This window comes from Phaenicophaeus curvirostris, chromosome 31 (assembly GCF_032191515.1).
Source record: "Phaenicophaeus curvirostris isolate KB17595 chromosome 31, BPBGC_Pcur_1.0, whole genome shotgun sequence".
Taxonomy (NCBI): Eukaryota; Metazoa; Chordata; class Aves; order Cuculiformes; family Cuculidae; genus Phaenicophaeus; species Phaenicophaeus curvirostris.
This window is the reverse complement of record NC_091422.1, coordinates 1,317,008-1,388,461: the sequence shown is the minus strand read 5'-3', so window position 1 is coordinate 1,388,461 and position 71,454 is coordinate 1,317,008. Positions and strand designations below refer to the sequence as shown.

Genomic DNA, 71,454 nt, shown 5'->3' with positions numbered 1-71,454 from the left:
TTCCAATGCTTCTCCACTCCTTGCATAACAACATCATTCCAATATCCAAACTAAACCTCCCCTGCTGCACATTGAGGTCATTTTCCTTCGCCCTGCCCAAGTGTTGCCGTCTTCCTCTGAGCTCCTGGTTGACCTCTCACTTTGACCTTCTCCACCACATTGTAGCTGCAGCAGAACAGGTCCAGGCCTCTTGACAAGCAGTACTTCTTGGCGGCCTGGCACAGGGAACCAATGTAGTCAAGGAACTTCAGCTTCTCACTGTTTTCCTGGAGCGAAGACCAAATAGGGAGCGTGAGAGTGGGACACCCATAGCCAGCAGGACCGGAGCAGTGAGATGGAGACCTGGGAGAAGCAACTCTGCCCAGGCAGTGAGGGGCAGGGTTGCCTCCTCTGTGCATTTGATGAAGGCACAGATGAAGTCCCCTGTTTCCTTCACCTTTGCATAGATGGGCAACCAGCCGACTTCTAAGAGAGGAGGAGAGCAGGGAGGGCTGTGAGAGGGTGTGGTGGAAGGAGAAGGAGACTCTGCTGGGGACAAAACTGGCTGCCTGGTCGGGTCCTGCTCCCCAGTCAGCATAAGCTCCACGTGCAGTTGAGCTGCTGTGCTGGAGAGGACACATCTGGAAAAGCCCTTGTGACACCGGGTTGAGGGCAGAGGAGAACCCAGAGCAGGAGCCGGGTCCCCTCTGCTTGCTCCATCCTTGGGAGGAGTTGGAAGAGACCCACAAGGATTGTGGAGTCCTGTCCCTGCATAGGACAACCCCAAAATCATGGAATGATGGAACAGTTTGGGTTCCAATCCCCCACCATGGGAAGGGACACCTCCCAGTGGATCAGGTTGCACCATGTCCCATCCAACCTGGCCTTGAACACCCTCAGGGATGGGGCAGCAACAACATCTCCAGGCAGCCTGGGCCAGGTCCTCACCAACCTCACACGAGAACATTTATCCACAAGATCTCATCTCAGTCTCTCCTCTTTCAACTCCAAACCATTCCACCTCCTCCTGTCCCTGAACCCCCACATCAATAGTCCCTCCCCAGCTTTCCTGGAGCCCCTTTCCATATTGGAAGCTTCTCTTCTTCAGGATGGACAAGGCCAATTCTCATAGCCTGTCCTCACACAGGAGGTTCTCCAGCCCCCAGATTATCCTCATGGCCTCCTTTGGACTTGGTCTCACAGATCTGTGTCCTTCCTATGCTGAGACCTCCAGAGCTGGACATAGGACTCCAGATGAGATCTCACCAGAACAGAGGAACAGAACCACCTCCCTGACCCTGGTGTCCAGCCCTGCCCAGCCCACCAGGACTCTTCACTCACTGATCTCCAGCGGCAAGACCTCAGTCTCCTCATTGGGCTGTGGGGCAGATTTCCTCCTCTGGGGAGAGTCATTCTCATGCCAGGACAGCTTAGGTCTGAAAGGAGTTCTCTCTGTCATCGTTGTGGATGGAGGTAAAAGCATAAGCAACGAGAATGAAGAAGCTTCGGCAAACACCTCGGCACCACGGGGTAAGACGTGAGGTCTGCCGGGAGCTGTGAGCTATGATGTCTCTCCCATGACTGTCCTGAAGGACACTGAGAGCTTGGGGGCTGCGCCTTCCTCACCTCTCGAGGGTAATGGGGGATCCCACTGTGATAGTCCCACAACCTGGGCAGGGGCTGGGGGGAGCCTCAAAGGACAGGGGTGTGGCCAGCGCTCCTCCACCCCCCCACCTCCGCTTTTCCAGGGTTATCGATGGGGGTAGTGGCATTTATTCACAGAATCACTAGGTTGGAAAAGACCCACAGGATCATCGAGTCCAAACATTCCCATCAATCACTAAACCATGTCCCTCAGCACCTCATCCACCCATGCTTTAAACCCCTTCAAGGATGGTGACTCAGCCACCTCCCTGTTCCAGTGCCCAATGACCCGTTTTGTGAAATATTTTTTCCTGATGTCGAGCCTGAACTTCCCCTGGTAGAGCTTGAGGTCGTTCCTTCTTGTCCTGTCCCCTCTCACTTGGGAGAAGAGGCCAGCACCCTCCTCTCCACAACCTCCTTTCAGGTAGTTGTAGAGAGCAATGAGGTCTCCCCTCAGCCTCCTCTTCGCCAGGCTAAACAACTCCAGCTCTCTCAGCTGCTCCTCTTGTTCTCCAGCCCCCTCACCAGCTTCATTGCTCTTCTCTGGTCTCGCTCCAGAGCATCAACATCCTTCTTGTGGTGAGGGGCCCAGAACTAAACACAGAATGTGAGAAGCGCATCCAGAGTCCATGGGAGAATAACCTCCCTGGACCTGCTGGTCATGCCATTTCTGATCCAAGCCAAGATGCCACTGGCCTTCTTGGCCACCTGGGCCACTGCTGGCTCATGTTCAACCTACACCCCCAGGTTCTTCTCCTCCAGGCAGCTTTCTAGCCAGACTTCTCCTAGTCTGGAGCTGCTCAGGATTGTTGGTCCCCAAATGCATGACCCGGCATTTGTCCTTGATGAACCTCATGCCATTGGTCTCAGCCCAGCGGTCCAGCCTGTTCAGATCCCTTTGGAGCCTCCCTACCCTCCAGCAGATCCACGCTTCCACCCAGCTTAGTGTCATCTGCAAACTTGCCACGGGTCCCTTCAATGTCTTCATCCAGGTCATCGATAAAGACATTGAACTGGGCTGGAGCCACCACTGAGCCCTGTGGACACCACTGGTGACCGACCTCCAGCTGGAGTTAGCTCCATTGCCCATGACTCTTGGATCTGAGGGGCTCATTTATTGATCCAATGGGGGAATTCACTGATTGTGGGCACAATGTATTGATCCAAATGGGCATTTATTGATCCCAGAGGGCATTTATTGATCAAAAGGCAGCATTTATAGGTCTCAGATGGCATTTATTGATCTGGGCGGGGAGCATTTATTGGCCCACAAACCACAACCCGAGGCAGAAAGGAACCAGCTTTATTGCCTGGGGGGTGGAGGGACACAGAGCCTGGGGGGGGCCAGACATCTCAGAACCTCCCTCTCCCAAGCAAGAAGCCCCCCCAAACCTCCCAATGAGGTGGGGACAGAGCGAGCTCCCTGTGCCGGGGTGCAGTGAACGGAGGCTCCGTGTGGCCCCAGCGTAGGGGTTTTGGGAAGAGGGGAGTGGTTTGCGCCCCCCCCCCAATCCTATTTTCCCACGATGAGTGGGTTGTGGAGGACGACAATGACAGAGTCTCCACACAAGAACATCTTGGAGATGTAACGTTCCTCGTTCACAGGCTTTGATTTCTTCTTCCCCTTCCCACTCTTGGGCACCTACGTCCACATCTCCTTGACGTTCTCCAGGACCATGTTGCAGTGCCTGGGGGGGAAGGACGAGGGGTCGGGGAGGACACACAGCTTGGGGGACCCCCAATGTTTCCCCGTGGTCCCCAACATCCCTTTGGGTCACCTCAGGGCTCCCCACAGACCCCAGTGTCCCCCATGGCCACTCCTTGGGTACCCCTCTGTAGACCCCAATGTCCTCCTGATTTATTCTGGGTGACTCCCAATGTCCCCCCATGGTCCCTAATGTCCCCTTGGGCCACCCTGGAGTCCCCCCAAGGCTCCCATCCCCTTGAATCACCTCAGGGTTCCCCATGGCTCCTGGTGTCCTCCCAGTGGTCACAGGGGGCACCCTAGTGTCCCCTCAAGATCCCCAATGTCCCCCAGCATCCCCTTGGGTCACCCTGGGGTCCCCCCAGTGTCCCCTTGAGTCACTTCAGGGTTCCAGTATTACGTGTGTGCTGGGGCGAGTGGCTGATGCCTTGGTGTACCTGTGATATTAGCAGGAGGCACAGAACAAACGACTGATGTTCTCTTGCTTGTAGCTTGTTGAGACCTTGGAATCTTTTTTAAGAACCATGGGTTAATAGGAAAGGAATGCACTAGGCAGAAAACATGAAGATAAGGGGCACATCTGTGGAAAACAGGGGGTTGCACACTGTTGCTGACCTGTGGGATTCTCTTGCAGGTCTTATGAGGAACGGCTGAGAGAGCTGGGGTTGTTTAGCCTGGAGAAGAGGAGGCTGAGGGGAGACCTCATTGCTCTCTCCAACTACCTGAAAGGAGGTTGTAGAGAGGAGGGTGCTGGCCTCTTCTCCCAAGTGACAGGGGACAGGACAAGAGGGAATGGCCTCAAGCTCTGCCAGGGGAGGTTTAGGCTGGACATTAGGAAAAAATTTTTCACAGAAAGGGTCATTGGGTACTGGAACAGGCTGCCCAGGGAGGTGGTTGAGTCCCCTTCCCTGGAGGTGTTTAAGGCACGGGTGGACGAGGTGCTAAGGGACATGGTTTAGTGTTTGATAGGAATGGTTGGACTCGATGATCCGGTGGGTCTCTTCCAACCTGGTTATTCTATGATTCTATGATTCTAGGTAGAAATATACTGGCATAGCTGTTACTGGATACAGAGGCACTATATAAAGTTTACATTCTCTAAATAAAGTTGATCTCGATTGTCGTCCCCATTGATGGGATCCATGCCTTAACTGCTACAAATGGCGCCCAACTTGAGAGGGACCCACACCTCTCAGGTTAAACCCTGACATTCAGGGTCAGAACTGCTGGAGAGAAGCGTCTGTAGCGACACCCAGTTGGAAAAAATTTGGCCAGTGTGGAGCACTGAAGCAGTCTGGACAAGTAAAATCCTTGAAAATGGTGAGCACCTGGGAGCTTGGGAATAATGGAGCCTTCAATGTCTGCAGAAGAGCAGACTACACTAGATATCTTAAAATCAAGAGTAAAGAAACAGGACGTTAACTATGCTGAGCGACAACTCAGGACTTTATTAAAATGGATACAGGGTTGGGATCCAGGTTTAGGTTTGACTCCTGCATATTATATAAACATCTGGGATGCCACGGGATTTAAATTATGGGATGCGGCTACCAGGGACAACCCTGGGGCGGTAAGCCTGTTATCTAACTGGAGATTAATGATCGAATTGCCAAAATACTCAAGACTGCGCAAAGATTTAGCGGAACCATGAAAAAAGCTAGAGGACAGTAATATTCAGTATTCGGAGGCTGGTGCAGGGCCATCTGCAACAGCTGATAATCCCTTTGATCCATGGCTAGGTAAACATTTTGCCAGTTGGTGTAGATCAAAATGGAATAAGAACAGGACAGTATTGTTGGAAAACCAGGAGCAAAACATGGTTCGGAGGCACATACCGACACAGATGCCTCCACGGCAAGCAGCAGCTCTCACCTCAGAGCAAGAGCCAGAGGCAGCACCGAGACAGACATGACTATCACCATTGCAGTAGTGCTGCAATCGTCCACACTTCACACAATACCACGGAATGTAAAAGGACCACTGGGGGGTGGCTTTACTTGTAATTAGAGTGATTATCAATAATTCAGTTGGGAATCTTTGTTTTACCTGAGGTCATAGATCCAGGCTTTACTGGAATAATTCAAGCAAGGGTATGGATGCCATCTCCACTAGTGTTATGGACAACATCTCCACTAGCATTAATACCAAAGGATAGCCGGATAGAAAAATTAATTTTGTTCAAAGCAGCTGTGTTCCAAGTTGACTCTCTAGAGCATGGCTCATGAGGTTTTGTGTCCACAAGAATCCCTGAAATACATTTGGTTTAGTCCCTACAAACTCCACATCTTATGTTGAAGTGCATATTAAGTTTTATTTTTTAAAAAAGAAGGCGAGGGGGGAAAGCCAGAACATATTAAAATGGCTGTAGTACAACCCTTTGTTGTGCACGTTCCACTAATCTTAGGGAGAGAGATGTGTTAAGTGCAATGGGAATAGGCATTGGAACCATGAACGAGTGAAAACTTGGGTGCATTGCAAAATTTAGTGGAGGAGCAAATAGATCAAGGGCACATAGTTCCAATTAATAGTCCTTGGAACACACCTGTATTTGTGATAAAAAGGAAATCTGGAAAATGGCATTTATTACATGACTTTTCTAGACAAACTACAAGAGGCCTTAAATAAGCAAGCAGGCAATATCACCATTAGAGAAGTTTTGCTTAAACAATTAGCCTTAGAGAATGCAGAAAACTGACTTAGTACACTGTTAATTGCATGATAACATGCTACAAAGATTGCTTGTTTTACCAGAATTGACTGATGCCAACTTTACGACAGCAATGCAAGTAATAGCTTGGATGTCTATGCCTCCTGGCTTTCTATCAAAGGGCACTAGAATTACTCAGCTGATTTGTTTTCCAGCAATTGTATCCCATGCAGGAAATTGACCAGTCCATGATTCTATGAACGCAGAAACTACAGAAATCGTAAACCTGCAAAGTACGACACTCACAAAGCAACAAAGAGCAGTGTTTTACTGGAACTGAAATACTTGTTCTGTTATTATCGACTAGTCATAATCAACATTATATGGATGCCTTGAGCTAGCTCTGAAATGAGTGGTTGTGTGTGTGTGTTTGAAGCACTTCAAACATTTGTAAGACTTACAAATTGGTTTTGACTAATCTTAGAAATACATCTCTGGGACCTTTCAATCTCAAATCTCCACTAAGCCGGCAAACAGGTAGATTTACCTGGGGATCTTTGGAATGAAAGGCTTCAGAGCGAAAATATTTAGAATATCCAGCAGGAAAAAAAAAAAAGAAAGAAAAAAAAAGAAAAAAAAAACCCAAAACAGATAAAGCCCAGCCTTGCAGCTCTGTGTGTGTGTGTGTGTGAGTGCCCCCACTTCTCCTAACACTTTCCCTGAATGTGTTCTTTTTCGCATTGCCGAAGTCCAGAGGAGTTAACGGTGTTTTTGTGAGAACACTCTGCATTCCAGGGTCCCTTATCAGATCAGCAACTGCTGGGCCCTAGTGCAGACAACCATTAGGGATATTAAGACAATGAATAGCAGAAAATTCAAGAGATTCATTACGAATTATTGAGTGGATATTTTACCACATCAACCTTAAAAACAAACAAACAAACAAACATAGTCACTAGATTTGAAATTATTACAATGATAATCACCAAGGGAAGAAAAAGAAGCATTCAGTTATTAGGCCAAGACTCGACAATCATTTATATCCCAATAACAAAAGAATATGCTAAGTGTTGCACGGCAAATATTTTGAATTAACAAGTAGCTCTAGCAGATTATCCAGGAATTACTGATATCCATTTACCAAGTCATAAATTGTTTTTCTCTTTACAAACATTACAAATAGAACAGAAGCCTTCATGTAGAGAGCAACTGATTGACGGCCCTACAATATTTACTGATGGCTCAGGAAAAACAGTTATTATGGGCAACGAGAATTCAAAACTAGAAACCAAAAATTTTGGTGCGAATGGTCTTGCGAGATCTGATAACCATGACTGAAAAAGGAGATGGGAAAGAAATAGAGATGTTGGTTGACACTGGAGTTGATGTCACGGTGATAACAAAATCACATTAGCCTTCTGATTGGCCTCTATCGGCATCAGATGGAACACTGATAGGAGTTGGAGGCTTTACAGGTGAAACAAGGATGAGCCAAAAGACTGTGACTTTTGTGTTGCCTGATGGTGGGTGTTGTTTCACCAGACCTTATGTGGTAGCAACCCCCATGAACCTCATGGGGAGGGATCTGTTATCACAATTGAAATGTGTCATCAGTACGCCAGCAAAGGCTCCTTTTCAATAATGACCACTGGTCAGCAACCAACACTCAAGCTGAAGTGGAAAACGGATAAACCAGTTTGGGTAGATCAGTGGACACTATCAGAAGAAAAGGTCGCAATTTTACAACAGTTAATTTTAGAGCAATTGGAACTTGGACATGTTAAAGAATCTGTCAGTCCGTGGAATACACCAGTGTTTGTGATACTGAAGAAATAAAGGAAGTGAAGACTATTACACGACTTATGAAAGATCAATGAAGTAATGAAAGATATGGGAGCACTACAGCCAGGATTACCATCACCGACAATGATTCTGAGACATTGGAACATTTTGATCATAGATCTCATAAGATTCGTTTTTTACTACATCTATTTTTCCAGAGGACACTGACAAGTTTGCCTTTTCAGTGCCAGAAGTAAATAAGCAAGCACCTATGAAAAGATATCTATGGGTACTATTGCCACAAGGCATGAAGAACTCACCAAGAATTTGTCAACAATATGTGGCCAAGGCACTGGAACCTTTTCAACAACAACATCCACATTTGATAGTCTTTCATTATATGGATGACGTTTTGATAGTGGGACAGGATCAGCTTGAACAATGTCAAATAGAGCTTGTAAATGATTTACAACAATTAGGGTTATTCATAGCCCCAGAGAAGGTGCAGGTCCAACCACCATGTAAGTATTTGGGTTGGAAAATATTTGACTAAACTGTTGTTCCACAAAAGCTGACAGCATGGGTTGACAACAAAACACTAAACAATGTGCAAAAGATGTTGGGAAATATCAACAGGGTGCAATCATTACTGCAAATAGACAATTGGACGTTAAAACCTTTATTTAATTTATAGAAGGGCGATACAGATGTGAACACCCCATGAAAATTGACAAAAAGGGCAGAACGGGCATTAGAGCAAATTGAGAAGGCCGTTGACCAATGACAAGCACATCGAGTGGTGTTTGAACAGCCTGTGCATTTACTGTTAATTAACAATGAAGTTCAGCCTGTAGGAATTATAATGCAATGGCTGGAGGATAGAGCGGAAAATGATAAATTGGGAATTATAAAATGGTTGTTTCTTAAACATCAAATGAACAAAACAATAGTGACCAGACCTGAAGCTTTTGCCATGCTGATAATTAGAGGTAGAGAAAGAATTTCTGGAGTTGAGAGGGTATGAGCCAGACAGCATTTTATAATTCCCATGAAGGAAGAATCCTTACAGTGGTGTTCACAAAATAGTTTAGCATTGCAAGTGGCATTGAAAATTATACAGGACAATTAAAGACACATTATCCCAGCAGTAAGTTCATAACTTTTTTAGAGAATCAAGTTATTGAAGAGAAAACAAAATTAAGCCCAGACTGTTTTTACAGACGAAAGTGGAAGAAGGGGAAAAGCAGTAATTTTATGGATGGTGGGGAAAGACTGGAGAAATGTAACTTTTTTAATACAGGCATCTCCACAAATTGTAGAGTCAAAGGCGGTGGTCAAGGCTTTTAATAAATGGCCTGGCCAACCTTTGAACGTTATCACTGATTCAATCAATGTTGCAGGAATTGTGCAAAGAATGGGAAGATCAGTTCTGAAAGAGGTTTCAAATCAGCAGTTATTTGAGTTATTAAAACAACTGCTACAGTTGTTGAACCAGGGAAGGGCAATGTATTATGTACATCATCATAGGAGTCACACCAGTTTGCCAGGGATTTGAGCAGAAGGAAATGCTAGAGCGGACAAGTTAATGCAACCTGGTTTTTTTAGCATAGCAATCAAAGCCTGATTTGTGGCAGCAGGCACGAATTTCTCATGATTTTTTTCATCAGTCAGCAAATGTATTAAGGAGACAGTTCAATTTACCTATCGCAGAGACAAAAGCAATTGTGCAAGCCTGTTCGGATTGTCAACAAGTTACCAAAGGTCCGTTGTTTGTGGTGGTCCCACAAGGATTAAAGTCATTGCAGTTGTGAAAAACTGATATGACTCACATTGCAGAGTTTGGAAGATTGGAATATGTACATGTTTCTATGGACGCATACTCAATGGCAGTTGTATTGATGGCGCTATCAGGGGAAACATCACACCATGTACAGACACTCTTTAGGCAAGCTTTTGCCACTTTAGGAATTCTGCAGTTAATCAAGATGGATAATGGACCAGCATATGTTTCACAAAGTACGCAGGCCTTTTTAAGAAAGTGGGGTGTATCACATAAAACGGGAATCCTGCATTCCCCCGCTGGCCAAGCCATTATTGAACGTACCCATCAAGTGGTAAAAGCGTTGTTAGCAAAACAAAAAAAAAAGGAGGGAATCAGGAGAGACACCGCCAAACAGGCTGATGAAGGTGCAATGTGATGAATTTTTTGTAATTAGCAGGAGATGATCAAATTGTGCCGATATTGAAGCATATGCAAACCATGCCATCAAAAATAGAGCAAGTACAAGAAAATGTGAAAGCGCTGTTGAAAAACAGAGAAGGGCAACAGACAGGTCCGTAGAAGCTATTAGCATGGAGGCGAGGTTATACATTTGTTTCGACAGATATGGGACCGGTTTGGGCACCAGCGAGGTGGGTTAAGCCCGTGTTGCTGTGTGACGACTGTTAAGCCCCAACCACAAAAACAGCCAACAAGAACGAGGAGGATGTTAACATTATGGGTGCTCTTAATCCAATGGTGACAGTTGATGAAGGTCCCTGGGCAATCAATACTCGAAAGAATGTGTGGATAACATTTGCAAATGTGACAGGTCAAGACTCATTTTGTCTCTCTTTAGCCACTCCAGGAGATCCATTTAGAATGTGTTTGATAAGATTACCATTAACACAAAGAGATTATGTGAGTTTTAAGCCTTTCATAAACAATAATTCTACCCTCACAGTACGTAATGCCACAGATGTCAAAAACTTGATACTAAGTTTAAAGTACACTGGTTTGGAGCCTCAAAAGTTAGGACTGTCAGGATCACTGAAAAATGGGAGCTGCGTATTTTGGTATGGACAGGAAGACCCAGGAAGCTGGGTAGGATCTTCTAGCTACCGATTTGTTTATCCCGAAAGTAGGTGGTATAATGTATCATGGTGGTGTGAAGGAGGAAAAGAAACCATAGAAATTAATACAGCTTATAGTCGGAAGAAATTACCACCTGGTATTTTCCTGATATGTGGCGATCAAGCTTGGTGAGGAATCCCCTCAAGATCTAGAGGGGAACCCTGTATTCTAGGGCGGGTAACCATGTTTATGCCGTCTATGAAACAACTACTGCAGCAGCACAAAAGAAACAAAAATTGACCTAGACATAGTGTCACTTATAATGTAGATTGTAATAGTCAGGTGCAGAATTTGGATCGTACTTCCCGAATTTTAGCTGCTCTTTTTGCACCACGAGTAGGAATAGCCAAAGCATTGAGTACATTAGATAGATTGAGTTGTTGGTTTGCATAACAGGCGAATTTAACTTCAAAAGCATTGACAGCACTTACAGTAGATGTAGATTCTGTAAGAATCTACAAGCTACGCTTCAAAATTGAGCAGCAATAGATTTTTTATTATTAGCACAAGGCCACGGATGTGGAGAGTTAGAAGGAATGTGTTGTATGAATTTGTCAGACCATTCTCAGTCAATACATAAAGCCATAAAGAAATTACAAGGTATGACAAAACAATTGACACATGGACAAGGATTTTTAGCTAGCTAGCTAGCAGGATTTGGGATAACAGAATGGGTATGAGAAATATTGGTCAAAGGAGGAATGTCATTTTTAATGGTGTTAATTGTTTTAACAATTATCCCCCGAGTGTTACAGTGTGTACAATGTCAAGTCGATCGCATGTTCCGCCTAAATGCTTTAGTTGAAATACCAAAAGGGGGAATTGTGGAGACATTTTATAGGGAAGAAGGACTTGATGCTGTGGGCCTTGTTGACATCGAGCAACTCTGACAAGACCTTGAAACAGAGAGCTAGCTCAGTGGGAAAAAGAAGCAACGGAGAGAAAACCAAGACCTAGCTAGATGGGAAGAAGAAGCAACTGAGAGAAAAGCAAAAGAAGAAAAACATCAACATGGTTAATTTTAGTGTAACTTGTTTATTAGCATGCACAGTTGTTTAGCCAATAATATGTTAGTAATAGGCGCATGGACAAGCACCTTTAACCAATAATAAACTGTAGATAGGCGCCTGGACAGCTTATGCGCAGCTTGTTGTGTAACCCAAAAGGGTATATCAAGAAACAGCTAACACAATAAAGGGTCTTTGAGCCATCAGACTGAAGTCCATGTCTCAATCCCCTTGACACCTTTCTACAACTAACCTCTGCTTCAGACCTGCTACGCTGGTCGGCGACAGAAGCTGAAGCATTTATCAAGGTAAGCCTACAGCTCTGGCATGCTTCCACTGCAGATCCAGATGTGGAAGGGAATGGCTTTTATGTCGACATTTGTATTTGCAGCAAGATGACTTTTGGTGGAAGCCGCAGTGTATTAGAGATTGGCTTAAATGCTTGTCTTACTGAGCTCACTTTTCTAGTAACTTAGATACAGGCTGGTGTGTTCCCTTCACGTGCATTTCAAGTCAGAATCCTGCCTTTGTGTGTTTGTTACTTTCTTTGACTCATGGGAGCTTTCTGGTTTTGTTTGGACTGGAGGAAATCTGTTGCTCTGCAGGGCTGGCATTAGTGTCTTCCTCTGTCCAAATCCTTGCTACCTTTTTTTCCAGAGGAAAATGGGATTCAGACTGTCTGATGATTGACGGCATAGTTTCACACTTAGGAGATCAAGTTGCGAAGCTGTGGCAGAGAGAGGAAGGAGAAACTGGGAAATATCCCCCTCCCAGTTTACATGTGAGTGCCGTGTTCACTGGAAACACCACCCTCCCCCTTCCCAATCCAAAAGCCTATGATTTATGAATGACGGGAGTGTTTAAAGAACATTTAATTTTTCCTTTCAGGCACTGCTGGATCTCTATTTACTAGAAAACATTGAGGAAACCTACAAACATGCGATTGTATCCTTCCTGGTTACTTTTATTACACCCTCAGGATATGCACACATACATTCTTAAACATTTGTCACCTATTTGCTTAAGAACTGATTTTATTTTACTCCTCAAACACAAAGCTAGTGAAAACATTTAATTTAGAATTCAATCATAGACAGAAGGATCGTTTTAATTTTTTTTGTACTGTGGAATTTGTATGATTGTTTTTTCAGTGCTCTGTTGCAAGATCCTTTCTCCTATGAGAGAATGGATTTATTAAGAAATGTTAAAGGTACAAAGCCCCGCTAGTTTTTTTCATCAAAATTTAAACACACTTTTTAATTTTTAGGGCACCCGTACCTGTAACAAATGGCTTCTTACCAGAATAAGGCACTGAACCCTGCTGCTTCAGAGCAAAAGGATTTCTAACAGTGGCTTAGAGTAGACAATTTTTTCTGAAATCATCGCTTTTCCAGCACAGCCAACATTACTTGCTTTTGTTCTGTTGGAAGTGCGGGCACAGGGAATAATAAAAAGAGAGAAGAGGGAAGTCATGGGGCAGACACTTAATTTTTAAGCTGCTGAAATATCCAGAATTGCTCTTCTAAAAACCAGGGGTCAGAAAGTGGCACTAGCAGTGGTGGATCTGCTTGCTGGTTTAGATCCACATTTAATCATTTACGCTGTCTTTCTAAATGTAATGGGATAAGTTGCTGGTCTTCCAAATTTGCTAGCCTTAATTATATATTTGATATCAGACAATTTACTTGCTGAGAGACGTGTTCAGTTGTTGGCCATATAAAACAGAAAAAATTGTCAAGTCTTTTGCCAACACATTTGCCTTGTGAAACTCATGGAAGGATTTGGCTGCTGGACCACAAGGATTACGAAGTAAGTATGTTCCCGTTCAGTTGGACATGCATTACTGCGCAAGGCAAGACTGTTATTTGTAAAACGAATTTTAAGAAATTGCTGCTTAGCTGATAACAGGGACTAAAATACAGTAGGCTTCTTTTGTAGTCCTGCTGCGACACCTTCAGCAATTAGTTATGATTTAAGATTCTGCTTCAATTACCTGGACAGGTAGTTGATAAAACTTACTCCCTTTGTTCTGTATGCCTAACGGAGTAGCTTTTCTGCAAATACCTAAGAAATCTCATTTACATGTCTGGTATCAACTATGTCATTAGTAACTCATGTAAGTTTGTTTAACAGAGTTCACCCTTACTTTAAGAAACTTTTGAGTATTTGTGTTGCAAGAATGTATGTATGTATCTTAGTAAGCCTGGTCTTCAACTTTTACAGAAATCACTTGCCCTGCTGTGTCACCCAGATACAATGGAAATAGCACCCCGGGTTAAAACTAGAATTGTTAAGTCATTCATCTGCAGAGGAGAGTGTAAAAAAAGCCCTGAAATACATCCAGGTAATGAAGCCATCAAAGTCTTGAACACAACTTTCTTTTCTAGATGAGAGCACTCGGGATGCCAGTCCCCAGGTAAAATGGTGGGTGGTCTGGGTGTTTTTATCTCCTCCTCTAGTTATAGCGTGCTCTGCAATTCCACAGCTTTCATTTTACCACTTTCATAAATAAAAAGAAATACATATCTAACTCCTGATAAGAACCAGATTAAATTTGGTGTTCTGTGAACTTTTGTTATGGATCTGTGAAGCAGTTGATGTTTTCTGGAACCACAGTTTTCTAGTGAATCAAACTTATAAGGTAATTTTGGAAGTTTTAGGTCCTGCCTTTGGAAACTCTCATCCAGCCAGTTGTGTGTAGGTAGCTTTTTTTTTTTTTCTTGTTTTAATAACCACAGCATTTTGTCTAACGCCATTTGCAGTTCTCTGTATAGTCAGTCATCTCAGACTTTGGTGTTTCAGGAAAAAACAAGGGAAAGCCTGTTATTTTGCAAGCCATTTGAAATCTGCAGGTGTATCAGAATGAGGTCCTGCAGAGTTATTTTAATTTAGTGAGTGAGCAGTTGCCAGAAATTCTGTATTTGATCCCCATGACAAAATCCTTCCTAAAGTTCAAAGGCACCTGGCAGTGGAGAGGGCCAAGCCATACCATTTACAGTCTTAATCAAAGGTAATATTTAGGGAGTGGGGTATAATGGATAGCTAAACATCTCTCTGATGACACAAGGCTGATATTTTTTCCCTTCTTGCTTTACAGTCTCAACACCAAAGGCAAAGTTTGAAATGTCGATGAAAATGTTCAATTTAGGGTAGAGTTATAGAATCAATAAAATGTTGTTGTTTCTCCTAGATGTGTGTCTGTGCTTTCTGTGCCTTTCAAGTGTTCCGCAACACTGCCAGTCACAGTCATATTGACAAACGCCACTCTTTGTGCTGCTAAGGCACTTGTTATCCAAGGCCTGCCTGCTTCTAACACCTGGGGAATGGGCTGAAGCGAGAAGGCTGTGGTTGTGAAGCACGTGCTGTGGTGGTTAATTAGTATCTTAGACGAAAGAAAATTCTAGAACCAGTAACCCATTAGTCACTCACTCAACGTGACTGTGAACTAAAACTCAATCCTTTTCATGGGTGTGTACAGTATAGGAAAGGGTATTAGTATTTTTATCTCGATTCCTCTTCTGTTTCTGCTGCCAACAATAGCACAGTGAAATTATTTCATGATTAGGCTTTTACAGCCAATTAAGTTTTATTGGAGTTAGACCTAGGAAAGGTGTTCGTTCATACAGTTGTGTTGTAACTTTAGACCTTAGACTTGTGCATAACAGGGAACTCAACACCATATTTGTTGAGGAGATCAATCAGTTCTGTTTTAGAGAAGGCAGCTCCCGGAGCATACACCACCCCCACCCCCCCCTTAAAGAATATCAAAAGAGGAAACCAGTAGTAGCAGAGTGACCAAGACGGGTTTCCCTGCCTAAGAAAGAAAAAGCCACTTTGTCCCACAGAAGAGCACAGGAGGAATTTGGAAGGCTTCACATTATTGCTTCAAAGGTACGTTGAAGCAATGGAGAGGTGTGTGTGCGCAGGAGATTAAAACCCTTTCCACTTCCACCCAAGCTGCTTGTAATGCATATGTCAGAATGCTAACTCTCAAGTATTTAAAGAGGCTTTTGAGAAAGGGGCTTAGTTCTGAGAAGCAAGGGGCCAGTTCCTTTCTACTCTCTTCTCCAACTGAGTGCAATGTTACCGTGGTGAACTGTTTACATTTTCTGTTATACTTGAACTATGAATGCAGCAATGACGTGGTGCTAGGGATGAAAGAAGACAAGATGCTTTTGTTGTTGTTGTTATGAAGAGTTTTTGAGGTTAACAAGTTTAGTACTGTAATCGTTATCCAGATAAAATGTTATTCTGCGGGTGATGATATTGTTCCTATTTAATCCCTCGAAGTAACGGTTCTGCCGGTGGCAGAGAAACTCGCTTCCATTCCATGGGTGTTTTTAAACTGCAGGTTCACAGCTGTTCCACCTTTCTGACAGTGTGCATTAAGCCTTGTGCCAGAAGCTCTGGTCCCTCAAAGGCAGCAAAATGCCCTCCATCTGGCATGTAAGCGCAAGAGAGGATGTTCTTGAAGTCTCCTTTGCCCAGGCACATGGCGGATGTGCTGGCTCCTGAGGGAAAGCTGCCAAGCCCTGTGGGAACATACACTCCATCCCTAGAAGACTTAACTCAGTTAACTGCATCTCTGAAAGAAGTGCTGGAGGAAGGTCTATAGGAGCCTTCTGGCTGTGGTGACTGCCACAGGCAGCTGGAGAAGTTTCACTGCAGTGTTGGACATGGTTCTTGTCCCCATCTCTTGCATTCAGTCAGCAGAACTCATTGCTTCTCAGACACAGTTGATGTTTGTTCCATTCCATTTTTATAAAGGATAAGCAGTTAACAGGCTTTGTTCATAGTGGTATCGAGAAGGTTCATTACCCACAGGGTTTGCTTTGGTGGCTTGGATGTGTAAGCACCCAGACTACCACAGAAGTTCATATATGTCCTTCTGGATGAAAGGGTACGTATGTTGAGCATCTTCCCCAGTGAGACGGCCCGTGGTACATAAGCCTCAAGCATCACAGAAACGATCCTTCTCACACCTTGTCCGCTGACGAGGATGAGATTCAGATGCAGCCCCTCCAAGGATCTAAAATGAAGTTAATGAATAAATGGACGGCTAAATTGGCGTTTTCTGGAAAAGAAGTCTAACTGGAGCTGTGAGAGAAGTCTCTGAGACTTAAACCCCTTAGGGATCATCATACTTCAAAAAAAAAAAACCCCACAAAACGACGCGAGTTAGAAACCGCGCGGCCGGCGCCGCCTCCCTCCACCGGCGCGCGGGAGGCGCGCTCAGGGCGGGCCGGGGCGGGCCGGGGGCGGGGCTGCCCTGGGCCGAGGCGCGCGGAGCCTCTCGCCGCTCTGCCGCCGCCATGTCGCGGCCGGGCCGCTCGGCGGGCTCGGGCGGCGCCGCCTCCTCCTCGAGCGGCCGGGGCGAGGGGCCGAGGGAGATCCGCGTGGACGAGGAGGTGGACATCGCGGTGCACCTCGCCCTGGATCGATTCGTCTGCGGAGAGGAGAAAGGTGCGGGGCTCGGGGCGGGGGCGGGGGCGGGGGGGGTCGAGGCCGAGTCTCCCGCCGGCTCCCGGGTCCGCTCTGCCCTTGGCGCTGCGGGGGGGGCGGGAACGACGGGAGGAGCTCGGGGAGCCGGGGCCGTTGCGTCCTGGGGAGGCCGAGGGCTGCCCTGAGCGCTGGCTGCGAAGGCCTGGAAGGAGGTGGTGGTGTGCGGGGGACGAGCGGGCCCTTCTTCTGAGGGACGAGCGATAGGATGAGAGAAAACGGCCGCAAGATGCACCGAGGGAGGTATAGATTGGATAGCAGGAAAAATTTCCTTATGAAAAGAGTGGTGAAGCATTGGAACAGGCTGTCCCAGGGAAGCGGTGGAGTCTCCTTCCCTGTAGGTGTTCAAAAACCGTGTAGATGTGGCCCCTGGGGATACGGTTCAGTGCACGGTGGTGCTGGGCCGATGATTGAACTTGATGATCTCAGCAGGCTTTTCCAACCTTAGTGATTCTGTGTTTCTAAGAACACCGTGTCTTGCGTGGTTCTATGTTCTTCTTTTATTATCTTTCTAGAAATGGAATTTCCTTCTTCTTTCACAAGTACAGAAAGAGCATTTGTTCACCGGCTTTGTCGGTCTCTTGGGCTGATATCTAAAAGCAAAGGGTAAGTTAGAGCCTCATTTTTATTTTATTTGTTTGGTGCAAATGTGGAATTTCATGACTTAAAATTATCTCTGTTCCTAGTGTATATTGTGCACTGTTGCACAAAATAGTGCTAGAGAAAAAAGTTTAAGATAAAAACAAGTATCTTTGTACATGGTTAGTTTGAAGTGGCATGACCTTGTAACGTTTTCTGGATTTCGTGGATCAATACAAAGGACTTCTCATCGAGATCTGTTTTGTTTTCCACTCACTATTTCATGTTTAAGGGTTTTGCATAGTATCTCATACCTTGACAGATAAAACGTGACCTGGACTAGCACCTCCAAAAGAGTGCTTCTGTTGAGAAGTGATGGAGAAGAGCATCGGTATGCAGGCGTGATGGTGTTATTTTCTCTTACATAAAAGCTAGTGGAAATGGAAGGTTTCAGGGAAACCCCAAATAGATGGAGTTTTCCATATAGCATGTGTATTTGTGTACTGTTGTAAAACCATAGCAGCATTTGCTGACCTCTACCTTGAAAGAATTACCGTCAAAGATCATTACATAGATGTAAATAGGTTACTTATTCCTAAAATATAAATAGGTTACTTATTCCTAAAATATATTTTTTTTCCTTTCAGAAAAGGAGCAAATCGATACCTGACTGTAAGGAAGAAGGATGGATCAGAAGTGTCACGTGCAGTAATGACTTGTTGCTTGGCTTCTAGTACGAAACATACCATTCGGAGTTTAGTTGTGAGATTTCCCGTCATAAGTAAAGAACGATCAGAACTTCGGCCAAAGACAAAGCGAGGAAATGCATGTGCTGTTGAATCGGGTATGTTCAAGGTATCTTCTGATATAGACTGGCGATCGATATGGCTTAAAGAGTAAACCAACCTACAACCCAGCTGACACTCATCCCTAAAACAAACCCATTACTTTTATTGACTTTTTGTTGTTAGTACCGGGGACATTTAGAACTGGTGTTGAAAGGAACTTAGGCAGTTATGTTACCCACTTTCCAGTGTCTGCTTTGCGCTAATTTACTTTCGAATCTTTGAGCCAGTTCCAGCCAAATTTATTTGGAAGTATGTTTCTGAAATGTGAATTCCGTGAGCTGAGATTGAAGAAAGAAGTATTACCAGGACTGCTACAGAAGAACGCCCTTATGAGAAAAGCTGTTCTGCTTATAGCAATCCACGTTCTTAATAAAATTAGTAGTTATTTTTTTGTTTTATCTTCTAAAATATATTTGGTCTCTGAGAGACTTATATCTAGGATTCTAGAATATGAAAGAGCTCACTGGAAGACAGATTTCTGATACACCATGGCTTTAAAAAAATACTTTTAATGAGATTGTTGCTTTAACTGTTATGAGTGTGAAAGAGCTATGTTGTGTTTCTGTGGGCAAAGCTGAGCGTGGAGGACAGAAAACACAGCAGTATGCCTTGTTTCATTGGATTTTTCTGCTTTATGATGCTTTATGCTTTATGTTCTTCCTTTGCTACTTTTCTTTTTCAGTTGTTTCATTTGTTTATTAGGGTTGCTTAATGAACAGAATTATAAGAGTACTGAAAAGCAGTTTCTTAGGAATGTAAGGCATAAACTAATGAATAGTGTCAAATTTATCTTCCTTTAATTTCTTTGGAAAACAGAATAGGTTTTGGCTTTTTCAATCTGTTAGTCTGTGATTGTCTTGGTAAGGCAGTGCTTGTAATTTAATATATCAATCTGTTAAACACATTAAATATATACAATTGAACTTAGAGCAAGCTTTTCCTTTTTCTGGAAAATAATTATTAAGGAGTTGCAGAATAGCATTTACAATACCGAGTTTGAAGTAGTCTTCTCTGAAGATGAGCAAGTTCTCTAGTTAGTTCTGCATTGGTTTCTAATGTATAACACTGTGCTCTGTGGATCCAGGGGTCTAGATATGCAGCATGTCTCACTTTGCATGATTTCAGATAAATCTTAGGGACTAGAGTATTGGTCTATGTAATACTAACTGGATAGAGGTCATAAAAGACCAGGGAGCGTGTGTAAGAAGGCATCTGAACCACGGCAAAGTTATCTTTTTCTCAGGAGACAACCTTGTTAGTTTGGAATAATTTAAAAGTTTAACTATACAGTGACTATTTATATGTGAACTGTGAAGGTGTGAATGTGTGAATATAACGAAGAAAATATGCCAGGCAGCTTGTTTTTTTGCATTTGTTTTCTATTTCTTTTTGCTCTTTATGACCTTTTTTGACACTGAGCAATGCACCAGCATAGATTGTTTTTGTTCAAAGTATCTAGGAAAGTAAGAACTCCTTTGAATAATATTTCTTTCAAGCATTGTAACAGGATGTGTTACTGTGAGTATGGCTTGTAAATGTGTGTTTGTCACTTGACACATCTATAGGGATGCATTCAAAGTTAGGAGTGTTCATTTTTATGTATGATTTTTAAGCAATATTTTAGTGACTTGCTTTTGCATCTGCCCAAGTGAAGTGTTAACTTCTCTTCACAGAAAACAGAGGAGTGAATAAGACAGGTGGACGACTCAGCAGTGGTATCCCCCAGGTTCCAGTGAAAAGAGGGGAATCGGAGTTTGATTCTTTCAGGCAATCGCTACCAGTTTTTGAAAAACAGGATGAAATTGTTAAACTAATAAAGGATAATAAAGTTGTTTTGATTGTAGGAGAAACTGGGTCCGGAAAAACTACACAGGTATGTTTCTTTAGTGGAATAAAAACTATTTATAAAAAAACTAATGCATTTTTTAATATTTAGGTAATAAGGGATTGCTTTGTGCTGCTTTTAAGGCATTTGTTTTCCTATGCAGTTGAAAGTCTTGTATTCTGATTCACTTTCTTGCTTTTGAAATATTAAGCCAGTAGGTACTTAGTAAAAGCATAAATATTTCTGCACAGTTTTGTGATTGATAACCAGTTTTCATTACAGTGATATAAGATTTTGAAGGGAAAGTACTCACGACTTTCTGTAGCCCCCTTCCTTCTAAAGCTAGTTCTAGTAGAATATTTTTGTGTTTAAATGAAAGATTATCTACAAATATTTTATATAGATTTCTCTGAAGCAGGAGAGAGAAGCCTAAATTATTTCTTTTGAAACAAATTAAAGTCAGAAATTTGTTTGCTGTCTTTCTACCCTTTCAAGCACATTTGCAATGATAATCTTATGGTGAATTATCTTGCAACCTATGTAATATTGAGATGCACTTAAATGGTTTTCTGGTAAAAAAGCTATGACTTTATCAAATTGACAAGGAACTTTAAACCACTTCTTTGCAGATCTCACAGTTCCTTCTTGATGACTGTTACAAAACTGGGACTCCCTGTCGTATATTTTGCACTCAACCGAGACGTTTAGCAGCCGTTGCTGTGGCTGAAAGAGTGGCAGCAGAAAGAGGAGAAAAGATTGGCCAGACAATTGGTTATCAGACTCGATTAGAAAACAGGTACTTATGGCATTTCTTATTGCCAGTTGATTTTGTGTTGAAGTCTTTAGGTTTGTGTACATACGAACTACAATATATTTGGGATACAGCCTAGTATAAGCTTAGTATGTAAAGTATAGGTAGAGCGTGTTGTTGCTTGGGTAGTCGAATATTTAAGAGTGAAAAAGACAGTTTTCCTCCTGTATTTTTTGGTTTCGTGTAGTAAGTTGTCTTATGTGAGTGAATTGCAGGTATTTTCTCTTCGTTTCTGCTTGGGTGTGTGTGTGTGGAATTCAGATCAAGCCTACACTTTCCTCTTTTTTTTTTTTTCTCCCTACTTTTAACGTGGTTAGATCCAAAAGTTCTGCAAGCTTTGGAGATAGGTAGGCAGAGCAGCACACTGTAACAGATGCTATAGTGAGAGTTGATAGGGGAAATAAAAGGAAACAGCACAAAAGTTTTAGAGAGATTAATGAGGTTGAGCATTACTTGGCGGTCTAGTGTGCATTAACTACTGTTTAAAGCGTGAAGTGACATGAAAGTAGAGAACTCTAGGTCAGCTGAGGAACTTGTTCCTAAAGTAGAGTAGGGGTAGATGAAAGTCTGAAAGCTGTTGTGTGATTTCTAGATTCTTTGAACTCTCTAGATAGTGGGGTTTCCAGAAATGTGCAGGCGTTGGAGTGTGAATGAGAGGATGGCAAAATGTAGAGCTAGTTATGTTGCTACATGGATCAAGATGTTACATAGCTAATGAAACTTGAATACACTTGAAAAACAGTAAAATTAAAGAAGAATTTGAATATGTATATGGGAGTTCACAGTTCTGTTAAGGGCTTGAAAGAGCTAGTAAAGACAAATTTCAAATTTAATTGCATGATTGATATGTGGGCCTATTATGCTGGCTGAAGAAGAACTAAATGTAGCTCACATCAAAGTGGAGGAATTATTGCAAGCAATGCAGAAAATCCTGCTCCAGTGAAATCAATAAGTCCTCTCAAGAGAAAGAGCAAAAGAGAGAGGTGGCTATATTTCCAACTCCATAAAAGAAGATGTGGGATGGAGGTTTTTACAGTAACACAGGAGTCTTAACCTTTTAACTATTAGAGAGCAGTGATGATTTCTAGAAAGCTATTGAAGAAGAGAGAGTAGTAGAGATGGGTAAAGTACACGTTAAATGTGTTCCTTGAATCTAATAGGTAGGAGGATTTTTGAAAGGAGGGATGAATTCCGAACTTCGAAAGAAATGCAGTGAGTGAGCTCATTAATTTCAGAAGAGAACTGTACGGTGTAATACAAAGGAACTTCTGAGTACTTCAAATGACAATGCTGGGTAGTGTGGCAGTCACTGTTTTCACTTCCACAAATAACTCTGCCACAGGTACTAGAATATTAACTTTTAAAGATTTTGAAGTTTTTGAAGAGAAAAATTAAAGCACTTGAAACGGATCAACTCATTTCTTTGTGGTTCAGTCAGGTATAGGCAAATACGAAACTGTATCGAAGCATATACTGAAGAATTGGCACCTGTTTTTCCAAAGCAGTCCATGCTGAATTTTCCAGTAAATTAAACAACATGAAGTGATTCTCAAGGTTCTATTTTGCTTGGTTATTTATTTATTTATATAAATTTGAATCTCACTTTGTTAATTAATCCGTTGCCTGAAGGTTGGGAGCTTAAGCACTGAGATTCCTTAGGAATGCTCTGGGAATAGGCAATGTTTACAAACAAATAGGATGCGTGAATTCCTTGGGAGAACTATAATCTAATTCCATTTCTGGTGAGCAGTTGTTAATAATTTAATTTTCACTAAGTCTTGGAAAGCTAGTATGCATTTAAATGGTGCGAAAGACTGAAGTATCTTCATGAACTTTTCAATAGGGTTTCTCCAAAGACATTGTTAACATTTTGCACTAATGGCATCCTACTTCACACGCTGATGGCAGGAGACAGCACTCTGTCAACAGTGACACATGTTATTGTGGTAAGAATCCTAATGTATTTCATGTGAGGTTGAACAATGTGTATTACTTATAGATTGCCAGATAAGATCCTTGTTGTCTTTAATTTGCTGAGCATTTATGGTGTTTTTATGTAGTTAGAATCTGAATTACTGTTTAAGACTTACTGAGTCCTTATTATAGTGCATAGTTTGCTTTTTTTGCCTTTTTTAAAAATTTTGTAACAGTATCTTATTTTAGCTTCATACCAATAATTAGTTTTGGAATCTTTATGCAATTGTGGGGGACAGAGCTCTAAATTTCTCTGAACTTCCTCTGTCAGAAAGTAGAAGAGCCTTAAGGGGGCTTATGTATATATGGTTCAACACAAGTGTGTCAGAATTTTTTTGTATCATGAGCTTGTTTTAGCAGTACAAGATTTGTGGTCCTTCCGTGAGCCTAGATGTTTTCAAGATAATGACTAGTCTAATTTTCAGCAAATTACTTAGGCGTTCATTTCTGATGATGTGAGTATTCCTGTTGTGGAATTTGATGTCAGTGGAACCCGGAATTTTTTTTTCAAGATTGAGCTCTCCGTGGCTGAAGACAAATATTCGTGATAATTTTAGATGCCTGCCTGTTTATCAAAATAAAAAAAAAATGTGAGAACAATTTATACATTGTTGACTTCAGCCTAAAAATGTTGTATTTAAAAATATATTTGCGTCCCTGCTTCAACAGTCCATAATACAAAAACCAGAACAGAATGCACCAACAAAAGCAATTACTTTAGTCAGTCATGTGACTTAATTAGGGATAAGATTTTTGTGTGACTTAAAGGATCTAAGCAATCTAACTTTTTTCATTGTGTGTTATCATACATTTCTTTAAACATTCGTCAATTGTGAAGTGAGAATATATTAATATATTTGTTGAATTGGCAGTTTGTCATTATCTTGAAAATTAATTCAAATATAAGAATTAAAAAGTTTCAGTTCGCTTTAACCTCTGAAATCAAGCTGTATGTGGTTAGCATCTTGACAGAGCAGTGTATAAAATTTCTTGATATATGTTTTTCTGAGATAGCTTTATTAAACTTTTTGAAATATTTGTTACTTTTGAATATTTAAAAAAAAATCCTGTCTTAAATTAGGTGAACACATTTCTATGTGTCTTCAATGTACTAGCAAATTATATCTTTCAGTTTCATATTTGTGGAAAGTTACAATCTTGAGTCCATGATGTTTATCTGTTGTTTGTTCCCTCTCCCCCACCCCGTTTGTTACAGGATGAAGTACATGAGAGGGATAGGTTCAGTGACTTCTTGTTAATAAAACTGAGAGATGTGTTGCAGAAACAGGATAATTTAAAACTAATTATTTCTAGTGCTGCTCTGGATGCAGATCTCTTTGTTAGATATTTTGGAAGTTGCCCAATAATGCGCAGTAAGTATTCGTGTAAAATCTTAAGTCTAGGTATACCTGCCGTAGCATTTATAGGTTAAACAATAGCAAACCGTGCTGAGTAATGGAACATGATAAATACACTAAGAGTTACAGCAATGCTTGCTCTTAGTTTGTTAATTTTGTGGGTTTTTTAGCTATTTGCATAGATCTGAGAGTTTTTATCGCAGGAAGTTCTGTAAGTGCAGGGATGTCCTGGCCCATGCTCTGATTAATTCAGGAAACAGGAAAAGGTTCTTAAAGTGCTGGTCTACATGATAGTGTAGACCCTAGGATCTGCAACAGTGTGATCGATTTTAATTCATTCCTGTGAATTCCAGTTCTTCAGGTCTCTCAGAGATTGCTGCTGGTTAGTGGATAAAACACAGATAACTGCAGCTGGTCACTGCAGAAGTACAGTCTTAGGTAAATTGGGTTTTCATATTTTAATCATATGATTCTTTATTTTAAATAAATTAGCTAATAGTCTAGGTAAACACTGAGAAAAAACATGGCAATTTCTGTTAATTTTGATTTGGACTTTGTAATCTGCAGTTAGATGACATTCAAATGCAAGGAAAAGTTATCGTTACTGCTGTTTTTATTTCATTTGACTCATCTTTAGTAGAGGTAAAACGTGTGGAAGATGCTTTGTATTTCTTTCTCTTCACCCTTCTGGCTTGCAAATTTTGCACATGGGTGACCTCCTGTGGCACCTCTAGATCTTCCTTTTTCAGCAACAATGTCTAAGTACAACTTGTTCTCAGTAGGAGTGTTTCAAGAGAAACCTTGTATTTTCAGACCAACATAGTAGGCTTTCTGCATGTCAGCCTTTTTTTTTAAGAAGCTCAACAGTCCCAGGATATGAGTAGAATCACTTAACTGAGAATCTTATCTACAAATCATCGGTTTAATTTTTTGAATGTTCCTGAAAAAGAAAACTGTGTCGTTATAGATAGAAATATTTAATTGTCAATTCTCAATTTGTACCTAGTAAAATAAGGCTTGCAACTTGTTGGAGGCAGGAATCCGGAAATTACGCTATTTCAGTGATTTAGACTTATTTTTGGAGAAGGAAACCTCAGTTCTAATTATTTTATGGCTTTCCACAAGACTCTCCTTGTGGCTTTCCTGTTCATTTAGATCAGTATGCTTATTCAGGAAATCCTGATGACAATCTTTTTCTCTGGTTAACCTGAGTGGCTGCACTGCTATCACTTACTTTAGTCTGCAAAACAGATGAGTTACAGTTGAAAAAAACCCTTTGCTTTTTCCAATTTTGAGAATTTAGGAAATAAAAGAAGAGGGTTTGCAGGCTTTCTCTGTTAATGTCATGAGAAAGATTTGATCCTCCTTCAATAATATAGCTGACAAAATCCTTAGCACAGAAACCACCAGTTTGTGGTTGTGCGTTCCTGTAGCACACACTTTGTGATCAATGCTGGAAGACTTTGTAATACCTTCTAAAAGTATGTGAGCTGTAGCTTGTTGTTTCTGAACAAGAGAAAAGCCCTAAGTGATTTAAACTAAGGTATGGTAAACGTCTGCTAAGGTATGAGAAATTAAAATCTAGAGATTTTAATTCTTCCTGTGAGAGAGAATCCTTTAATGCCTTGTAAGTAAGGTCTAGGAGACAGTGATATTGAAACAGAAATCAGGGTAGATTGTTAGGAAATAAGGACCGTTGGATTGTCTTATTTGTCAGGAAGTACTCTGTAAAAAAGAGCCAAATTGGGCTGAAGCGATTGAGGAAATTGAGTGAAGTTTTTCTCATCATATACTTCTAAGGAGATAAAGTGGTTTAATATAAAGGTGATGGTCTGCTTGTGGGATCGTGCACTAAAACTGTATTAATTGCGGTTATAATTTTTAATCCATGTGTCTTACACAATTAACTGTTCTTTTGTAAACATAAACAAAAATGAGTCTTTTTTTTTTCTCATTTTGATAAAATTGCCATTTATAACTGTCAATCTTCAGAGCATCTCTTGGTGTAACACTTAAAGAATTGAAGAGGTTAATGGGAAACAAGGTGCCCAGCTGACATTCCCCTTTTGAAATTTGTTTTGTTTTGTGGCCCAGTAATCTTAACAAAATGAACTCCACTGAAGATACTTCTACAGTTCTTTTCAAGGAAAAGAATAATTCCTTAAATCAGGCCCTAAGAATGTATAATTCACTTTTTGTATCTGCAAAACCCTTTTTTAAAATTCGGATTATAAATGAAGCTAGGGAATATCTAACACTTTATGAACTACTTTTACTTTCAGTACAAGGAAGACCTTTTGAAGTTAAGGAGATGTTTTTGGAGGATATTTTACGAAGCACTGGGTGTACAAACAAAGAGATGCTAAAGTACCAAAAAGAGAAGCAGCAAGGTTTGTGGACCTCTTAATTCTTCTTCTTAATTCCTCTTAATTGTTAGGGTTGGAAATGAGTCTCATTGACTGATAGATTGAACAGCTACATGGGATGATTCTCTGTTAAAATTCCAAAGTCAGAATATGAAATGAGGTGTGATTAGAAGACAGCAAGTATCTTTTAGATCTCAGTGTTTACATTATTGCAATAGATTATGGGACGAAGCAATCACGAGATGACAGGGTTTTCAGTTCTAGGTGGGGTGAAGAGGGAGGTTAGCAGGACAGTTGCATTAAACTTCCAGAGGGCAGATTTTGGACTGTTCAGAAGGCTGGTTGGCAAAGTCCCATGGGAGACAGTACTTAAGGGCAAGGGAGCCCACAAGGGCTGGGAGCTCTTCAAAAAGGAAATCCTAGCAGCTCAGGAGAAAGCCATCCCCATGTTCCAGAAAAAGAGCCGGTGGGGGGGAAAAAAACAGCTTGGTTGAACAGGGAGATCCTGAGAGATATCAAAACGAAGAGAAAAATTTATGGGCTCTGGAAGAAGGGACAGGAATCTTGGGTGGACTACAGGAGGGAAGTGAGATTGTGTACAGAAAAAATCAGAAGGGCTAAGGCTCAGCTAGAAATCAGATTGGCAAAGGCTGTGAAAGATAACAAAAAATCTTTCTATAAATATATTAACAATAAAAGGAGGATTTAGGGAGACTATACAGTCCCTATTGGATGCAGAAGGAACAACAGTGACAGGGGATGAGGAAAAGGCTGAGGTACTTAATGCTTTCTTTGCCTCGGTCTTTAATTGTAAAAAAAATCATTCTGTCCGTGTACAAACCCAGGAGTTAGAGGAGCAAAATGAGGCTCCCATGATCCAAGAGGAGGTGGTCGGAGCCTTGCTTGCCCAACTAGACACCCACAAGTCTATGGGGCCAGATGGGATCCACCCAAGGGTGTTGAGGGAGCTGGTGGATGTGCTGGCCAAAGCCCTTTCCATCATCTTCCAACAGTCCTGGAAGACTGGGGAAGTCCCACTGGACTGGAGGCTGGCTGATGTTGTGCCCATCTACAAGAAGGGTCGCAGGGAGGATCCAGGGAACTCCAGGCCTGTCAGTCTGACCTCAGTGCCAGGGAAAGTCATGGAGCAGGTGATCTTGAGTGCTATCATGAAGCACATGCAAGAGAACCGGGTGATCAGGCCCAGTCAACATGGGTTCACAAAAGGCAGGTCTTGCCAAACAAACCTCATCGCCCTCTGTGATAAAGTGACTCAGCTACTGGATGAGGGAAAGGCTGTGGGTGTATGTTCCTGGACTTCAGGAAAGCCTTTGACACAGTTTCTCCCAGCATTCTGCTTGAGAAACTGTCAGCCTCTGGCCTGGACAGGCGCACACTCTCCTGGGTGGAAAACTGGTTGGCTGGAGGGCCCAGAGAGTGGTGGGAAATGGAGTTAACTCCAGCTGGAGACCAGTGACAAGTGGGGTTCCCCAGGTCTCATTGCTGGGTCCAGCCCTGTTCAATGTCTTTATCAATGACCTGGATGATGGCATCGAGTGCACCCTTAGCAAGTTTGTGGATGACATTAAGCTGGGTGGAAGTGTCGATCTGCTGAGGTTCTCCAAAGGGATCTGACCAATGACATCTTGGCTTGTATCAGAAATGGCGTGGCCAGCAGGTCCAGGGAGGTTATACTCCCTCTGTACTCTACACTGGTGAGACTGTTCCTCGAATCCTGTGTTCAGTTCTGGGCCCCTCACCACAAGAAGGATGTTGAGGCTCTGGAGAGAGTCCAGAGAAGAGCAACAAAGCCGGTGAAAGGGCTGGAGAACAGGCCTTATGAGGAACGGCTGAGAGAGCTGGGGTTGTTTAGCCTGGAGAAGAGGAGGCTGAGGGGAGACCTCATTGCTCTCTCCAACTACCTGAAAGGAGGTTGTAGAGAGGTGGGAGCTGGCCTCTTCTCCCAAGTGACAGGGGACAGGATGAGAGGGAATGGCCTCAAGCTCTGCCGTGAGAGGTTTAGGCTGGACATTAGGAAAAACTTTTTCACAGAAAGGGTCATTGGGCACTGGCAGAGGCTGCCCAGGGAGGTGGTTGATTCACCTTCCCTGGAGGTGTTTAAGGGACAAGTGGACGAGGTGCTGAGGGCATGGTTTAGTATTTGATAGGAATTGTTGGACTTGATGATCTGATGGATCTTTTCCAACCTGGTGATTCTATATAACTTCAAAGAAATTTCTTTTTATGGTTGTATGTTTGCTTTCAGTTGATAAATGATGTATTTTTTGTAATTATTATTGAGTAGAATTGCATATTTATGGGGGATTTTGCCACATGAAAACTATAGAAGCAGAAAATACTACGTGCTGACTTTTGGATGAAAATTGGAGTGTAGCTGTTAGAGGGCACGATTTTGTACATTTTGTGCAGAACACTTCCACTGCATTCTTCAGGCGTATGTGTATTCAATGCTATCGAATCATAAAATGGCTTGGGTTGGATGGGACCTTAAAGCCCAACCAGGTCCCACGCCCTTGTCATGGGCCAAGGACACCTCCCACCAGACTACACTGCTCAAGGCTCCATCCAACGTGGCCTTGAACCCTTTGAGGAAGGCAGCATCGACAACTTCCCTGTGCAGCCTGTTCCAGGGTCTCATCCCCTTCATTGTGAAGAATTTCTTCCTCATATCTAGTCTAAATCTTCTCCCTTCTAATTTAAAGCCATCCCCCATGTCCTTATCACTGCAATCCCTCCCCAGCTCTCTTGTAGATTCCCTTCAGGTACCAGAAGGCTGATGTAAGGTCTCTCCAGAGCCTTCTCTTCTCCAGGCTGAACAACCCTAACTCTCTCATCCTGTCCTCATAGCAGAGGAGCTCCAGCCCTCTGATGATCTTCATGGCCCTGCTCTAGACCCATTCATATGGTTCCATGTCCCCCTTATGCAGGGGATTCCAGTGCTGGACACAGTACTCCTGGCAATGGAAAGTAATGATCACAGAGGGTATGACCAAACAAGCCAACAATAATCAATAACCAGTGCAATAATATATGGTCCTACGTCTATGTTTATTGCATTGCTCAATTCTGGTCATTGTGGATAAAAGAGTTCAGTTAAGGCACTGCTGTTATCTACTGTTGCTTCTGCTTGTATAGAAAACCTAGTTGTTACATACGGGAGCTATATCACTTCTTATTTGGTATTTTACTTTCGGAGAAATATCTGGACTGAGAATTGCTTAGGAAGCTCATTGGAATGCAGTAAGTTGGAATATTGGAGAGACTGGGGCGTTAACCACCTAAATGATATTTTTTTACCTTATTCTTATAGCAATTGTTTACAGTGGTGCACTTTGGATGCCCTTAATCATGGAATTTATATGGGTTGGTAACAGCATTATAGATAAATAAAAGAGCTTGAATGGTATAACTATTTCTTGTAACTGGAAACAATGGATAATTAGGACAGATGTAAAACTCTTTTTGGAAATACTTTATGCATCCTAGAAGAAAAACAGCAAAGCGCTCTTACTGAGTGGTGTTCTACTCAAGAACATAAGAGCAAACCAGGATCTCAGAGGCAAAGATCTGTCCGAAGTGCAAATGAAGAGAATAATCTCTTCAGTGACAGTGGTGACCCTGTATTTAATCAGCTGGTAAGTTTCTCCTTTATTTGAAAAAGTTTATTAAATCTGCTTTCTATGTTATCTTATTACTACCTGTTTAAAAGTGTTTTCTAAAGATATAACTCCTGTAGAGTTTTTAGAAGGATATTAACATATTTTAAAAGATATTTTTTAATTTTTTTTTTATTAACATGAACTACTCTAGCTGAAGTGTGCTTTCCAGTTGTGATGGTCGTGCATAACTTTTGTGCAAATGACCAGATTGACATTGTTTAAAGTACTTGCATATGAAACCATAAATGCTTGTCATCTGAATGCTGTATTTCTAGTTGTTACTTCAAAAACTGTTCAAATTCTTTGTCTCTCTTATACAAGAATAAGGACAACCCTTGAGAAGAGATTAATCTTTCAATACTTTATTTTCTCTTCAGACTGAAAAAGATGTGAATTGCCTTGAGCCATGGTTAATAAAAGAAATGGATTCCTGTCTTTCTGACATCTGGTTGCATCAAGATGTTGATTCCTTTGCTCAGGTGTTCCATCTCATCTTAACTGAAAACATCAGTGGTAAGTTTCTGTTATGCAGTAAGATGAGGAAAACAACTGCAAAATGTCTTGAATTTCTGTAGTACTTCATCTCCAATTTCAAACGTTGTTACCTTTGAGTTCTGCCTATTGAAAAAATGAATAGGGTTAGCAGAATTAAGTTTTGCAGTAATTTGTTGTTGTACTTGTTTTGAAGTATTGACAGATGTTCTAAGACATTTCTAAAATAGTGTTAAATTCACATGAACTGACTGGTGGGATGAAATGAGTAAACAAATTCTCTCTGGGCTTTGTTTTGGAAGTCATATCCTACATTTAGATGAAAAAATAACATTTGTATTTGTTTTGCTGACTTTTTTTTTGTACTTCTCAGTTGATTATAGGCACAGTGAAACTAGCGCAACTGCGCTAATGATTGCTTCAGGGAGAGGCTTTTTGAGTCAAGTAGAACAACTAATCAGTATGGGAGCAGATATCCACTGCAAATCATCCAATGGCTGGTAAAAACAAATGGATAAACTGAAAGATGTATTTGTCGATATACAAGTGAGAAGGAAATTTCTATAACATCTAAACTAATTTGCTAACTTATCAGACTACTGTAAACACTTAATAGGTTTTTACAGTTCTAAACAATTTCTAACTTCCAATTATCACATTGCTTTCTGTAAAATATAAATTGAATTCTTATTTAAATGGTGTCTAATATGGAATATATACTCTTGATTTCAATGTGTTTGATTTAACACACTGTTTGGAAGAAAAACTGGCATCTTTCTCACTAGATTGATTGAATTAGACCTAAAATGTTTTGTGTTTTTTATTTTAAGAGAGTGACCTATACAGGAATTAAAAATATGACATTACAGGTGCAAAGATCTTTGATGTGATGTATATATGTAAGTATTGGGAAGAGTATAGGGACACTGTGTGGTTGTGTAGGGATGGGGTCAGGAAGACCAAGGCGCAGCTGGAGCTGAAGTTGGCAAGGGAAGTGAAGACTAACAAGAAGGGCTTCTACAGGTACATCAATCAGAAGAGGAAGGTTAAAAAGAATGTACCCCCACTGATGCTTGAAAATAGTGACTGTGTATCAACAGGCGAGGAGAAGGCTGAGGTACATCAAGATGGGGACCAGGGAGGTAAAATCCTTCCCACTGTAGTGGAGGATCAGGTTTGTGACCACTTGAGGAACCCAAACATATTTAAGTCTATGGGATTTGATGAGATGCATGCCAGAGTCCTGAGGGAATTGGCTGATGTGGTTGCCAAGCTGCTCTCCATGGTACTTGAAAAGTCATGGCAGCCAGAAGTCCTTTACTCTAAATTGGGGAGGTATGGATTTGATAGATGGACGGTTCAGTGGATAAGAAGCTGTTTGCGTGGTCGTACTCAGAGAGTAGTGGTTGATGGTGTGAAGTCCAGGTAGAGATCTGTGACAAGTGGTGTCCCTTAGGGGTCTATACTGGCACCAGTGCTGTTTAATATCTTCATCAATGATATTGTCAGCGAGGTTGAGTGCACTTTCAGCAGTTTTGCAGATGACACCAAGCTGAGTGGTGCAGTTGCCATACCAGATGGACAAGATGTCATCCAGAGGGACCTGGACAGGCTGGAGAAGTGGGGCTGTGAGAACATCATGAGATTCAACAAGGACATTGCAAGGTCCTACACCAGGGTCGGGGCAATCCCTGGTTTTAGTATGGGACGGGAGATGATGTGATGTGAGAGCAGCCCTGCAGAGAAGGACTTGGGGGTGCTGATTGGTGAGAAGCTCGACAAAAGCCAGCAATGTGTGCTGGCAGCCCAGGAGGCCAACCGTATTCTGGGCTGCATCAAAGCATCGTGGCCAGTGGATCAAGGGGGGTGATTTTGCCCCTCTGTTTCACTCTTGCGAGACCTCACCTGGAGTATTGTGTCCAGTTCTGGAATCCTCAACATAAGAAGGATATGGAGCTGTTGGAACGGGTCCAGAGGAGGGCTGCAAAGATGATCAGAGGGCTGATGCATTTCTGCTATGAGGACAGGCTGAGGGAGTTGGGGTTGTTCAACCTGGAGAAGAGAAGGCTCTGAGGAGGACTTACAGCGACCTTCCAGTACCTGGAAGAAGTCTACAAGAAAGATGTGGAGGGTCTGTTTACGAGAGCTTGTAGTGATAGGACTAGGGGCAATGGGTATAAACTGGAGGGGGGCAGATTTAGACTAGACATAATGAGGAAATTTTTTTTCACAGTGAGGGTGGTGAGGCACTGGAACATGTTGCCCAGGGAATTTGTGCCCCCTCCCTGGAGCTGTTCCAGGCCAGGTTGGGTGGAGCCTTGAGCAGCCTGGCCTAGTGGGAGGTGTCCCTACCCATAGCAGAGAGGCTGAAATTAGGTGGTCTTTAATGTCCTTTCCAACTCAAACCATTTTATGATTCTGTATTGTGGAAATATTTGTGAATCTGTAAACATCAGATTTCTGTGGCTGTGAATTTTGTCTTTATATAAACAGGGAAATACAGTAAATAATTTTAATATAGGAAGACAAGTATTATGATTCCAGGAGTCCGGTGTTTGGTACTATCACTTGACAAACTTGGGAAGGATTGCAGTTTAGAAGGAGAGCAGAATGAACTGCATTATGGGGAAGGCAACTTCTGTAAGACATCGAAAAGCCAAATATTTTCACAGAGTTTGGAGAAAAATGTTTGGTGTATGTCTTCTCGGGATGATTTAAAGGAGCTAGTAAAGGGTACTACAAAAAGGCATGGTTTGTTTATCTCTGCGTGTTGGTGTGTGGGTTTTGAAGGAATGGCATATTCTTTGTCCTCATTTCCTTCTATAGGCTTGCATATACTTCTTTGTAAAACTGAGATTCTTCTTTGCCAAAGAATTGCAGTTATCTCAAAATTATATTGCTATCACACCTGTTTATGCACGTCAAAGGAGGAAGCTGCTGATCCAGCAGTAACAGTGTTGATTAAAAATCATGCAGAAATTAATAGTAAAGTGTGGTGTCAGTTGTCTCCTCGTGTAATGTGCCATTCATATCTATCTTTTGAAGTGAGAAATTAAAGATTTCTATGCAACTCTTTCAGGATGGCTTTGGACTGGGCGAAGCACTTCGGACAGATGGAGGTTGTTGACCTGTTGGAGTCCTACGGGTAAGCTATAACTACTTTGCAGAAGCGATAGTGTAGCACGGTGAAGGGAAGTGTATGTTTTGTCTTCTTTTAATCAGAACAGGTTTTAGCTTTTTATACTCTAACATCTGGCCTAAATAGCAAGAATTATTTGAGAATAGGAATATTTTGAAAACATAGTTATATAAAAAAAAAATGTTGTATTCAGTATCACAGTAATTATTTGCTTGTAGGTTAATTATGGTTCTAGTTGTGTAGGGTTTCACAGAATCACTAGGTTGGAAAAGACCTCCAGGATCATTGAGTCCAACCATTCCTATAAACCACTAAACCATGCCTCTGAGCACCTCATCCATACCACATTTAAACACCCCCCTGGGCAGCCTGTTCCAGTGCCTAGTGGCCCTTTCCGTGAAAAGTATTTTTCTGATCTCTTACCTGAACCTCCCCTGGTGGAGCTTGAGGCCATTCCATCTTGTCTTGTCACCTCTCACTTGGGAGAAGAGGCCAGCTCCCATCTCTCTACAACCTCCTTTTAGGTAGTTGTAGAGAGCAATGAGGTCTCCCCTCAGCCTCTTCTCCAGGCTAAACAACCCCAATTCCCTCAGACGCTCCTTGTAAGGCTTGTTCTCCAGACTCCTCACCAGCTTCGTCGCTCTTCTCCGGACTCGCTCCAGAGCCTCAACATCCTTGTGGTGAGGGGCCCAGAACTGAACACAGGATTCAAGGAGCAGTCTCACCAGTGCCGAGACCAGAGGGAGAATAACCTCCCTGGACCTGCTGGCCACGCCGTTTCTGGTGCAAGCCAAGATGCCATTGGCCTTCTTGGCCACCTGGGCCACTGCTGGCTCATGTTAAGATGGCTGTTGATCAACACCCTCAGGTTCTTCTCCAGGCAGTTTTTCTAGTCTGTAGCACTGCATAGGGTTGTTGTGCCCCATTTCTTTTGTATTCTGAGGGTTTATCATCTTAGTATGGACATTACTATCACAATTATATATCTAGGCAGGTTGTGATTATAGTAACTTAAATATGCAAATTCTATACCCTGTACCATTTTAATTTCAGATACTTATTTTGGAAGGAAGTCTGCTGTGTGTTTTTGTCTGTATATTGTTGATACATGATACTCATATTAAAGAAACTATGTGAGTAACGTGTCAGTAGGTCATCCAAGAATTTATTTTTTATAACTTGGTTATCATAGTTTACTTACAGTTTTGTAGAGACCTACATTATTATAGTTCCTCTTAGTGTAGTTTTTGTTAATGTAGTACCTGCTTAACTGTTGCGGTATGGAAGTTTTTGGAAAATACATTTATTTTAAAATTTTTCCTTTAACAGATAAAGAAATGGTATCTATACTTTGAGTTCTGACACATGTGCTTGTGGTTGTGTTATAAGTAGAGTTAATGCTGCAAATTGGAAGTTACATGTTTTGCTGGGTTAATACTTAAATCGGTAAACAGTAATCCTGTTGTGGCGAGGCTGTTCCACTGCACTTCTAGATTCAAGAGAACTAGTCTGGCTGGTCTTCATCTGAATCTGAGTTGATGGCCGAATGCAAAGCTGAAGCAAACAATCTTGACTCTGGCTTGTGTATTTGTGTGTTCTAGTGCTTCAGTGGAATCTGGAAATATGGATGAAAGTTCCCTGGTACAAAAAAGTGGTAGTGACCTTAGTGCAGAGGACAGAGAACTATTGAAAGCTTATCATCACAGTTTTGATGGTGAAAAAGTGGATCTGGACCTGATTATGCACATACTTTATAACATCTGTCACGGTTGTGGTGCCGGTAGGTGTATACACATACTCCCAATAAGTTACTGTGGATTTGGCTTCTGAGGAATTGTGCTTTTTTTTCAGTAATACCTATTAGGTTAAACCTTTGGAGTGCTAATATATGCAGTACTGTAATATATTTGAAGTGAATTTTCTATTTAACTGTGCAAATTAACTTCTCTTTTAGGAGCGATTTTAATATTTCTTCCTGGATATGATGAGATAGTTAGCCTGAGAGACCGTATTCTTTTTGATGACAAGAGATTTGCTGATGATGCTTACAGGTAAAGCCTCTAGTTTCTGTGGTTTTCTTGAGTCTCTATTGTTTCTTTTAAAGATCCTTAAAAATGCGCTCTTTGTTTTGCATTAGATACCAAGTTTTCATGCTTCATTCAGATTTGCAGACCTTGGATCAGAAGAGGGTCCTTCAAAGTCCACCTTCTGGCATCCGCAAAATAGTAAGTACCAGGGGACTTCATCAGATTTTGTCTTGACCTATTTTGTCTTTGCTTTTATACTTACCACAGTGTTTGGTTTCTTTTCTTTAATTGCAGATTCTTTCTACTAATATTGCAGAAACCAGCATAACAGTCAATGATGTTGTATTTGTTATTGACTCGGGCAAGATGAAAGAGGTACTATTGTCTTAAACTTTCTTTGGGATGTAAACTTCTTGGTGTTATTTTAAAATACATAATACGTAAATTTTGGAGACCTGTTTTTTAAGTAGGCTGAGCTAGTGCGTGTCAAGCAACAAAGCTCACCGAGAGGTTTGACATCCATTAGTTTTATGACAATTAGTGGTAATATCTAGCTGTTGAAAAACCCTGTAAAAGCTATGGCAGGTTGATATAGTTATGTATCCACAACTTCGGTGATTTTTTTTTTTCTTTTAATGTAGTATTTCTGTTTGATTTTTGACACAATTCCATGAGTTTAGACTGCCATTTTCCTGAGAATTGGAGAACACTGGGAGTTTCCTTTGTCCAACTATCGTGTCTAGCTGAAGGCTCATCAATTAAGTGCTTAAGCGTTGTTTTTGATGTGTTGAATATCCATTCCCTAATTACTTGTTCCAGTAAAGTGAGATAACTTAAGGCAGTTTAAGATCTAGACTATGACTAGATCACAGGAGATATGCATATCAAATTTCTGAAGTTCTCATGGTAATACAGCTTTTGTTGTAATTTTGCATCAAACGTGGGAAAATAAGGATGTAATTTCTAAGCGAGACAAAGAGGAAAACGTTATTCAATGTAATAACATATTTTTGCTTGGTTTGTGATACCACATAACGCAATCCATGTCTTTTATTGACTTCCAATTACCTATTGCCTAGAAAACTTTTAATTTAGGAAAATATGTAGCACAAGTAAACTGTGATGGGGGCAGTATGAATTCACTTGAAATGAAGTACCTTACAACACACCTTTGTGCCAGAAGCGGCTCGTGCTTATTTTTTTTAGAGAGATTCTGTTGATTGTCTAAAACACTAGTAGCTCCTATTTCCTGTACACTATTCAGAGATGTTTTTATGTTCCTTGCTTTGCTTTTATAGAAGTCTTTTGATGCACTGAGTTGTGTTACAATGCTAAAAACGGTGTGGATTTCTAAAGCCAGTGCTATCCAGAGGAAAGGCAGGTAAGAAACGCTTCATACGGGATTTCATTTTGCAGATATCTGCTGTCTTGTATGTTAAGGATAATGTAACCAGGGTAGTAGCAGCCGTACTGGGTAATGCTACTAGCCCAGTCCAATATTATGGTGGATCATGGCCAACGCGAATTCTCTGCAGAAGAGTAAGGGTCAACATGTATTTTCTTGGAGAAATTTCCCAAGCTGTATAAAAAGTGGCACTGGGGAATTTCTCAAAGCTTACCTTAGGTCTAGATTGTTTTCCCCCCATCAATTTGTTCCCCTTCTCTTTCTCCCATGTGGGCACCAGCAACCACAGTGTCCAATAAGGGATTTCACAACTTCTCTGTGACCAAAGGGCTGCCAATTGCTAGTTTTTAATCAGTTCATCTTCATCCTGATCTTAGAGGAGACGTTGAGCAGTGATTCCTTTTACACCTTCTCCAAACCATTCATGACTTAATAAGAGGAATCATATTCTTCCTAACATTGGGTGAGGGCTAAGAGGATGTATAGCAACAAATGTCTGTGTTTGGTAATATGATATTGGCCTTAACCTGCAAGAATTTGAGTGTGAATGTGAGCGTTTGCTGTCTCTGTCCTCTCACTCAAGCTGTTTGGTCTTCATTCTACCTCTTACTTCCGAGTGTCTGGGGGATGTGAAGTGGAAGCGAGGAAGTTTGACTTATATTCCTTACAGCAAAGGACAGTTCAGGTTTGGATTCGTCTTAGGTTAGCAGAAAACCCCACATCACTTTATTTTTAGATAGGCCTTATTTTTGTTTCTCCAGACCTTTAACTGTTGGGGTAAAATGACAATAAGATTTTCATGCTATCAAAAGTAATCTATGTACTGTAAAAGTCTCACATTGTCTGTGAGACTTAAACTTTACAACAAAATTACCTTTTCCTTAGACCTGCTTATGCGCTTCTTTTCTAAGTTTGTGTGTATGTGTTGTTGGGTTATTTTTTTTTTTAAGAAGAAACTCTAATTTTAAGCAACTTCCATATTTTATTTTCAAGGGCTGGGCGCTGTCAGCCTGGAATCTGTTTTCGTCTCTTCAGCAGGCTCCGATTTCAGAATATGTTAGAATTTCAGACTCCAGAACTACTAAGAATGCCACTGCAGGTGAGCGTTTACTTTTTAAAAAATATCATCTGAACTATTTACACCAAAAAAGTGTTTAGTTTGATTTTTTTTCTCCCCCTAGTCTCAACAGTCTTTTTTTTTTTTTTTTTTAACTTGCAGGAGCTTTGTTTGCACACAAAACTTCTGGCTCCGATTAATTGTCCAATTATTGACTTTCTTATGAAAGCTCCTGATCCTCCACCAGCTTTAACTGTGAGAAATGCGGTGCAAATGCTTAAGGTCAGCAGAGGAACAGGTTTAGATGGGAATTGTATTTGATTCTGTATTTGTGGTGTAGTGACATAGCTTACTGAGCTTTCTTTGTGCTGAGACTGTTGTGTAGTTACTGGAGGATGCTTTGAGTTGTCTGTTTTCATTTTGTGTGTGAATGTGGTATTTTTTTAAGGGAAGAGTCTGCTTAGAAGTTTCATCTCAAACTGTTAAGAGTGTAACTCACTTTTTTAGTGTTTGGGAACAAGTCAAGCCCAGTATTCACATCCTTTCTGGGTTTTTTTTGTAAATGAATTTTGTCAGCTTTCCCACCCCTTTCCTCCTTCCCATTGTTTTTTGATTTTATTTTTTTTTTAATATAGACAATAGATGCCATGGACCCTTGGGAAGATCTCACTGAACTTGGTTATCATCTCACAGAATTACCAGTAGAGCCGCACCTTGGTAAAATGGTGTTGTGCGCTGTTGTTTTGAGGTGCCTGGATCCCATTCTTACCATTGCTTGCACTCTTGCATATCGAGATCCTTTTATCCTACCTGCGCTGGCCTCTCAAAAGCGTGCATCCATGCTGTGTAGAAAATGTTTTGCTGCTGGAACATTTAGTGACCATATGGCACTTCTCAGGGCTTTCCAGGTATTGTTTCATCTTTGAAAAGAGTAGTAATCACAATAGATCACCTATCAAAGTGAATGATGTACCAGTCAAGTTGGGTGTGCCAGTCAAGTTGGACTAATTCTGTCCCTGGATAAGAAACTGTTTTTACCTAGTGGCTTTCCTGTATGTTGGACTTGTAAATTTGTGAGTGAACACTTTTTGTCAGATACTTTGTTTTTTTCAAACCTGGTTGAATTCTGAATGTTGCAACAAGATGCCACTTCGTATCCTATTACACTGATAACTGAATATGATGATCTTAAAATAACTTAACATACCAATCATTGTATTAACTTAGGGAATAGGTAATGAGAATCTAGTATTTAACAAAAAAAAAAACAAGTCTCGTTTGGGACATTTTCTTTCTTTCAGAATGGTTTTTGCCTTCATTTTGTTGATATAATAAAAAAGATGCATTTTTAAATTTTAGCTAGTCAAATCAATACGCAAATGTAAAAACAATATTCTTTCCAGGCATGGCAGAAAGCACGCAGTGATGGCTGGGAGAGAGCCTTTTGTGAAAAGAACTTCCTGTGTCAAGCCACAATGGAAATCATCATAGGAAGGAGAACACAATTGCTTGGCCAGCTTAGAGCCTCAGGTAAATAGCTTTGAAAAAAAATTAATGTAGTTTTGGAGTCAAGTGTATACCTAGTATGAGTGCATACAAACTGTAAAAACAATAGTGTTCACTGATGTCGTTTTCCTTCTTTGATTTGCAATTGACCGGTACATGTTCATGCTGGGCATGGTGCAGATATTGTAGTGAGGTGTGGCCAGGAAGCAGCTAACATAACTGAAAGCATGTTCTAATAAATTATTTCCATAGGAAATGCTTTTGTGTTTTAAAAAGTAATTCTGTTCTATGTTTGTGTAAAACCCCTTATCAGGGAGGATTGTAAGCATAATAATTTTTTCTTGATCCTGTTATGGTTGGCAGTGGTGAAAAATGTACTTTTTTTTTTTTCAAATTCCTTTTGAGAAGCAAAAAGGTAGATCTTAAATACAAGCAAATATAGCACGTTTGCCCTCTTTCATCAGGTTTTGTTGGAGCCAGAGGAGGAGCCGATATGAAATATGTTAATACTAACTCTGAAAACTGGGCTGTAGTTAAAGCTGCCTTAGTGGCTGGGATGTATCCCAATCTAGTTCATGTAGACAGAGAAAGCATGATTTTAACGGGACCAAAGGCGAAGAAAGTGCGATTCCATCCTACCTCTGTTCTTAGTCAACCTCAGTATAAAAAGGTAAAATCACTTTGAATTTATAGTTGACAAAAAAGAGGACTACGCTCTATGAAATGTTACAGAAATGTGTCTTCATAGTTGTCAGTACTTTAATAGTAGCATTTGCATTAATCACTGTGTGTTTAGAAAATATTTTTCCTGGCACTTGATAAAATAATTTGATTCAGTTCATTTTTCCAATATTATTTCATCAAAAGGTAATTGAGTTAGTCCATCTTCTAGGCAGAATGAGACAAAATGGTAACCTTTCCTCCCAGTTATGAAACTGTTTTAAAGATATTTGGCTTGAAAGCTGCCTGGCAGAGAAGGACACAAACACAAGCCAGCAATGTGCCCAGGTGGCCAATAAGGCCAACAGCATCCTGGCTTGTATTAGAAATAGTGTGGCCAGCAGGAGTAGGGAAGGTATCATTCCCCTGTGCTCAGCAGTGGTGAGGCATTACCTCAGTTCAAGAAGGACGTTCAGATGCTGGAGTGTGTCCAAAGGAGGACACTGGAGCTGATGGAAAGTGTTGAGGATAAGCTGAGGGAACTGGATGTATTTGGCCTGGAGAAGGGAAGGCTGAGGGGAGACCTTATGGCTTTCTGCAACTGCCTGAAAGAAGGTTGTTGTGAGGTGGGTGTTGGTCTCTTCTGTGAAGTAACAAGTGAGGGGAAGAGAGGGAATGTGTTCATGTTGTGCCAGGGGAGTCTTATAGTAGGTATTAGGAAATACTTCTTTTCTGAGAAGAAGGTGGAGCATTGGAGCAGTCTACCCAGGGCAGTGGTGGAGTCTCCTTCCTCGGAGGTGTTCAGACAACATATAGATGTGCAACTTGGTAACATGGTTTAGTAGGCATGGTGGTGTCGGTCTGACAGTTGGACTGGATGATCTTAGAGGTATTTTACCAAACTTGATGATTCCATGATTCCATGATTCTGTATAACAATCCCTACTCATAATAGTTCTGCTCTAAAACTACTCTTTTCTTTTTTATTTTTTTTTAAGATCCTTCCTTTAAAGCAGAATATTTTGCTTCAGGATAGTAGGATAATTTGAGTCTGGGTGAATACGTCTTGCTTTTTTAATTTGTGTGTATTAATTTGACTACATAAATATATATTTATCTCTACATATATAAAATATGTTAAGGTTTATTTGAATTGCAACTAGAGGGTTAAATAGCCTAGTCTTATTTGCTCTTGCACAGATTCCCCCAGCAAATGGACAAACTGCAGCCATTCAGGCACTCCCTACAGACTGGCTTGTATATGATGAAATGATGAGAGCTCACAGGGTAGCAAGTATCCGATGCTGTTCTGTGGTAACATCTATCACTGTAGCACTCTTCTGTGGACCAGCTAGATTAGCAAGTGATGCTTTGCAGGAGCCGTCATTCGTTCAAGGTACAGTGGGGTTTGGATTTGGAATGTTTCCATTGCCATATGCATATAGATATACATACATACACACACACACACATATATATATATATATGCGCAGTGTGTGGTTTTGCAAACAGCTTTAGATATAAGTTTGGTAATGGCTTGTTGATATTGATAAAGGTACATGAGTGAGTTGGATCACATCAATACAGGTGCTTATATAGCAAGACCCTCAAAGGTTTGAATACTTGAGTTCCGCTAACTGAAGCGAAGAATTTGCACTAAGGTATGCTTGCAGAAAATTAAAGTGGTTTTTACAAGCGTTCACCTTGTAAAATCAAATGTAGAAGGAAAATGGCTTTTATCGCTGGTAGTACAGTAGTATTCAGGCTTTTATATATAAGTGGAAATAATATAGAAATATTCGTGTACCTTTTATATTTTATTCAGAGGGTGTGTTCTGTAATGATAACAGTGATAGCGAGAATGAGGACGAAACAACTGCTGAATTGGCAGTACTGGAGCTAAATGAATGGCTCCATGTCAAACTGGACCGTGAAGTAAGTACCTTGTGCTTGTTTCTTGTAGAAGGATGTTTATGTTGCAGCTTCTAGAAAGATTTCTGAAACATTTGGGTAAGCAAGAATTTTCTGTAAGAATGGCTGTCACAGTCCATTTGGGTCTCTCAGAGCTACAGGACAATGTACCTTATCATTTAACCTTTATTTCCTGAGCTCATTAAGAAATATAAATGGGGGCTCAATCCCCTTTTGCCCATACTAGCCTATTGCATGATTTCATTTATTCACCGTTCAGGTCATAAGGTTTCGTAACTTTTAACCTATAATTCAATTCATGCACCTATGACCAACAGAAAAATAGAACCAGTTTACCTAGCCGGCAGTGAGAGGAGGAGGGCTCCTTCTTCTTTCTCCGTCACTGTGTAAGTGACACAGTTTGACCCAATAGCACTGTTCCGAGCACATATTGGACCATAGCTTGTGCTGGGTTAGTCAAAAATCTGAGCGGTAGTCGAGTGAACAGTCATGATGGCTTACTGGGTATAAGAAGGATGTTGAGGCTCTGGAGCGAGTCCAGAGAAGAGTAACGAAGCTGGTGAAGGGCCTGGAGAACTGGATTTACAAGGAGTGGCACTGGCAGAGGCTGCCCAGGGAAGTGCTCAGGGATATGGTTTAGTGATTGATGGGAATGGTTGGACTCGATGATCCAGCGGGTCCTTTCCAACCTAGTGATTTTATAATTCCATGATGGTTGGTTTTGCCTTTGGAAGACTAACTGGGTCATTGTAAGAGTATTTCTGGAGACGGTGGGTACAGTGGAGCTGTGAGGCTTGTATTGCCTTTATATGATAGATGCAGGGCCCTGCCCATAAAGGAATGTGTTTCCTTGTCAAGGATTCCCTGGCCTGCCCCAGGTACCTCAAGGACAGAGCTGGCACAGAATGGGAGCAGAGGTGGGGTGTAATGTTTGGTTAACAAGCCCATATAATGCCTCTGCAGCTCAGTTATAAAAAAGACAGTCCAGCCAGGGAATTTGTGTTCCCCAAGGTCACTGGCTGGTCTGGGCTCTTTTGTCTGGAGAAGAGGACGTGCCCTGCTGCCTGCCTGCCAGCCACAGTCATATAAGTCTTTTCTTATATGAATACCTTTTCTTACACAGGAGCCTTGTGGTTGGTGTATACTACAGGCCACCTGATGGAGAGAGCCAACTCATGAAGCCTTCTTCCTCCAGCTACAGGAGGCTTTACACTTGCAGGTTGAAGTCCTGCTTGGGGACTTCAACTACCCTGACATATGCTGGAAAAGTAGCACAGCAAGCTGTAGGCAGTCCAGGAGACTCCTGGGGTGCATTGAAAATAATTTCTTAATCCAGCAAAGAGACCCCCAACCAGAGGGGACACAATGCTGGACCTCATGGTGACTAATATGAGTGAACTTATCAGTGACATTAGGATTGGAGGCAGCCTGGGCTGCAGTGATCAAGCACTGGGGACAGGCGAGGAGCACAATCAGGACCCTAAATTTCAGGAAAGCAGACTTCCAGCTCTTCGAAGAGTTGCTCAGTAGGACCCCCTGGGACATGATCCTCGGGGACAAGGGAGTGGAACAGAGCTGGCAAATATTTAGGAATGCTTTCCATGAAGCACAAGAGCACTCAGTCCCCACATGTAGGAAATGAGGCAGGAAGGGGAAGAGAGCAGCGTGGCTGAGTCAAGACCTGCTGGTCAAACTCAAGAACAAGAGGGAGCTGCAGAGGCTGGCAGTGAGAGGGGAGGGCGGCTACTTTCTCTGTCACGGTGTGGGTTTCCCCTCTATCACACCAGGAAGGTCTCAGCAGCCCAGCTACTGTTGGACCTGCTTCAAAAGCTTTTTGGGTAAGCTGCAGGTAATGGCTGCAGGAGGCAGCAAGCTGCGGGTGGTATTGGCTGCATGATGAACCTTCAGCTCTTTGTAACCATCTGTCCTGCTTATCTGATCATCTCAGTTTGACCCAATAGCACTGTTCTGAGCACATATTGGACCGTAGCTTGTGCTGGGTTAGTCAAAAATCTGAGCGGTAGTCGAGTGAACAGTCGTGATGGCTTACTGGGTATTTGCTTCTCTGAGAGGATGACAAAAGTTGGATTGAAATGAAGTGCTTTAACTTGGAATTGCTGAAAGGAAGTTACTGCCAAGTTTTAGAAAAAAAGAAAAAAAAACAACTCGTGTTGAAGATAGTCTTGAGGTCATTGAGAAGCTCTGGCTGTGGTAGCAGGTAGGGTAGGTTCTGGGTTATGAAACAGATTTATTTGCTCTAGTAACATCTTGTAGAGGTGTTGAAAAGTGAGATTTTTTTAAAAAGGGAAGCATTACTGATAACATGAGAATTCAACTCTAGTAGTCTAAGTTCAGTCATTGTGTTTGAGCAGAAATATGCCTCAGAAAAATGTCACTTAATTCTTTTCCCTCAGGTGTGAAGAAAGAGTGCGTGAACACAGAGTGAATTGAGAGGAAGGGCATAAGGCATTAACAGTTGTTTGGTTTCTTTTAAATAGAAATGTAATGTGAAAAATGAGAATTCCTGTAGATTTACAATGTAATTTTAAGTTTAGTGCAGAGCTTATTGAAATAAAATGTTCTAAAAATGATCTTGCACCCAAGGAACGCAAAGAGAGCAGCTTGGGTTAAGTATTGGGTTTTCGCCCCATTGCTGGCATTTCAGCCCTGCTTTTCCGTCTGGACCCTGTTAATTTTAGAATGCCAGATGCTGCCTGATAGGAAAGGCATATTACCTGTCTTGCCTTTAACAGAATTGAAATTCATTACAGGCTTCTGCTTCACTGTTGCAACTGAGGCAGAATTGGCATCGCTTATTTCTGCGTCGTGCGCGAGCTGCTGCTAAACCATGGTCTCAAGTTGATGAAAGAGCTCTAAGAGCAATTGTAGCTGTTTTAAGTGTGGAAGAACAGGCTGCAGGTTTGCAGCAGCCTTCAGGAATCGGTCAGAGACCAAGACTTATGTCTCCTGAAGAACTTCTGCCATCTACATGGAGGCCAGGGAGGCCAGCCAACAGCTCCACAGATACTGAATTCTCTGACTCCTCTAATGCCCAAAAGTAAGTTTTTGAGATCTTCTAGAGACTGTAGGTTGTCATTTACAAAGCTGTGAAAGCATTACTTGAATTGCTGCTAGTAGTAAAAAGAAAGCAACCATAGAAATACAGTTGAAAGAATTGATACTGCCCTATGCTGCACTGTAGTTGTGATTTCTTTGAGAGGTATTTCATATGTTTGCCTACTGTTGGAGACAGAAATATTGTACGTGAATGGTGATAGCTGGGAAGAAGTAGCAGTAGAAGTTCAACTTTACCATTCAAAACCAGCAGATGGTCAGTACGTTCTGAGTTAGTGTTTAGTCTGGTTTTGGAATTACTGTAATATATTTAGTCTTGTAGTAGGCTGATACATAGATATAAATTGTTCTGTGACCACTTAGGAGAATCCTGGTATGTCGTGTATCTCCCTTACTTTTTAGAGTTTTCATGAAATCTGCACCTCCTGCACTTCACCAGCCAAAGAAGTATGAAGAAAAAAACCTCTCCAAACGAACTTCAATTGACAGATCAGATCAGTCATCAGTGAAGTCTACAGACAGCAGTAGCTATCCTAGCCCCTGTGCCAGTCCTTGTTCTCCAGTATCTGGAAAGGTAGAGTTCTTGTAAATCACCCCACTCTTCAAAATTAATAGAATTTTAGAAATAAATTTGCTGATCTCTTTCAGCAACTATCAGCTATTGTATTGATAGATTAATAATTTAATTTAGGTTTTAATTTTTAACAGCTGTTATTTCTTTCTTGAACTTAAAATCTAGGCTGGGAGTCCTTGTTATGATAGTCCTTTTTTTTTTCTAAATTAGTACATGCACTTCTGAGTCCTTTGGATTCTGCCCTCCTCTGTTTCTGTAACAGCATTAATTGATAGCGATTCTCTAAGTTTTGTGTTGTCTGCCAAATTGTGACTGCTTGCTTTTTTATGTTAGTTATTTTAACAAAGCACATATTTTAATGCAGCTGTTGGCATAATTGTCCCTACGTACTTGAATAGAAAACTGCAGTAATATTAAGCAGATCACTGAGAGGAAAACCCATTGTTCCTCTAGGCAGACTCATTGAGGGATTTAATAATTCCTCCTAAGTATTTCTGTTTTTACATTCAGCTAATGTAAAAGGGAAAAAACTTACTTTTCCTGGAGGTGGAAATGTGAGTAGTGTGCTTCAGGCTACAGTCTAGAGATATTAATTTTTTGTCATCTGAAGGTGTGTCAGACTTCAAATTGTTAATCACTAGACTGTTTAGGCCTGTTCTGCTATACTTGTTTGCTACCCTTTATGAATGAAGAATTTTTTTGGAAAGTGCTTACAAACTGTAAAATAGATGTGAAATACATTTCAAAACCAACTCTGATGGTACCAGCTGATAGGTTCTGTGTTCCATGTAGGATTTAGAGGAGGGTAGGAGTACAGTCAAAAGATTTCTGTTTCCTTGTATGTAAAAGTTTAGAACTAAAGCCTGGCATATTTTATTGTAGCTTAATTTAATTTAATTTTTCCAGGGTTCCAAACCTTCTTCACCAAGATCAAACCTGCCAGTTCGGTACTTTATAATGAAAAGTAGCAACTTGCAAAACATTGATATTTCTCAACAGAAAGGTATATGGTCTGCTACTTCAAGTAGTGAACAAAAACTAAACAGAGCCTTTTGGGAGAGCAGTATGATTTATTTAATATTTTCTGCTCAAGGGTCTGGACACTTCCAGGTGAGTCTTTAGTTAATACTTAATAGTAGTTTTGGTTGATGGTTTAGGTCACCATAGCAAATGACCACATGTAGCATGGATGTTCCTGCTTGTGACTTCTAACCTTCTAATAAGTAGAGTAGCAAGCCTATGTATCCAGTTGCTGATGAAAGAATACATTGTTCTCTGAAATGTGCCCTTTTAGCTAACTCAGTTTGTCACTCAGAGGCTAAGACTGAATTGCCTTTAAACATCTTTAGTCAGAGTAATCATAGAATGGTAGTATAGTTTGGTTGGAAGGGACCTTAAAGATCATTAGTTCCAACCCTCCCTGCTGTGGGCAGGGATATCCCACTAGATGAGGTTACCTAAGGCCCCATCTCTTCTGTATGCCCACTTTCATCCTTTTAAAACAACAATAACAAAACAAAGCTCCCAAACAAAATGGAGGATTTGGACTATTCTTGGCATGCCAAAATAAATATTGTAAGTGAACAAGCAGTTATAATCAAGTCACAGCTCTCTAAAGAGAGGGAACTCAGAAATGTCTTTCTTAGAAATTTTAATAAAATCTGTTCTGCCTGAAATCTATTTTCTGAAAGTTAGGAAGCTGGAAAGTCATGACCACGATTCTTCCATAGCTATGTCTTGACTTTAAGTTTAGCAAGGTATTTGTCAATATTTGTTGACAAGTTTATAGCCAATCACTGACTTGACCTGGCAGTGCTCAGTTGCAGGTTAGGTGTGTTATGGAGAGGGCTAAACTCAGTTGTTCCAGGTAAACAAAGTACAGTGTACCTTCGTATATATAAGCTATTCGTGGAAGTCAGCTGAACTCAAAATGTGATGAGCTAGATGAAGTACTGCTGTCTTGCTGGTACCACTGAGGGTTTACAGCGAGATATACGTATGATGAGTTGGCAAATGCAGATATAATATCGGAAAGTAATTTTTAGCATGCTGTTTGTTACTGAGAATAGGCTGTTGTATTGAGGCTCTTACACAAGGAAACTATGAGGGAAAGATGTGCTGAAGTCAGGAGTGTAGGTGATAGATGTTGCCTTGCCCTTCTAGTTTTGATAGTGCACTGGACATTCATGGGAATGTGAGCATTATGTTCATGTTAATATTCTCTTCTACCAAGTGCCTCTTTACTTTCCACCTTTATTTTTCCTCTGTTCCTTTTATTAATTTCCATTTAAGTCTGGCTTGAGCTGTCTAGGGCCTCGCATCTTACAACAGTAGTGTGTGCTGCTGACTTACGTAGTGCACTGCATCTCTTGGGCTCCTGAAGTCTTAGCTGGCTTAAGCTTGCCTGAATAGTTGATAAGTTGGGGGTGTGGTGATAAGTGGGGGTCTTTTTCTGCTTTGTTTTGTTTGTCCTGTGTGTGAGTTGGAGCATCTGTAAAAAAACTTAGAAGCGATCTCAGATTTGGAGCTTCTTTCATTTTCTTTCTGAATACATGCCTGCTTGGAATTTCTTCCCACTCTGCTGAAAAAGGAAACAGAAGCGACTTCTTTCTTTGAAGAACAGCTATACTCTTAGTTCTGTGTGAAAGTTTGTTAACATGGAGGGAACATGGGAAGGATGGATTGATTTCTGCAGATAACTACACCTAGCAAGGAATAGCTAATGGACTGTTATGTAGTAGAACGTTGATTCTTTATACTTCAGATGTTTTTACAACACCTTTTCAACCTCTGTTACACAGTTTAAAAGTGTTTTGGATGGTAATTTTGAGAGATAAATTGAGAAACATTCTCTGTGGTCAAACTCTAGAAGGTGTGTTTGAAGTGGAAAAAAAATGATGCTTCTTTGAACTATCTAGATGTAAGTTATAAAAGATCCAACTTCATGGAAGAGAGCCTGTGCATTGCTTTGAAACTAATTTGAAAGTACTGTATGAAGTCCAGTCGCTTATTTCTAATGTAAGCAGATGTGCCGTAATTCCCTTTCCTATTTCAATTTTTTGCTCCAGGGATTTGCTAGAATGGCTTCAGAGATAGGGTGTGAGAAAAGTCAAGACTGGGGTTCTGCTGGTTTTGGAGGTGTATTTAAGGTGGAATGGATCCGAAAAGAGAGCATTCCTTTTCAGTTTGCACACCATTTGCTCAACCCTTGGAATGACAATAAGGAAGTACAGATGAGCAGAGATGGCCAGGTAAAGTTTTTCTTTTCTAAAGTCCTTGTTATGCAATACCTTGTTTGGCCTTGATGTTTGTCTCAGCTGTCCTCATGTATCTGTTAATCTGAATCTTGATTCATTGGTGTACGTTCTGCTAATGCATTACTGTGAAGTAATGGAGGCTTTTTGATAAAATAAAAGTGATTTCTTGCTTAATATGTGTTTTAAAATTATTTAAAGCTGGATGCTTCCAAAAATAAATGGTTTTGGAGTTTGTAATTTTGAATCTGAAGATTTATCTCTGTTCAGATTTGTTCCCTGAAGTAGTCTGTCAGACCCAAATAACTATTCATAATTATAGCTTTGAGTTTCCTGTAAAGTCTGAAGAGAATCTTGAGATTTGGGGTAGAATAAAGCTCCAGTCTTTTAAAACCAAATGCAACTTCAAAAAAGCTGGAAGAGAATTGACACAAGAGTTCTCTGTGGCAGTTTCTGTGTTTTCCCCAGTCTGCTCCCCAAGTATCTTCCCAATAAAAGAGTCTAGAGCTAAAATTTTTATGTCATCTTTTTCACTACTTCACTAAAATGTCTCCACTTGTAAGAATGAGGAAAGGAACATAGCACATAATGGACTTAACAGTGCTTCTCTTGTAAGTGGCTAGTAATACCCAAACAGTCTTGGCAATCTTACAAATGACTCTTTTCTATTAATGTCCATGATTCTACCAAGAGACACTGTATTACTGTGACTTGCATTTCAACATTCACCACTATGCTTGACTGAATTAAACTTAAAAGGATGTGGAGAACAATCTTTAGTTAATAAGTGATATGACCTGTGGAAGGTACAAAGTATATGATGCCTATGTTCTTGTATATGGTGGCAGCGTGTCTGCTCAGAATTCTTTTCTTATCATAGAATCATAGAATCACCAGGTTGGAAGAGACCCACCGGATCATTGAGTCCAACCATTCCCACCAATCTCTAAACCATGTCCATCAGTACCTCATCCACCCACACCTTAAACACCTCCAGGGAAGGCGAGTTAACCACCTCCCTGGGCAGACGGACATCTTACCATGAATGAAAAAAGCCCAAAACAACCTGTAGGCCAGTGTTGCTTATGAAAGTTCTTGTCTCCTTCCAAGCCCCAGTAAACAAACTTCCAGTATGTGAAGTTATTTTGGTATACCTGATAGCAAGAGAAATGAACTCTTTCAGAAAGACTGAAGGCAATCACCAGGAACTTGCTCTCACAATTTTGTTATAAATGGTTCTATATGATTAGTAGTAGCAGTGTAAATATTTTTTCCTGCTCATTTCTAGGAGCTGGAACCACAAGTTGGAGAGCAGTTGTTGCAGCTATGGGACCGTATTCCTTTGGCAGCGAAAAAATGAATTGATTGAGCATGTTGAGTAATGCGATAGAGGTATTTATTTCATGCATTACTTCATCTTTTTATGATGGAGGAAAAGCTACCTATATATGTCGTATCATTACAGTACTGGCTTTCCTTTGTAATTTGTGTAAGAATAGGTATGCTTAGTAATAAATATTCTCTTCCTTTGATTATTTTTTTTTAGCTGTGGTCATTGAAACATCAGCTATAACCACTTCAACCAGCAGAGTGCCTACGATATAAATACAAAGAAGAAGGTGGTGCAACAAACTCCTGAAGATGTTAGCGATGCTGTGCAGCAGAGGCCTGTTGCCAAATGGTACTCTAATGGTTCGTTAACTTGAGCATTGTTACAGGTTCTTTTTTTCTTTCAAGAAAAATAAAAATTGCCAGTGCAACTTCCATCATCTTTCAATGTAGTCTCCGTGCTTTCTTTCTCTACCTCTTCTTTCAATTTGTCTTTTCTCTGCTGTACCGTTGTTAAGTTCTATTAGGCTTCGTCTTAGTCACTGACTTAGTGTACTATAAGGCTGGTCTGAATTCAGTCTGCTCACTGTCAGCACTACTTTTGTGTGTGGGCTACAAGGGGGATCAGAGGGCTGGAGCAACTCCCATATGAGGACAGGCTGAGAGAGTTGTTCAGCCTGGAGAAGAGAAGGCTCCAAGGAGATCTTATAGCAACCTTCCAATACCTGAAGGGGCTACAAGAAAGCTGAGGACGGACTGTTTACAAAGGCTTGTGGTGAAAGAACATGGGACAACGGCTATAAACTGGAGAGGAGCAGGTGTAGACTAGACATAAGGAAGAACTTCTTCACAAAGAGAGTGGTGAGGCACTGGCACAGGTTGCCCAGGGAGGATGTGGATGCCCTATTCTGGAGATGTTCAAGGCCAGGTTGGATGGGGCCTTGGGCAGCCTGATCCAGTGGGACACGTCCTTGCCCATGGCAGGTAGGGTTGAAACTAGATGATCTTTAAGGTCCTTTCCAAACCAAACTATTCTGTGATTCTTAGATTAAAACGAGAGCTTTCTCTGCTTTTGAGCCTGTACTTAATGGCTTTCATGTCTGCTAAAAATAGTGGCACAGTTCACAGTACCCTCTGTGTTCATTATGGCATTCTGTGTAGAGGCTTCCACAACTCAGTGCCAGGGAAGGTCATGGAACAGGTGATCTTGACTGCTATCATGAAGCACATGCAAGAGAACTGGGTGATCAAGCCCAGTCAACACGAGTACACGAAAGGCAGGTCTTGCCAAACTAACCTGATCGCCTTCTATGACAAAGTGACTCGGCTGCTGGATGAGGCTGTGGATGTATCTTCCTGGACTTCAGGAAAGCCTTTGACACAGTTTCTCACAGCATTCTGCTTCGGAAACTGTCACCTCTGGCCTGGACAGGTGCACACTCTCCTGGGTGGAAAACTGGTTGGCTGGAGGGCCCAGAGAGTGGTGGGAAATGGAGTTAACTCCAGCTGGAGGCCAGCGACAAGTGGTGTCCCCAGGGCTCAGTGCTGGGTCCAGCCCTGTTCAATGTCTTTATCAGTGACCTGGATGAAGGCATCGAGTGCACCCTTAGCAAGTTTGCAGACGGCACCAAGCTGGGTGGAAGTGTTGATCTGCTGGAGGGTCGGGAGGCTCCAAAGGGATCTGAACGGGCTGGACCGCTGGGCTGAGACCAATGGGATGAGGTTTAACAAGGCCAAATGCTGGGTCCTACACTTGGGGACCAACAACCCTGTGCAGCTACAGACTAGGAGATGTCTGTCTAGAAAGCTGCCTGGAGGAGAGGGACCTGGGGGTGTTGGTTGACAGCGACGGAACATGAGCCAGCAGTGTGCCCAGGTGGCCAAGAAGGCCACTGGCATCTTGGCTTGGATCAGAAATGGCGTGGCCACCTGGTCCAGGAAGGTTATTCTCCCTCTCTATTCAGCACTGGTGAGACTGCTCCTTGAATCCTCTGTTCAGTTCTGGGCCCCTCGCCACAAGAAGGATGTTGAGGCTCTGGAGCGAGTCCAGAGAAGAGCAACGAAGCTGGTGAAGGGCCTGGAGAACTGGACTTACAAGGAGTGGCTGAGAGAACTGGGATTGTTTAGCCTGGAGAAGGGGAAGCTTAGGGGAGACCTCATTGCTCTCTACAACTACCTGAAAGGAGGTTGTGGAGAGAAGGATGCTGACAGGGGACAGGACAAGAGGGAATGGCCTCAAGCTCCACCAGGGGAGGTTCAGGCTTGACATCAGGAAAAAAATATTTCATGGAAACGGTTATTGGGCACTGGCAGAGGCTGCCCAGGGAGGTGCTCAGGGATATGGTTTAGTGATTGATGGGAATGGTTGGACTCGATGATCCAGCGGGTCCTTTCCAACCTAGTGATTTTATAATTCCATGATGGTTGGTTTTGCCTTTGGAAGACTAACTGGGTCATTGTAAGAGTATTTCTGGAGACGGTGGGTACAGTGGAGCTGTGAGGCTTGTATTGCCTTTATATGATAGATGCAGGGCCCTGCCCATAAAGGAATGTGTTTCCTTGTCAAGGATTCCCTGGCCTGCCCCAGGTACCTCAAGGACAGAGCTGGCACAGAATGGGAGCAGAGGTGGGGTGTAATGTTTGGTTAACAAGCCCATATAATGCCTCTGCAGCTCAGTTATAAAAAAGACAGTCCAGCCAGGGAATTTGTGTTCCCCAAGGTCACTGGCTGGTCTGGGCTCTTTTGTCTGGAGAAGAGGACGTGCCCTGCTGCCTGCCTGCCAGCCACAGTCATATAAGTCTTTTCTTATATGAATACCTTTTCTTACACAGGAGCCTTGTGGTTGGTGTATACTACAGGCCACCTGATGGAGAGAGCCAACTCATGAAGCCTTCTTCCTCCAGCTACAGGAGGCTTTACACTTGCAGGTTGAAGTCCTGCTTGGGGACTTCAACTACCCTGACATATGCTGGAAAAGTAGCACAGCAAGCTGTAGGCAGTCCAGGAGACTCCTGGGGTGCATTGAAAATAATTTCTTAATCCAGCAAAGAGACCCCCAACCAGAGGGGACACAATGCTGGACCTCATGGTGACTAATATGAGTGAACTTATCAGTGACATTAGGATTGGAGGCAGCCTGGGCTGCAGTGATCAAGCACTGGGGACAGGCGAGGAGCACAATCAGGACCCTAAATTTCAGGAAAGCAGACTTCCAGCTCTTCGAAGAGTTGCTCAGTAGGACCCCCTGGGACATGATCCTCGGGGACAAGGGAGTGGAACAGAGCTGGCAAATATTTAGGAATGCTTTCCATGAAGCACAAGAGCACTCAGTCCCCACATGTAGGAAATGAGGCAGGAAGGGGAAGAGAGCAGCGTGGCTGAGTCAAGACCTGCTGGTCAAACTCAAGAACAAGAGGGAGCTGCAGAGGCTGGCAGTGAGAGGGGAGGGCGGCTACTTTCTCTGTCACGGTGTGGGTTTCCCCTCTATCACACCAGGAAGGTCTCAGCAGCCCAGCTACTGTTGGACCTGCTTCAAAAGCTTTTTGGGTAAGCTGCAGGTAATGGCTGCAGGAGGCAGCAAGCTGCGGGTGGTATTGGCTGCATGATGAACCTTCAGCTCTTTGTAACCATCTGTCCTGCTTATCTGATCATCTCAGTTTGACCCAATAGCACTGTTCTGAGCACATATTGGACCGTAGCTTGTGCTGGGTTAGTCAAAAATCTGAGCGGTAGTCGAGTGAACAGTCGTGATGGCTTACTGGGTATTTGCTTCTCTGAGAGGATGACAAAAGTTGGATTGAAATGAAGTGCTTTAACTTGGAATTGCTGAAAGGAAGTTACTGCCAAGTTTTAGAAAAAAAGAAAAAAAAACAACTCGTGTTGAAGATAGTCTTGAGGTCATTGAGAAGCTCTGGCTGTGGTAGCAGGTAGGGTAGGTTCTGGGTTATGAAACAGATTTATTTGCTCTAGTAACATCTTGTAGAGGTGTTGAAAAGTGAGATTTTTTTAAAAAGGGAAGCATTACTGATAACATGAGAATTCAACTCTAGTAGTCTAAGTTCAGTCATTGTGTTTGAGCAGAAATATGCCTCAGAAAAATGTCACTTAATTCTTTTCCCTCAGGTGTGAAGAAAGAGTGCGTGAACACAGAGTGAATTGAGAGGAAGGGCATAAGGCATTAACAGTTGTTTGGTTTCTTTTAAATAGAAATGTAATGTGAAAAATGAGAATTCCTGTAGATTTACAATGTAATTTTAAGTTTAGTGCAGAGCTTATTGAAATAAAATGTTCTAAAAATGATCTTGCACCCAAGGAACGCAAAGAGAGCAGCTTGGGTTAAGTATTGGGTTTTCGCCCCATTGCTGGCATTTCAGCCCTGCTTTTCCGTCTGTTAATTTTAGAATGCCAGATGCTGCCTGATGCAAAAGGCATAGGGTACCTGCAGGGATTTCCAGAGCAAGCTCAAATATGTTGATGGAGCAAGAGTGTCTTTGGAAGAAGGCCCTTGTTAAGCTTGATGGAACAAAACTGTGGGATGAGGAGGCAAGAATTCCGTACACACAACCAAGTGCATAGAGAATTGTGACATTGTTTCAATAAGTGTTTCAAAATATTTAACCACTACCTTTTGCCTTGCCTGTTGATAGCAGCGGGAAAGTACCGAAACACTATGTTAGCAGTAAATAGGTGCATGATCTGTTGATTGGTTTATAGGTATACGCTAACAATTGCGATTGGACATAAGTTTTAGAGTTACTATATGATTTGTATTGAGAAAAATATAAAAGGAGTCGAGTTGAGAATAAAGTCTTGCTGCCCAGAATTAGTCCATGCAATTGCAATATGCAACAAATGGTGCCCTCTATGTGAGGCCCGTAGGCTGGCTGCTGATCCGGTTGCATTGTCCAGTTGAACTCTAGGGATTCACTGCTCAGAGGAAGCGGATTTTGTGCACGAACATCAATACCTTTTGAAAGTAGAGAGATAAGCAGCTGGGAACTATGGGGTCACATCTGACAAAGGAACAAAAAGGTGCCTTAGTAGTTTTTTTATAAAATCCTGAAACAACATAGGAAGAAAGTAGGTCAGGAAGACTTACAAAAAACTCTTGCCTGGGCACCTAGGAATGATCTGTCTATAAATATTAAAAATGCTTATGACCCAGAGAAGTGAGATCAAATAAGGGTCTGACTATGGGGAAGTGCTACTTGCAGTGACAATGCAGCTGCCAATTTATTGCCATGTTGGCAAGTCGTATTTGAGACTTTAAAATAGCACAAGGGACTGCAGGAAAATACAGAGGATGGGGCAATGGCTCCTACAGTCCCGTCAGCTCCTCTATTGACTCAGTTGCCCTTACTGAACTCTGTAGTGAAGCCAAAAGCACATCTTGCTCCTAATACCTCTGCAGTATTACAGCCCAATAATTTCGATGAGGATCTGGATGATCCTTTCGATCCAGGTCCTATTGATCCAGGAAAAGAACCTGATTTATATCTCCCAGACCTGCATGATAAACTGGCATTCATGAAGAAAGGTGCTAGACAAGCAGGAGACATAGGAATACTAAAAGTTTTTCCTGTGATTTATTTACACAATATTTATATTTACACAAACATTAAGCAGGCAGACGATACCACCGCTAGAGAAATTTTGCTTAAACAATTAGCCATACAGAATGCAAACGCAGACCGTCAGGAAGTTTGACTGTCTTTAAAGAATAGAAACCCATCACACTGCAATTCAGCTCATCCCTAGGGCAGCTGAGGGCGCCTTAGTAACTGAGACTCAGTGCACAGTTAATTGGATGATCATCAGACACAAAGCAAGGGTTGTTTGTTTTACCAGGATTGACTGCTGCAGAACAAAGGGAAACGGCACAAGAAGCCAAACATCAAATTGTGCAAGCAGCATCAGCTGCAGGATTAAAAATTGCAGAAGACAAAATACAAGAAACTTCACCTTGGAGATATTTAGGATGGAAAATCTCTGACCACCTGAATCAATGACCACCACTGACTCTGCGAATGGACATAAAAACTTTCATCTTCAAAAACTTGTAGGGATCATCAACTAGGTTCACCTTTTCTCAGGGATATCTACAGAAGATTTACATCCCCTTTTTAAACTTTTAGAGGGGGATTACAGGCTTAACATCCCCAAGGACACTTACTCTTCCCACACAAGCTGCCCTTAAACAGTTGTTGAAAAATTAACCACTCAGGCTGTTCAAAGATGAAAATTGAATCATCCTATTAATCTTTTTGGTTTTTATTCAAGCTTTCAACTTTATTGCCTGTTAGCACAATGGATACCACAGGATGCAGATCCATTAGTAATTTTAGAATGGATATTTTTATCCTATAACTTTGGAAAAACTGTCACCACTGCTATTGATACAATTCCAGTGGTCATTCAAAAGGGGAGGAAATGCTTGGATGTTTTTAGATGGCACAGAGCCTGATTGACGGAGACCAGCTCACAGGGACGTCTTAGAGAGACTAGACGGACTACTGCTCTGGTGGCAAGTAGCAATTCTTTATTCCTCAACCAGAGTTTTTATACTCTCCTGGGAGAGCTTGTCAGTTCCTACCAAGCTTGAGTGCACTGTTTACATTACGGCTGTTCTTACCGTGAGAATACAAGTTCTGCAAGTTCTGCAAGTGAGGGACTACGTGTCTGTTCGAGGATTCACACATTCTTCTGTTTGTGGTGGTCTTATCTTAGACCTGCAGGTGTTCTTGAAATATATTTAACTCGGGCCCTGGAATGATGAGAAACTAAGCATGTTGCCAAGAGCCCTGATAGTCCACATCCTCCCTTTCAGGAGGAGCAGCTTTGTTGTTGGCATGATATTCTGTTCCTGACCCTTTCAGGCCAGACAGAATATTGCTCTCCAGGCTCTTGGCTTTCATTATTCTGTCTTTGACCCTTTCAGGCCCCCAGAATGTCTAATAGTTCTCCTCACTCCCACTGCAACAGATTTTTGGGGTATTGTAAAAGTGGAGGAGGTCAAATGAATGATGTGCAAGGTAAATTAAGTAAGCTCTCTTTTGGGTGAAGGCACGATGAAAAAAACTGAGAAGCCCAGCTTCTGAAAACTGATTTGTGACCAGTTTCTCTTTTGGCTTACCACCTTCATGATCACAGCCAAAGATGGCTTGGCATGGATACTGCTCTTCCTTCTATGGCAACACATCATCACACAGTGGAAAGAACTTGTGGATATTTAGCAGGGCCAAGGAACGGCTCCCAAAGTAACTAACTTTGTTTAGTAGATGCTCTTGTCTTGATGTTTTTGTTCTATTGTAACTTTCCAGAGGAAGAGGAGGAGAAGAGCTACTGAGTTTTCCTTGCATCCATGAAGAATTTAGGACTAAGAAATGCCTGCAAAAACCACAGCTCAGTGTCACACATTCTTCCTGCCAAGAGATATTAAGGATCTCGTTCTGAAAAAATGAAGTCTATTTACTTAAATGAGGGGGATCAGGAAGAACCTCCAGCACCTGCAGCTAAACAAGGATTCTACCACTTCCAGTTACTTCCCCAGAGAAGGCTCTTGGCTTTTCTGCTTCCATCACCTGGAATAACAAGCGGACCATGCCTCCCACACAGTTCCACGCTTCCTTGCCCAGCAGCAGGGGAGCAGCCTATGTGTGGCCTCTGAAGAGCCACCTGCCTCTGAGCACCTGTGAAACAGCATGGATCTGTGCCCAAGGCTCCTCCGATCCCGTGAGGGCAGTGGGCTGGTCTCACCCAGCCTCCGGTCCTGGTGGTGGAACTCCCTGGGGGTCTCGTTGTCAGATGGACTTGTGGCTGCTCTGCTCTGAAGACCTGGCACGGTCACACGATTTGGTGTTTTAGGAAGCTGGCAGCCTCCCTTTTTTTCAACCAGAAAGGCCTTAAGAACAAATTAACAAGCTAATTACTAACCTGCAACCGGCTTGGGGCAACCCTCAATATTGTTACAGGCTGGGGCTGAAGACTGAGAGCAGCCCAGTGGAGAAGGACCTGGGGGTCCTGGTGGATGAGAAGCCAGACATGAATTGGCAATGTGCACTTGCAGCCCCAAAGGCCGTCTCTGCCCTGGACTGCATCAAAACTAGTGTGGTCAGTGAGGCGAGGGAGGGGATTCTGCTCCTCTACTCTTCGCTAGTGGGAGCCCACCTGGAGTCCTGTGTCCAGCTCTGGAGCCCTCAGGATGGGAAAGACATGGAGTGAGTCCCAAGGAGACACTTCTCCTGTGACGAGAGTCAGAGAGTTGGGGTTGTTGAACTTGGAGAAGAGGAAACTTATTGTGGCCTTTCAGTACTTAAAGGGGGCTGATAAAAAGATGGGGAAAAGCTTTTTAGCAGGGTCTGTAACAATAGGACAAGAGGTAATGGGTTTAAACAAAAAGAGAAGTTTAGACTAGGTATAAGGACAATTGTGTGGATTTTGGTTTTTTTTTTTCACTGAGGGTGGTGAAACACTGGCACAGGTTGCCCAGAGAAGTGGTAGATGCCATGTCCCTGGAAACATTCAAGGCCAGGTTGAATGGGGCTCTGAGCAACCTGATCCAGTTGAAGATATCCCTGCTCGCTGCACGGGGTTCGGACTGGGTGACCTTCATAGTCCCTTCCAATCCAAACCATTCAATGATCTTTAAGGACCTAGTTTACTCTGAAACTTGCAACACTATAACAGCGCATAATTTCAGGCAGTTTCTCTGTTGGAGAGGAAATAGCTTCACTGTGTGGGGTTGCCCTACCCATTGCAAGGATGTCCTAAGCATTTAGGAAGTTTCAGACTGGCGGGGACAGCATCAGTCAGACAGGTTACAGTTGCTGTGTTTTCAAGCAAATATGTAACTGAAGTGAAAATCTGGCTTCTGAGGGAAGAGAGAAATGATCGGGAATGCCAAAATCTTTATTTCAAAAGCTGCTGTGTAGGAGGTGGCCCAATGTCGCATGAGCTACTGCAACAGGCAGTGAGAAGCACAGTGCCTCCGGCTGATCCTGGCCCACTGGAGCCTCTGCCTCAGCTGTGCAAGCAGCGTTTCACCTGCAAACGGTTTGGCTGATAGTAGAGTCTGTGGGGTACAGTGGTATGGTTCTGTTCCTGGGAAAAGCATTATCACAGAATCACAGAATAACCAGGTTGGAAGAGACCCACCGGATCATCGAGTCCAACCGTTCCCATCAAACACTAAACCATATCCCTCAGAACCTCATCCACCTGTGCCTTAAACACCTCCAGGGAAGGTGACTCAACCACCTCCCTGGGCAGCCTCTGCCAGTGCCCAATGACCCTTTCTGTAAAGAATTTTTTCCTAACGTCTAGCCTAAACCTCCCCTGGTGGAGCTTGAGGCCATTCCCTCTTGTCCTGTCCCCTGTCCCTTGGGAGAAGAGGCCAGCACCCTCCTCTCTACAACGTCCTTTCAGGTAGTTGTAGAGAGCAATGAGGTCTCCCCTCAGCCTCCTCTTCGCCAGGCTAAACAACCCCAGCTCTCTCAGCCGCTCCTCATAAGGCCTGTTCTCCAGCCCCCTCACCAGCTTTGTTGCTCTTCTCTGGACTCTCTCCAGAGCCTCAACATCCTTCTTGTGGGGAGGGGCCCAGAACTGAACACAGGATTCGAGGAGCGGTCTCACCAGTGCCGAGTCCAGAGGGAGAAGAACCTCCCTGGACCTGCTGGTCACGCTGTTTCTGATCCAAGCCAAGATGCCATTGGCCTTCTTGGCCACCTGGGCCACTGCTGGCTCATATTCAGTTGGTTGTCAACCAACACCCCCAGGTCCCTCTCCTCCAGGCAGCTTTCTAGACAGGCTTCTCCTAGTCTGTAGCACTGCACAGGGTTGTTGTGCCCCAAGTGCAGGACCCGGCATTTGGCCTTGTTAAACCTCATGCCCTTGGACTCTGCCCAGCGGTCCAGCCCGTTCAGATCCCTTTGCAGAGCCTCCCGACCCTCCAGCAGATCGACACTTCCACCCAGCTTAGTGTCGTCTGCAAACTTGCTCAGGGTGCACTCGATGCCTTCATCCAGGTCATTGATGAAGACATTGAACAGGGCTGAATTTTTGGAAATGAGGTATTGGAGTCACTGATGCATGATTATTGAATCTGACTGGAACATCTGGGCAATTTGTTTTAATAGAGTCAGTAGAGGATCTTAAATGAAAACTTATAGATTATACAATATAAAGCTGGTCTTACTGCTGATGTTGGTCACAGGAGTGATCCTGGCCGTTAAAGTCTGATTAAAGTCAGCGTACCGTAGGATAGCGTACTGTAAGGGACAGCTGTGATCCTGCCCTCACTAACTGAACTAGCAATTCCAGGGATTTGGAAAAATAAAAAGGAGTCATTTTTTTCACTTACTGCACTTCTCCATTGTTTTAAATTTTCAAGACTTCTTTGATGCCCACTTGATTTGGACAAGATGCCTATGTGTCTTTTCAAAACAAATAGAAATATCAGTTCAGCTTTGCAAAAAATACTGAACTGGAGCTGGACTGACAGCTAGCACAATACAGGGCTGTCCTTGGAAGCGTTATTTGTGCTCAGCATGAAAGACTGAAACATACAGACACACAGGTAGGCTTTGTTTCAGACATGTAACAAATGTAAGTATTTTCTTGGTTACATGAAATTTAGCTAAGAGTTCAGATTCCAAGCAACATAATTGTTCTTTTGATATAGAGAGTATTAGGAGTATTAGGAAAGAGTGTTATTGCTTGAGGACCAGAAACTCCTTGTTACATAGAACTAGAATCTCGCAAATTCTTATCTGTGTGAATGAATTTAACCTGGAGACCCAGGAAGAGGTAAGGAGGGAGAGAAGCACATGGAGGAACACGCTGAGGGGCATGATCTGCACTGAAGTGCTGTAAGCCATCTTGATCTGCTGCCAGCCATTATGAAATAGCATAATTCAATTCAGGAAGATAATCACTTTTTAGAACCATTTGTCTTGAGTATAAGTATCTGTAAAGGTCTGCCAGCTACCCATGCTCTAGAATATCTCCAGAAGTTTTCAGTTTTGTTGGCCTGTAAAATGGAATGAACTCATGCTGTTGATGACCATAGGATTAGTTCTTTCATTTTTTTCCTCTATGCTTTTATTTCTAGTGAAATAGTCTCCAAGGAAATTCAACAGAAGCAGATAATGTGGCATAGTAGCTGAAATCTTAGAGTGTATGAGGGTAAACTAATCAGTAGGGCTCCAGGGCTGGACTTGTCCATCTCCTTCTCTCTTAGTAGTCCTGCAGTGAACAGTCAGGTTTTGTCAGTACCTCCTTCTATGTGTGAAATATAACAATATAAATACTCTTTATTACGCAATTAAAAAAATCTTCCCTTTCCCTGATTGAAATTTGGTTTCAGTTTTATTAAGAGACCTCCTTTAAAAAAGGTGAAAATGAAGGAAAACGGAGGAGAGTTAGTCATCCTTGCAAGGTTATGAACAAAACTGTAGGGAAGACCCTGCCTTTCTCCACCTGGAAAAGGTCTTGGAGCAAGCATGTGCCCTAGAGTGGAAGAGATCAAGATCTTTCTCAGTCTGGCTGTCAATAAAGTCTTATTAGTTCTTCTCTTCTATTACCTCTCAAGAATCCAAATATCATAAACTGAGAAATTATCTAAGAAAACCCGTGTGTCATGTAGGCAGGTATGGAACAATTGTGGAGTTACTCTGTAGATAAATGTTAAGATGAAAATTCACTCAAGATGTTTTTGGGTTTTTTCCACATTGCAGAAAGCATTTTTAGCTCAAACCCTCTAGATGGTGCTACAGCTGCAGCACAGAGGACTGAGCTCACTGTTCGGTTCCGTCCTCCTTGTTGCAATGCCACTTTACTTGAGTCACTATTTGTACAAAATAATTAATGGCACAACTTCCATACTGTTTTCAGGTTTATGCAAGGGCAAGTCAGCCTAGGTGGATTTCCCATCCCCAGCTAAGCTCGAGTAGGTCGGGTTTTGTCGATAAAGAAGTCTTGCAGGAGCTGTTGAGGTCAGATTATCTTAGCTCTGGAAGCTGTGCCTGGGGTGCTGCTGAGTGCAGGTGGGGCCAGGTGTAGCCTGTGGTGCTGAGCAAGTGACAGCGCTGAGCCTCTTCCAACTCCCAGCAGATGCTGCTGATTTTGTATGCTAATGGGATCTCCCCCAACCGTTTCCTCTTCCTTCTGAGAGCACGAAGTAAGTACATGAAAAGTGTTTTCTTATATCAAGAGCAAATTGATGCTAACCCTGGCTCAGCTGTAAGGCAGAAGCTGCAGAGGTGTTTTATTTGGTAATTGAATAAAGCTTATGCAGAACTTCATCAAAATTATTTTCTTATCTTCTGCTAACTTTTCTTGTACTGAAGGAGTTAAGCAAAAACTGAATTGTGAGCACTTGGCTACCTGGGCTCTTAAACCACCTGCTGGGTGCTTCCAGGTTGGTGTGTGGATCTGCTCTTCTGCCTGTGCCTTATCACCTCTGCTGTTAAGGCAGCTGCTCCCCTTGTCACCTCTGTGGGTGAAATTTAATCTGAACAGGCATGCCAGCTTGTCAGTGGCACTGCTGAGCTTGTGGTGGCCTTGTGTGATGTGTTGTGTGTTTTGCTATGAATGTGCAGTACAGAGAACAGGATGCTGTGCCGTGTATGCCCATGTTCCACAGCCCAGCCTTGTGGCAAACACCCACTGAAGCAGTAAGAATTTAGAGAAGGACTCTGCTGATGGCTGAATCATTCTGAGGTTCATGCTGTTGCTGACAAGGAGAGCGATGTTTATGATTAACTTATGTGGAAATATGGGGCTCCAGAAGTGCATAACAGAGGGGCATAATCTGGGAAGGGGCCCAGCTATCCCGACTTATAACTCAGCCCAGACTGTGTCCTTTGTATGAATAAGAAAGAACTGGACCATCTTTGTAAGACATCTGTCACTTAAAAAGGTACTTTCAGACAATAATAAAAGAGTAGTCTGAGCAATGGAACTGCATTTTAGAACTCCATTTCACTTGGATAATTGCATCCTTTTTAATGGAACCCAACACCTTGCATTTTAGATTCTTCAGAAAGGTGGCCAGTATCATCCAAATAAATAATTCAAGGTGAGTTTTGCACTTCTGTTTTATGAGGTGAAATACTGGTGTCTTCTTCTCTTACACTCTTAAAACATCTATAACATTCCAGATAGAGCAGAGAGTTTCTTTCTGGCCAGCTTCCATTCTGGGTCGTGGCAGTTGCAATGGTGACAAGTGACAGTAGCTGAAGCTCAGGTTTTTTTACTTCCTGTCTTAGAGGACTGTTTGGTATTGTTTGCCCTCTTTAAAATACGGCTGCCCTTCGCTCCAACAGATAAGCAGGTGGCCACAGCATTGGTAAAGTTTGTGTGTGCGTTTTTCATATTGCTGAGGCATTTCAGTTTGCAAGAACTGAAGGCAAACCCACAGCTTCTGTGACTTCTTCTGGGTACAAAGTGTGCATGTGCATGTTCAAAAGCTCAACAAAGATAACCAGAAGTCAGATGGTTCCCTGCCAGCCACCAGGGACACTGACATGCAGACCCTTGCATGTCTGCAGTGTAGCGGCTGACCTCGGGACACAGCAGGCTGTAGGCCCTTTGAAAAGGTGGGGCTATGGCTCTGGAACAAGAACAGCCTTACAACTCCGTGGTGTTCTAAGGTGAGATGCAGCGTTAGACTGTCCTGCTGGCTTGGGAGAAAGGATGGGTACAGCTGGGTTCCTAGCAATTTGTGTCTCAATACACAATCATATTTACTATACAGACTATACTTACCAATGGATAGGAAATGAGTGGAGAATTGGGGTGAAATTTATTATTGATATTTTTTTGGACAAGAAAAGAACTACATTTCCCATTACTTGAGTATTCTGGAGGATTTTTGATGAAAGTCCCGATTAAAAAATGCAGCCTGTAGCCTGGTGATACAATATTCTCATTTACTATTTCTTCATCTCAGTTTGGTCCAGAAATAAGAGTAGCAAAATAGAGTCACTGTTTGTAAGCAGATGAAATCCCAAACCATCACAACAAATGTATAGGCATAGTTATATTACATGGGATTTCTCCATCACTAATGATACCATCTTGTTAACCAGGGTAAGGCTGCTTGGGTCAATTTTGCTGTTAGGGGCTTCTCCTGAAGGTTTTTTTTTAAAATATAAAGAAAGCTTGCAAATTTAATTGTGAGAGTTTCCAGGATCGTTGCTCATAGAACAATGATGAGAAAAGTGGTTAGAACAGAACTGAGTATGAGGGAGATTAAATTTAAATTTGCACTTGCTGTTATTCTGGGAAATCAGAATTCCTGGTTTTAAAGGAAATCTAATGCAACTGTAGCATTTATTTTACATCACTAATCTGTTTGGAAAGCGTTCATGCTTATAGATGACACTGAGTCTTTCCATAACCATCGCCCCTGTGTGTGGCAGGAGAATGCTGTAAGCAATAACTTCCAGACTGGATTCCCTGAAAACTAAGAGAGTGGGAGCTCTTGGTAGAGACTTTTGTTCTGAGGCTCACAACCATTAATGGTCTGACAGAGTTCAAGTTACTCTCAACTTTGTCCAGTGTGAAAACTATAGTGGGTTTTTTTGTAGTTGTTACAATAAGTAGAGTTGGTGCAACTAGAGATTTGTTCTTTTAGTATTGCTGTTAATCTTGTATTGGTGCCTCTTTGTAGGCACCTCAAGATTATGTATCTGTGTCCAGAAATGAATTCAGTAGTAAAGCAGAAAGCTATCAGAGGTTGTATGGGGTCATGGTAAAACTTTTTGGAAAGAGTATATTTGCGCTAGATGGAGTTGTTTTATAACCCAGCATTGCAGCCTCACTGGTTGTGTTCTTCCTGCGTGTCACTGTAACTTAGGCAGCTTTAAATGCTTTAGTCACCTCCTTAAGCTCCATGTCAGCTAACCAGCAAAACGTGTTATTCAGCCCAGTCTTTCTACGGTTAGAAGGCTTAAAAACAAGCCAGAAGAGTGACAGCTCTGAAGTTATGCTAAAGTGGTGTCAAAGCAACATCCTCTGACAGGTTTCTGTGGTGCTTCTGGAACTGACTGGCTCTCAAGGAAATGTAAAGATATGACTGACATCATTAGAGTGGAACCAGAAGCCACAGTGAAATAATGCATGTGTTCTTTCTTGTGGTGGAAGTGTTTCCCTGAGGTTGTACATGTAAACGAAAAGGTAGCCATTGGCACATGGTTTCCAAGTTACTGATGTATAAACACATGTCTGCGCTCTATAAAAACAACTTGTGTTACCCCATCGATCATGATTGGTGGGGATCTGTGTTCTTGTTCAAGTGGACACTTCAGTGCGTCGTCAGTAGCAGTGATCCGTGGTGTGAGGGCAGGAGCTACTGCAAAGCGCCAAATGTTGCAGGCATTTTTCAGTCTAATCTAGCTCCTTTCCCCCTGCTTTGCGTATCTTATCAATGTTTTCTCAAAACAGAATACTCCAAGTCTGGAATGCAAGTTTTCACAGCAGCTTATTGAGTAGGGGTATTTGTTTTCTTTTGGGAAGGTCTCATCTTCGTTAGAAACTGGCCTTTTGGAAGGTGCCAATCATGGGAATGCCTGAGTAGATCATATTCAGGGATATCCCAAATTCTCTTGAGCTCAAGGGAAGGAGGGAGAAGGGAAACTGAAGCACCAGGACATGAAGATGTCCTTCCTTCTATCCTAACAAGGTTTGTATCTTTCCTGGATTTTATGCGATGTCCAGGGTCAACTCTGCTCTATATTTAAGACAGGTTTCCCATCTCCTAAGCCGTTGTTCTAAACCTGTATCACACCCTATGTTTTCTGTGGCTTTCCCCTAGTGTCTCCTTTTGTTGCTGTTTTACTTTGACCTGTTAAATATGTAAATTATATTTTTAGAAAAGTTTTCTCATCTCATCTCATCCACTGAAATTGCACAAGAGTGAAAATCCAGCACTGTTGGCAGTTTCCAGGCATGCAGCAGCTGCTGTGAGGGAATAATTTCAATAGCAATGCAGTGTTCAATTTAACAATTGTACCATGTGTAAGTGACAGAGCGGAGTGCTTGTGTTTGCAGGTTGCCAGTCTGCAATTCCCTTGGTCAAAGGAATGATCTCTGCTGTGGTAGGAGCCTGTTGTGTGACAGCATTTCTCGTAGTGTAGTCTTCCTCTTCTCCAACAAGTGAATGTGAGCCTTTTCTGCTTGCACAGCCCAGGCGTTTATGCTGAATGAACACTGCTTGGAGACTCATGTCAATGCAATAAACAGCTTTGGTTGTTGACTTTAAATCCTTTTTAAAAGAAATGCCAGTGATAGTTGCCAAACAAATGTTAAAAGGACACCTGAGAGGGATGTTTCTTACACCCAAATTCTAATAAATCTTTATTTTTGATGCCAGACCAAGCTTCCTGTATATAAGTGAAGCTCTGGTTTCAGCTCACTCACCGTGCAGGTTGGGTGGAACTCAGGCAAGTAGAGCATAGCTGTTAGTCAACACCAGCACAGATTTAAAAAAATCAGACTTTAAAAAAAAATCAAGTATAGTTTTGCTTTTAACTTGTATCAGATGGATATAATTCTCTTTGAAAAGTCGGCTTGTAACTCTTTATTCTGGCATGCTGCCATCCTGGTGTTTGTTCTGATCTGCTCCTATGTCTTAATTCAGGGAACTTTACTTTCTTTTCAGTTGCCAGTCTTGCTGCCAGTCAGCTGTGCTGACTGCACTGGCTGTGATTGTGAGTGAAAAAGGGATGGGAATTGGCTCCAAGGGCAGCCAGGAGTATGCTTGGATACCACCTCAGATGGTGGCTAAGCTGATCTTCAGATGTGCTTAGCCGCTGCCTGCACTGCCAGCTGGATTCTGTGTTGCTCAGTTTATTTAGAACATTTGATACTACACACTGAGCGTGAGTCATAGTGTGAGGTGTTTTCTCTTCTTGATGCTGCAACAATCTTTGTCCATGGCAGTGTATTACTGTGGAATGTGACCGTGGCATGTCCTGTAACTGTCTAGTGATGGCATTGATACACTAGGAGTGGTTTTTAAATAGTGCCTATTGGCCAAGCAAGGTTGACATCCTGTGGAGCCGTGAGGAGGTGAGCCCCGATTTAATGCCTGAAAGAGGAAGGCAAGTGGATGAGGTTGTGGTTTGGCCCCCAGGTGCTGGATGTCTGCCAGCATTGGTCAGTTCCGTGTTATGATCCATTCCTCTGCAGGTACATGCACTCTGCCCTCCTTATTGAAGGATTTTTTTCCTTGTGTGTAAGTTCTGAAGCGAGTTCTGTACTTTACTCCTCTCATCCTGGATTGCACTTAGTCCTGGTGTATCTTCTGTGACACAACTGCCACCACAGCTCTTGTGCCTGCAGTGCACTTGACTCCTTGGCTGCTGCTGTGGGGAACTGGAAATTTTAGTCTCTGGGAAAGAACCACGTCATGGATTGGTTCTTGCCGTCAGGTAAAGTGCTTTAATGTGGCATTCAAAAGGAAGCCTTTTAGGATGCTTGCTGCTTCATGAATGACACTCTCAATTAATGGTCATCTTAGGTCAAGTCACTTTTTATTTTGGTTTGGCCAGCCAGTTGTGCCATAACGATGCAGCTGCATTTCTCGCCTAGTTCTGTGCTAGAATGAACTCTGCATTAAGGCATAAATATCTTGACCACTTTAACCACATGCTAGTTTTTTCTAGAAAGTATGCATGAGACTCAAATTTTAAACTATCCATAAATGTCTAGTTAATTGACTGCTCTTTGGTAGACACAAGTGCTTTGAAGTGAACCTGAGTTTTTCTGTGCAGCCTTTGGAATCCCAACTGGGCTGAATGGTCTTTAACCAAAAGGCAAAAGAGGCTCCAGATTGGAGCCAATCTAGTACAGATCCTCCACTGCTCCATCAGTTGGAACTTCAATGTCTTTTAGAAAAGCTGTCATTATCGGCTTGGCAGATTATTAAGTACAACTGCTGCCACTAGTAGGGCTTTTTCCTGCTCAGGTTCTAGAGAACAGCATTTCTTTGGGTCTACCCAGGCCATACTTCTGCCCCAAAGCCAATTCTGTCTTTTCTTTGGAGTCTGGTGCTGTGCTGAGCAGGGGAGGTTTGCTGTGTGGGGCGGGTGAGTCACACAGTACCTGCCAGGCTGAAATCCCAGTCTCCTTTCTTTGCACTCAGTTGTCTTCCCATTCCCGCCAATGGTAGCACTGGAATTTTAACAGGAACAGATCTGATTTTTGAGAGTTTCTCTTCTAGAAAAATAGCTAAATGATATTGATATTTATAATGCCTGATGCTTATAATGCCTGACATGTCCTGGATGTAGTGTGGTAAAGAGAAACTAAAGAGAGGCACTGTTTGCTGATGCAAGCAGAAGTTCTTTGGTCAGTACCTGATCTTGAAATCTGCTGTCAGTTTGAAGGCCAGGTGGAGCATCAGCACTTCCAGAGTGGATCAGAGCTGTGAGTGTCCCAGACCAGTACCTTGTGTCTGACAGCATTCTCTGTGTTGTGTTTCTACAGGCAGATGAGGGGCTATGTAAGTGTTAAAAGAAAAGTATCATTTTCTGTGCTATGAGTTCACCTCATGTTGGGGATCTTTAATTCCTTAACCTGATGGGGAACCAGAAGGTCTTGGTCCATTAACAATGTGTTATGTGATCTTGAGCAAATGACTTAGTTCACTTCCTTGTGCCTCTGCTTCCCCTCCTATTCTCTTCTGCCAGGTTTCCAGAGCTTGGGTGTTTTGCTGTGCACTTATACAGCTGGGGGCCTCTGAGTACCTGCACTGTATGCAATAAAAATGATCCTCGCAGATCAGGGTGTGGGCTATAGATTTCCAAAGGGCAAGAGAAAGAGTCAGGTTTCATGGACCCCCTTAAAAGACAAAGCTTTATTCTTAGAGGCTTAAGGTGATTTTCTGAGACCAGTCCTGTTGCTGTTCGTTTCAGTGATGTTGGCTTCAGGACAGCAGAACAGACTCCAGAAATCTTCCATTCTGTCTGTCTTTTAGATGTCACCAGGGAGATTTTTAGTGCAACAGATTGTACCTCAGATGAGACTACATGCTGTAATTACCAGTGGGATTTATTTAACTGGTTCTTTAAGCACTGAGTGGAAAAATGCATCCCTTAAGAAAAGGGAAGTGCGTGCATGTTTCCACTCTAAGCTAACAGTAAGATGACTTGTAAGCCTGGATGGGCAGAAAGATACAGTTATTTATCAAAGCAAATGTTCTGATTGTCCCTGTACCCAGTGTGGTTATTTGGAATAGAGTTACAGAGTAGCAGTACAGTTTGGAGTTTTTAAGTGGTTTTTTTTAGCTGTAGATGTAAACTAAATTAAACTGATAGTTATAATTAAATTTTAATTGGTTGTGGTATTACACCACTTTAAAAGCCACTGGAGACACTCAAGTTGCATTTAAAATCTCGTATTATAATTAGCAATACCTACACTTATTAGTGTGGCAACCGCACTTTAATGAATGCGTTCCATACTAAACAAAGCTACCAAATCCAAATGGCTCTTAGGAGCAGGTTGATGTCAGCTATGCTTTATTCCCTTAGTCATCCACTTGGATGCTGAAGCTCAGCTTTAAAAGCTAATCAGGAGAAAGTGTAAAATTTAAGGGACACAAATTAAGGACTTTCCCTTGCAGCTGGGTACCTGTTTGCTGATGGAGTCTTCTGGTCTTGCCTGCCACCCTTGCGCCCCAGGTGCTGCTGAACTTCCCATGCGAACCAGTGGCTTTTGCAGACTTGAATCTGTTTCTCCACATGGTGTCTCAGGAAGAGAGAAAAGCATAGTTAGAGCTAAAATTGGAGATCCTCAGGGGCAGCACCATCTTTCCATTTGTTGGACTACCTTCCAGCCCTGTGGAAATGGAATACAGGGGTGGTGGTGGGTGTATAGGCTCATGAAATCTTGGCTAATGCCAGTGCAAAGTAGGGTACAATGCTGATCCTATTCTCACCATTGCAGACACCTTTACTGGGAGGCATTTATTCCTAAAGGGTGTTTTGTTAGGATCTCCCTGTATCCATGAGGCTCCATTGATGTTGGCAACATCCCCTATGGTTAGTTTCATTGTGCGGGCCTCACAGGCTTTTATTCATCTGGGTAAGAGCAGGCTTTGTCCTGCTTTCCATATTTTTGACTGCTCTGCATTTAGCTTCCCATGAAGTGAAGGAGGTGTAAGTGTACGGGAGAGGCAAAGGCAGTGTATTAGCTGTTAGCTAGGAAGGCCAGATTTTCTATGGGAATATTAAAGCACCTGTGGTCCCCTCATTGAGATAGAATTCCTATATTAATTCTGTGAGCTACTTGCCTGTTCAGGGGAAAGGCGTTTAAGTTGAAAAGCATTTAAGCTTTCCTTGTACTAAGCTGCTGTAGAGGCTCTTGCCATAATTTGGTTCCTAGTTAGGCTGCATCAACATG

The 71,454-nt window shown here is 42.2% G+C and overlaps 1 protein-coding gene across 3 annotated transcripts; it reads left to right on the top strand.

Moving 5' to 3' along the window:
- Positions 1-16,946: 16,946 nt before the first annotated feature.
- On the top strand, positions 16,947-51,495 carry LOC138732421 (3'-5' RNA helicase YTHDC2-like). 3 transcript variants are annotated; one of them, XM_069879032.1, is made up of 30 exons: positions 16,947-17,120; positions 17,672-17,762; positions 18,383-18,579; positions 20,257-20,456; positions 21,038-21,204; positions 23,063-23,165; positions 24,410-24,566; positions 26,834-26,941; positions 30,425-30,573; positions 30,975-31,110; positions 31,463-31,589; positions 34,169-34,234; positions 35,830-36,008; positions 36,183-36,279; positions 36,366-36,453; positions 36,550-36,630; positions 37,554-37,636; positions 38,654-38,759; positions 38,880-38,999; positions 39,353-39,625; positions 40,121-40,247; positions 40,688-40,893; positions 42,084-42,279; positions 42,709-42,818; positions 45,587-45,873; positions 46,293-46,464; positions 47,371-47,574; positions 49,533-49,715; positions 51,007-51,110; positions 51,265-51,495. In XM_069879032.1, exons 1-29 carry the CDS (start codon positions 16,970-16,972, stop codon positions 51,076-51,078), a joined length of 4,236 nt encoding a protein of 1,411 aa, XP_069735133.1. In that variant the 5' UTR covers positions 16,947-16,969; the 3' UTR covers positions 51,079-51,110; positions 51,265-51,495. The 3 variants fall into 3 exon arrangements, with proteins under 3 accessions (XP_069735133.1, XP_069735134.1, XP_069735135.1); XM_069879033.1 differs by lacking the exon at positions 38,880-38,999; XM_069879034.1 differs by lacking the exons at positions 51,007-51,110; positions 51,265-51,495 and having other exon boundaries at positions 47,371-47,467; positions 49,533-49,653.
- Positions 51,496-71,454: the final 19,959 nt, after the last annotated feature.

Bases quoted from the DNA above. Each gene is read 5' to 3' on its own strand.
- LOC138732421 (XM_069879032.1), top strand. From the start codon at position 16,970: ATGTCGCGGCCGGGCCGCTCGGCGGGCTCGGGCGGCGCCGCCTCCTCC. The intron at 40,894-42,083 runs GTAAAATCACTT...GCTCTTGCACAG, and splicing joins GTCAACCTCAGTATAAAAAG to ATTCCCCCAGCAAATGGACA. The intron at 47,575-49,532 runs GTGAGTCTTTAG...TTTTTGCTCCAG, and splicing joins AAGGGTCTGGACACTTCCAG to GGATTTGCTAGAATGGCTTC.